We start from the raw sequence: 72089 nt of genomic DNA, 5'->3' as shown, positions 1-72089 counted from the left end.
TTTGGGGATAATTTCTTGGAACAATACATTCTGGAGCCAACCAGAGAGCAGGCTATACTAGACCTGGCATTGTGCAACGAGATAGGATTAATTAATGACCTCATAGTTAAGGTGCCCCTCGGTAGTAGCGATTATAATATGATTGAATTTTACATTCAGTTTGAGGGAGAGGAGAGTGGGTCCCAGACTAGTATTTTAAATTTTAATAAGCGCAATTATAAGGTCATGAAAGCAGAGCTAGCTGAAGTGAACTGGCAAATTAGGTTAAGGGATAAGTCAATAGAGATGCAGTGGCAGACATTTAAGGGGATATTTCAGAATACACAGAATAGATACATTTCAACGAGAAAGAAAAGTTCCAAAGGTGGGACTCACCATCCATGGTTCACGAAAACAGTGAAAGATACTATCAAACTTAAAGAAAAAGCCCATAATTGTGCAAAGATGGGAGGCAGGTCAGAAAATTGGACAGAATATTAAAAAAACAGCAAAGAATGACTAAAAGATTGATAAGGAAGGTAAAATTAGAGTATGAGAGAAAGCTCGCAAGAAATTTCAAGACAACTAGTAAGAGTTTCGATAGATATTTTAAAAAGAAAAGAGTTAACAAAGCGACTGTTGGTCCAATAGAAAGTGTGTCTGGCGAATTAATAATGGATAATTAAGAGATGGCAGATGAATTGAACAGATACTTTGCATCGGTCTTCACTATTGAGGATACAAATAACATCCCAGTATTAGCCGTATATCAGGAAATTGAAGGGATGGAGGAACTCAAGAAAATTCCAATCACCAGGGAAGTGGTACTAAACAAATTGTTGGAGCTGCGGGTTGACAAGTCGCCAGGTCCTGAATTGGCTAGTGAGATAGTTGATGCGCTGGTTTTAATATTCCAAAATTCCCTAGATTCGAGAAGGTTCCGTTAGATTGGAAAAGAGTGAATGTAACTCATTTATTCAAAAAGGGAGGGAGACAGAAAGCAGGAAACGACAGGCCAGTTATCTTAACATTTGTCTGAGGGAAAATGTTTGGAGCTATTACAGAGGATGTTATAGCAGGGCATTTAGAAAAAATTAAGGTAATCAGGCAGAGTCAACATGGTTTTTTGAAAGGGAAATCATGTTTAACCAATTTATTGGAGTTCTTTGAGGGAGTTACATGTGCTGTGGATAAAGGGGAACCAGTGGATGTATTGTATTTCGATTTCCAGAAGGATAAGGTGCCATATCAAAGGTTATTGCAGAAAATAAAAGCTCATGGTGTCGGCGGTAACATATTGGCATGGATAGAAGATTGGCTAGCTGACAGGAAACAGAGAGTCAGCATAAATGGGTCACTTTCTGGTTGGCAAGAAGTAACGAGTGGTGTGCCACAGGGATCTGTGCTGGGGCCTCAACTTTTTACAATTTATATAAATGACTTAGATGAAGGGACCGAAGGTATTGTTGCTAAATTTGCTGATCACAAAGATAGGTAGGAAAGTAGGTTGTGAAGAGGACATAAGGGGGCTACAAAGGGATATCGATAGGTTAAGTGATTGGGCAAAGACCTGGCAAATGGAGTATAATGTGGGAAAGTCGGAAATTGTCCACTATGGCAGGAAGAATAAAATCGCATATTATCTAAATGGTGAGAGATTGCAGAGCTCTGAGATGCAGAGGGATCTGGGTGTCCGAGGGCATGAATTGCAAAAGGTTAGTATGCAGGTCCAGCACGTAATTAGGAAAGCTATAGAATGTTATCATTTATCACCATGGGAATTGAATACAATAGTCGGGAGGTTATGCTTCAGCTATACAGGACATTGGTGAGACCTCTTCTGCAGTACTGAGTACTGTACTGGTCTCCTTATTTGCGGAAGGATGTAAATGCATTGGAGGCAGTACAGAGAAAGTTTAAGAGAATAATATATGGCATGGGTGGGCTGTCATACGAGGAAAGATTGGACAAGCTGGGCTTGTCTCCGCCAGAGTTTAGAAGAGAAAGAGGCGACATGATTTGTTATTTAATTTATTAATTAACAAATTAGCTATCCTCCAGTCTTCCGGTACCTCACCCGTGGCTAACGATGATACAAAAATCTCTGCCAGCGCCCCAGCAATCTCCTCCCTTGCTTCCCATAGCATCCTAGGATACATCTGATCAGGCCCTGGGGATTTATTCACCTTAATGCGCTTCAAAACCTCCAACACCTCCTCCTTTGTAATGTTGATATGCTGCAGGATATCGCTGTTCCCTCCCTTGAACTCACTAGCTTCCATGACCTTCTCCACGGTAAATACAGACGAGAAATATTCATTTAAGACCTCGCCCATTTCGCGTGGCTTCACACATAGATTGCCACACTGATCCTTAAGGGGACCTACTCTCTCCCTAGCTACCCTTTTACTCTTAATACACTTATAGAATCTTTTAGGATTCTCCTTTATCTTATCTGCCAGGGAAATCTCATGGCCCCTTTTCGCCCTCCTAATTTCCTTCTTAAGTATACTCCTATATCCCCTATACTTCTCGAGGGACTCGCTCGATCCCAGCTGCCTATACCTGGCGTATGCCTCCTTCTTTGTCCTGACCAGACACTCAATATCCCTCGTCAACCAAGGTTCCCTAAACTTGCCAGCCTTGCCCTTCCATCGAACAGGAACATGCTGGCCCTGAACTCTTCCTATCTCACTTTTAAAAGCCTCCCACTTGCCAGACGTCCCTTTACCTGTAAACAGCCTCTCCCATTCAACTTTTGAGAGTTCCTGTCTGATGCCATGTAAATTAGCCTTCCCCCAATTTAGGACTTCAACCTGAGGACCAGTCCTATTCTTTTTCATAACTACCTTGAAGCTAATAGAGTTATGGTCACTGGTCCCAAAGTGCTCCCCCACTGCCATATCAACCACCTGCCCATTCTCATTTCCTAAGAGGAGATCGAGTGTAGCCCCTTCTCTAGTCGGGCCATCCACGTACTGCTTCAGAAAACTATCCTGGACCCACTTAACAAATTCTTCCCCATCTGATCCCTTAGCACTACGGCAGTCCCAGTCAATATTAGGGAAGTTAAAATCACCTACTATTACAACCCTATAATTCCTATACCTATCTGTGATTTCCCTACATATATGCTCCTCCACTTCCCTCTGACTATTGGGGGGCCTATCGTATAATCCCATCAAAGGGATCACCCTTTTATTATTTCTAAGTTCTACCAGTATGGCCTCACTGGACATTCACCCCGGGATATCCTCTCTAAGTACTGCCGTGATGTCCTCCCTAATCAATAGTGCAACTCCCCCTCCTCTCTTACCTCCACCTCTGTCAGGCCGGAAGGATCGGTACCGCGGAACATTGAGCTGCCAGTCCTGCCCATCCCTCAACCACGTTTCCGTAATAGCTACAATACCACAATCCCATGTACCGATCCATGCTCTGAGTTCATCTGCCTTACCTGTAAGGATACTTGCATTAAAGTAAATGCAGTTTAGCCCACCAGACCTTCCATGCTCCCTGTCCTGCCCCTGCCTGGCCTGCCTACTGGACTTGCTTGCTTTAACCTCTCCATTTGCCTCAACTATCTCATCGGAGAGACTACTACTTTGGGTCCCACGCCCGCTGCAAGACTAGTTTAAACCCTCCAGTGTATTACTATAAAATCTCCCTACAAGGATATTGGTCCCCTTCCAGTTCAGATGCAACCCGTCCCTCTTGTACAGGTCACCTCTACACCAGAAGAGATCCCAATGATCCAAGTACCTGAAGCCCTCCCGCCTTCGCCAGTCTTCAGCAACGCATTCATTTGCCTAATCCTCCTATTCCGACCCGCACTAGCACGTGTCACAGGGAGTAATCCTGAGATTACAACCCTAGAGGTCCTGCTCTTTAACCTTCTGCCTAACTCCCTATATTCACTTTGCAGAACCTCATCTGTCTTCCTGCCTATGTCGTTCGTACCAATATGGACCACGATCTCTGGCTGCACACCCTCCCCTTTCAGAATTTCCGGCAGCTGCCCAGAAACATCCTTGACCCTAGTATTAGGGAGGCAACATACCATCCTGGAGTCTCGTTTGCGGCCACAGAAACGCCTATCTGCACCCCTTCTGATAGAATCCCCTATCACAATAGCTCTTCCACCCCTTTTCCTCCCCTGCTGTGCGGCAGAACCCTTTCTGGTGCCACGGACCGCGCTGTTGCTCTTTTCCCCTGGGAGGTCATCCCCCCAACAGTAACCAAAGCAGTATCTCTGTTTGAGAGGGGGATGGCCACAGGGGACTCCTGCACTACCTGCCTGCTCCTACTATTCCATCTGGTGGTCACCCATCCCTTTTCTGCCTGTGCATCCATTACCTGCGGTGCGACCCCCTCACTAAACATGCTATCCATGACGCCCTCAGCTTCGCGGACGCTCCTCAGTGAAACCACCCGCAGTTCCAGCTCCATAATGCGAGCAGCCAGTAGCTGCAGCTGGATACACTTCCTGCACACATGGTCGTCATGGAGACTGGGAGGGTTCCTGAATCCCCACATAGCGCAGGAGGAGCATATCACGGGACTGAGTTCTCCTGCCATGACTTACCCTTAGATTAATTAGTTACTCCCTTAATTAAAAAATGCTAATGACACTCGGGGCCTTGTTCTACCCACTACAATCTAAAGTCCTTCATAAGTTACACTGAATAAAAGAAACACTTTAGTGGTACTCATCTTATCAGCAGAGGTTTTTTTTTTCAACTAAAAAACTTTGCCCTTTTCTTTATGATATTTAAATACACTAACAGCAGTGACTCACCAACCAATCACCTTGCAGCTCTCCTCTGACATCACAGTTGGCTTCTTTTTTTTTCAAAACTCCAGCACACTGGAAGATCTCCACTCCACTCCTGGAAGGTAAGAGACTGGGCCTCGATCCTCGGATTGGATTTATCGGCTCCGCTCTCAACGTTCTCCTCATATCGGTCCATATAGGTCTGCTCCGCTCCGCTCCTCTCCGCTCCCGGAAGGTAATTCACCAGCTTTTGCAGAAAAGTAGGTCTTAAGCTGTTGCAGTACCTGTTAGAAAGATAGTCTAAGCTATTCTGAAGTCATCTTCCAATGTCATCTACATGGAAGCAGGATTTTAAAGGATAAGATGTAGTTTTTAAAAGTCACTTCAATCTTACTCGAGTCTTTACAAAGAATCCAAGTAAATCTCGATAAAAAGTCATATATATTTAGAGATCTTTTAAAAACACTTCAATCTTGTTAATAAAAAGTCAGATGTAAATTTAAGAACTCTGATCAGGCCATGCTAAAAACTTACATACAATTAAGAAATAAAATACAACATTTAAAATGTCTGAACTCCTTTCTGAAAGTTGACCCCTGCTGCTGCCGGTGTCTTCCTGGAATAGTGGAGCTGTTGTGTCAACAGAAAAGTCCTTCCCGAGCGGCCCTGAGCCTGTTGGTACCGGCTTTAATCCAAACCAGGTAAAAATCAGGGTACATTGTGGGCAATGAGCCCAAATTGCTGAACTACAGGTCCCTGTCACTTTAAAGAGTGGGCTGGTGCGATTATGATCAGAAGCTCATTCTAAGCACATTTCTCACCACCACAACTTCCAGATGCTGGTGTTAGTGTGTGCATGTACCAGCAGTTGCAGTGCTGTTCAGACCCTCAATAGCAGTGAAAGTCTCAGAGTTCACCGCTATTGGGGCTGTAAAATCCAGGCCAATATCTCACAGTCCTGTTAGATTTGCTCTCCCTCTGTACAAAATCAAACTCCACACATTGTCTTTCACTCACTCCTGTTTCCAGCCCTGATGGTACAGAAATCCCCTCTCAAAGGTACACAATCCAGTTGATTTCTGATCAAATACCTCCTTCCTCATTCAATAGAGGAAACAGAGACATGAACAGGAGTCAGGTGCAAGAAAGTTTCACCAACAGAGCAAAGAAAGGCACCAACAAAAGTCACACCTACTTTCCAAATCATTTGACTGGAATATTCTTTCACTTGTTTTGTCGGATGACTGCAATAAATCTGAAAATGAGCACCATGAGGTTTGTGTTCACTAGTCACTTGTTCTCCTGTGTTTGTCTGTCAGGTTTGTAATTCAGTTTGTATTGGATATTGAAGAGAATCTCTTTTCAAGATGCTTGCACATCGCACTGTGTTTAAAGCAACCAACTTGTAAAATGGCAGAAAATGAATGTTACAATACCTGTGTGACCAGAATCTTCCAATGCTTTTCAACAGCTAGATTGATGATGCTTGTAATCTGTATCCTGTGGAGAATGGGAGAGGAGAATAAAAACATGGTGCATGAACAGGACAGACTGTGTAAAATGGGAGCACAGAAATACTGCCACCTCATTGAAAGTTAATGAGATTTATTCGAAGTCAGACACCTGTCCACAATGAACAAGTGAATACATTAATTGTCCACTTTCAATCTAAATGGGACTGAGGTTCCAACAGAGAAGTTTTCTGGAAAATACCTGCTGCAGTTTTAACATTGATGAACTGTAACATCTTATACTAACTTTCAAATAACTGTAGTGATTGTATAGTTCTCATAGTGGAGAGAAGGAGTTGTTTATAAATATAATCAGAAAGACACATTTGTGGATTGGTGAATGAGCTTTATCGTTCTGAAATTTATTTGTCCATTGGTTGCAGGTCACTGGAAATTCTTTTTTACATTTCAATTGTAGCAGCAGCAGTTAGCAGCAAAATGTCTGATTAATCAGAGTAGTGGGTCTGGGAAACACTTAAACAGCCGAGACCCTGTAAAACAGAACTCCAAGTAATAGTTTAAATAAGGCACTGAACTGACAGAGCGGTAAAGCCCTGCTCAGGTCAGGAAAAAAAACCCGACCCGAACTCAACAGAACCACATTGGACCCGAGCGCGACCCGGCCCGAGTATCTCCATTTATTCCAACGCCCAAACCGACCCGAGCCTTACCCGACCACCGGAATGTTCACTTTATATAGGTAAATATAATTGATATAATTGATAATTGATAATATAATTGATAGGTAAATTGGCCATTATAAATTGTCACTAGTATAGGTAGGTGGAAGGGAAATATAGGGACAGGTGGGGATGTTTGGTAGGAATATGGGATTAGTGTAGGATTAGTATAAATGGGTGGTTGATGTTCGGCACAGACTCGGTGGGCCGAAGGGCTTGTTTCAGTGCTGTATCTCTAATCTAAAAAAAAAAAATCTTATCTACCTCCCGATTCCGAATCTACAGGAAGCTGCAGCATGAGCGCAATGACATCATTGAGATGCTCACTTGCTCACTGAGCAGACTCAGAGTTTCCCTCCTTGATGTCCCGGACTCCCAGCTCAGGTTGGCTTTTCAACTTTTGACACTTACTAAACTCAACTTCCCAGCAGAGCAAAATGTAATACTTCCTGTGTGTTTCCGACCCGGACACAGCCCGACCTGGACCCAGCCCGACCCGAACCTGGCCCGACCTGACCTGAGCCCGAAAGCCAGACCCGGAAGAGCGACCCGACACGACCCGGAACCGACACAGGTCGCGGGTCTCGTCGGGTTCAGGTCGGGTAGCAGGCCTTCACAGAGTGGAGGTCAGATGAGGATTGAATTAATTTCAATCACTGAATCTAAACAAGAAGTAAATCTGTCAGGAATGAAACACTTTATTCTATTTGTGAGCTAGTGGCATAATGGTAGCGCGTCTGACAACAAATCAGAAGATTGTGTGTTCAAATCACGTCAGGCTCAGTTATGTTTTACAGCAGCTCAAGTTCCTGGATTTTATATCAGAAGAGAGTTCGATCGATTGGAATGTTTAGTGAATGGTTGAATTTCAAGATCAACTTCAATAGATTAAAGTCCTGATTTCTGGTACCGTTCCATTTCCATGCTCAGTTCTTATTTCACACTGTTTTATATCAGCACAATGTTTCAGGGATGTGATGTGTCCATTGTTTGTACAATCGCTCTGTCACCCAGTGTGAGAAATAAAACACAAACCGCACAGCGTGCGGCTCAAACCCATACCTGGCTCAGTCTATAGGCCGCTTAGTTCAGTTGGTTAGGACGCAGTGTTGATAACAACAAGGCTGTGGATTTGATCCCCATGTGCGCTGTCACATGGTCAGTCATTAATTTGACACATTTTTGTAACACTTAAAATCCAACTTTTAGATGCAAACAAGTTTACATAAAATGTCAGAGGGAATTTATTTTGAATAACATCCATTGCATCTTTGTCACTGGTCTGGAGTAACACAGAATTCTTTCCAGTTATCTTCCGTTTGCTGATAAACATTGAACTCGTGGCCTGTTCTCGTTAATGGTCACGAGCAGCAAAAACAGACAGAGCAAGTCTGACCGCCCAGAGATGTGGAAAAGGCTTCAGTTTGGGACAAATTCAGCAAATCAAATGTTCACCCGACCCCGAAAGATTCAAAAACTGGGGAAAAGGACACAAGGAGATAGAGAATAAGCTAAAGCTGACAATGTAAATATTTCCCATCCTTGATATCTCTCTATTCCAATCCAGCCTTCAGAGTTGGGGAAATAATTTCAGTGCAAATTGTGCAGCTCAAGAGTCAAAACCAAAGGGCGATGCAGAATAAAGGAGAACTGCCAAAACCCCAGATTGAACCAGGGATCTTCAGTCTAACACACTCCCAACTGAGCTATTTCAGTCTCACAGGCTTGGGATGATAAGTGGCAAGTAACATTCGCACCACACAAGTGCCAGGCAATGACCATCTGCAACAAGAAAGAATCTAACTATCTCCCCTTGACATTCAATAGCATTACAATCACTGAATCCCCCACTATCAACATCATGGGGGTTAACATGGGGAGCCATACAAATAACGTGACTACAAGAGCAGGTCAGAGGCTTGGAATCCTGAGGCGAGTAATTACAGTGCAGCTGTTGGCTCCACCCCAGGGGCTGAATTTGTTCTGTAAACCATGAAGCAGCTTCCTCTCAAATCCCAGATTTATCAATAAATCCTCTTACAAAAGCCCCAAAGTGTGATATATTCCTCTCACTCATCCATGACTCCTGACTCCCCAAAGCCTGTCCACCATCTGCAATTCACAAGTCAAGAGTGTGATGGAATACTCTCCACTTGCCTGGATGGGTGCAATTCCAACTCAAGAATCTCAACACCGTCCAGGACAAAGCAGCCCACTTGATTGGCACCCCATCTACAAACATTCACTCCCTCCACCATCGGCACACAATGGCAGCAGTGTGTACCGTCTACAAGATGCACTGCAGCAATGCACCAAGACTCCTTCGACAGCACCTTCCAAACCCAGCAACCTCTACCACCTAGAAGGGCAAGGGCAGCAAATGCAGGGGATACCACCACCTGCAAGTTCCCCTCCAAGCCACACACCATCCTGACTTGGAACTATATCGCCGTTCCTTCACTGTCGCTGGGTCAAAATCCTGGAACTCCCTTCCTCACAGCACTGTGAGTGTACCTACCCCACATGGACCACGTTGGTTCAAGAATGCAGCCCAGCCCACCACCTTCTCATGGGCAATTAGGGATGGGCAATAAATGCTGGCCTGGCCAGCGATGCCCACATCGCATGAATGAATGAATAAAAATGTGAAGTATCCCTTGTGTCATTGTTTTGGTAGAAAATATAACCCTGGTGGAATTGCCCCTCCCAATCACACCTCACTTCATAGAACATAGAAAATGGAGAACATTTATGGCACAGAATGAGACCATTTAGCAATCGTGTCTGTGCCACTGAAAAAGAGTGATCCAGCCCAATCCCACTTTCCAGGTCTTGGGAATGGGATTCGAACAGATGACAGAGCTCACATTATGTGAATGTTCTGTTGAAGTGTTGGTGAGCTGATATACCAGGGGAGATTCACACTGTTAGACACAGTGTGAAATACATTCAAGTATTTATAAAACATTACAACATGTGATGTAATATTCCCCATTGATTTCTCAGCACTGATGGATTGTGAAGTGGGAGGCAGCCAGAAGTCCCAGTGAACCACACTGACCCTGAGCTGAGAATGAAATGAGATAAAGTTCAGTCTTCAGCAGTGAGATGCTGCAGAGAGGTAAGAGTCCTGAATCAAGGAGAGACTTTCTCATACTGCTGTTGAATCTCATTTCAAACACTCCTTGAACTCCCTGCCGAGGAATTCAGAGCTGGATAACGCCTGTAAAATCAGCCTAAAAAGGAAATAAAAAACACCCACCGTGGGCTCAAACTCAAAAACTTGAGATTCAGAGTTTCATGTTTTCATCGACTGAGCTCACTAGGCCCGAGACAGTGTCCCCGGCCTGTCTGTTATTGGACGGTGCAGCTGTTGGCTCCACCCCAGGGGCTGAATTTGTTCTGTAAACCATGAACCAGCTTCCTCTCAAATCCCAGGTTTATCAGTAAATCCTCTTACAAAATCTCCAAAGTGTGATATATTCCTCTCATTCATCCAGAATAAAAGTTCCATCTTTTGCTCTTTTTACCTTCCAAACATTGACTTCTATTTTACTCAGCATTTATTTCTCTCTCCTTTTTATGTTGTGCATTTCCAAATAAACATTTCATTTCAATTATTTATGAGGGATGAAATGAACAGAAAAGATGTTCTGCAATGGTACCAGGGGTGTGGGACAGAGTGAGTGGTTCGGATCTGGAATACACTGCCTGAGAGTGTGCTGGAGGCAGATTCAATCGTGGCTTTCAAAAGGGAATTGGATAAACACCTGAATAGAGAAAATTTGCAGGGCTACAATGAAAGGGCAGAGGAGTGGAATTCGCTGATCTGCTCTTGCAAAGAGCTGTCATGGACATGATGGACTGAATGGTCTCCTTCTGTACTGTAACCATTTGATTCCTTGATTCTAACTCTGTCAAAGTTGTTCTGAACTTGCTCTGCTCCAAGGAGAACAACCCCAGCTTTTCCAGTGTCTGCACATAACTGAAGTTATGTGGCACCATGGGGAACCCACTGTAAACCAGACAGAAATACAACTGTTCACCACCACACTGTGACCCAGCTGTTCACATGATTTGGATGCGGGGACCAAATGTAGTATTTCCAAGTTTGCAGATGACACAAAACTAGGTGGGAATGTGTGTTGTGAGGAAAATGCAAAGCGGCTTCAAGGGAATTTGGACAGACTTAGTGAGTGGACAAGAAAGTGGCACATGAAATATAATGTGTAAAAATGTGAGGTTATCCACTTTGGTAGGAGAAACAGATGTGCAGTTTATTTGTTAAATGGTAAGAGTGTGAATGTACAAAGGGGCCTGGGTGTCCTTGTCAATAAGTGACTGAAAGTTAACATGCAGGTGCAGCAAGCAATTCGGAAGACGAATGATATGTTAGCCTCTATCACAAGAGGATTTGAGTATAGGAGTAGTGAAGTCTTGTTCAGATGTATATAACCTTGGTTCGACTGCACTTTGGAATACTGTGTGAAGTTTTGTTCCCCTTACCTTAGGAAGGATATCATTGCCATCGAGGGAGTGCAACGAATGTTCACCAGACTTGTTCCCGGGATGGCGGGACTGTCAAATGAAGAGAGATTGGGGAAACTGGGACTGTATTCTCTAGAGTTTTGAGGAACGAGAGGTGATCTCATTGAAACTTACAAAATATTTAAAGGGATAGACAGGTAGATGAAGCTAAGATGTTATCCCCGGTTGAGGCGTCGAGAACCAGGGGACACAATTTCAACGTAAGGGGAAAGCCACTTAGGACAGCGATGAGGAGAAATTTCTTTACTCAGTGGGTTGTGAATCTTTGGAATTCTCTACCTCAGAGGGCTGTGGAAGTTCAGTCATTGAGTATGTTTAAAGCAGAGATTGACAGATTTCTAAATACAAATGACATAGGGGAGATGGAGATAGTGTGGGAAAAAGGCATTGAAGTGGACGATCAGTCATCATCATATTGAATGGCAGGGTGGGCTCGATGGGCTAAATGGCCTACTCCTGCTCCTATGTTCCTATCAGTCTGCAAACTTCATATGCATGCTGTCATTGTCCCTTTTATTCCATGGGCTTCAGTTTTACTGGCAGTCTAGTATGTGACATCATCAAGAAGGTTTTCAATAAGTTAAATAAGGAGAAATTGTTTCCAGTGGCAAAAGGGTCAGTAACCAGAGGATGTATTTATCAGGTGATTGAAAAAAGAACCAGAGGCGAAATGAGGAATGATTTTTTATGCAGTGATGTGTTGTGATCTGAAATGCACTGTCTGATCAGGACTTGAAAGCAGATTCAGTAGTAACTTTGAAAAGCGATAGGGATAAATACTGGAAGGAAAAATGTACAGATTACAGGAGACAGCACTGACACAATGGACCAAATGGTCTCCTTCTTTGGGTATCATTCCATGGTTTTATGAACATAATGTTGATACAATTCACTGAGTTGGAAGGGAAGTGAACCCAGATTCCAGGTATTGTAAACAACAGACCCAAACCAAATGAACAAGCCTGTTGTTTAATCTCTGTTTTTCACACCAGCTTCTCCTCGCTCTTTCTGTGTTTCCTGTCTGGTCTGTTCCTCTGACCTTCATTCCTGACACTCTATTGAGAATGGCCAACTCACTGCGCCTCTCACTCCCACCGTCACTCCACCCCTTCACCCACTTCCAAACCTCTCTGTTCAACAGTACCTCACATCTGCTCCTCTGCTCCATTAATATAACAGGAAAACATTTTCAAACAGACATCTCCAGACAGTGAACGTTCCAGTAAGACAAGGTAAAGAGCAGATTCATTCACTTTAAACACAGAGAGAGCAGCTCTCCCTGTTCAGTCGAAGGAGCAGATCTGGTTTCACTCCCATTAGTCTCAGAGACATGCGCCAGAATTTTAAGGGCCCGTTGGAGACGGGAATGGAGGCCGGGGAGGGGGAGGGGGGGGTGTATAAAATAGGGATGGAAGACGTTGGACCGGATTTTTCAGTCGGCGGCTGACATGGAGGGCAGACTTCGCACATCCACATGGCAAGAAGGCATTTAAAGTATTTATGAGTCCAATTGTCAGCAATTTTAATCACTGGATCCAATTGAACTAATAGCACAAGGGAACCACGGGGCTTCAGAGCCTCGCCTGGTTCAAGGAGGTGACTGGGAGGTGGGAGCTGAGTGTTGTCTTCACTGGGAAGCTATCGGGTGAGGCAGCAAAACTTGGCAGCAAGGGTGGAGGGGGAAAGGGCATCGGGAAACACTGTCAGGAGTGGGGGCCAATGTGCCAGCTCTGCAGAGGGAACAACACCAGGGTGCCATTGGGGCAGTGCCACTTCATTGAGGGTGACAAGTAAGGTAAATGTGGCTGGGTGTTGTTTACTGTGAAGGCCTTGCACTCAGGGAGGGGCAACCTGTCATGGGCCTCATTCGAGGCTCTCATTGGATTCGAGGCTCCCATTGAGGAGGACGAGGAGGAGTAGAGAGGAAGGATGGGAGGCGCAGGCACCAGCAGGGGCACCACAGCAGCTTGGGGGCCCACAGGAAGGCCAGCCTCGAACAGGAGGCTGGAGAAGGAGGCAGAGGAACACGTCAGCCGAGGTTCAACTACTTGCAGATGTCCGAGTGACAGTGTCTCCGCAGACTGCACCTCTCCACGGAGGTCGTCACTGATCTCTCTGCCATGATGCAGCTGTGCCCCATGCGACTTGGTGGGCACCTGATGCCAGTGTCACTGAAGGTCACCGTGCCACTGAACTTCTTCACCACCAGATCATTGCGGGGATCCACTGGAGATATGTGTGGAATCTCACAGTCTGTAGTGAATCAGTGCATCAAGGAGGTCACCAATGTCCTGTTCAGGAGGGCCGGTGACTATGTGCACATTGATCCAAACAGTCAAGCTGAGAGAGCTATAGGATTCGTGGCCATCGCTGAATTCCACCAGGTGTAGGGTGTCATTGACTGCACCCATGTGACCATCAAAGCTCCTGCAGACCAGCCAGCAACCTTCAACAGGAAGGGCTTCCACTTGCTCAGTGTGCAATTGGTCTGCGACCACTGCAAATGGATCCCATAGGTGTGTGCACAAATCCCGGGAAGCAGCCACAACGCCTGCATACCAAGGCACTCCCAGGTGCCAGAACATTTCCGCGGCCCAATCCGCTTTCAGAGATGGATCCTTGGAGACAAGGGCTACCCACTGAGGACATGACTACTGACGTCTGTGAGGAACCCACGCACGGATGCAGAGGAGAGGTACAACACCTGCTGCGGGTCAACCCGAGCGACCATCAAGGAGGCCATTGGTCTCCTGAAGATGAGATTCAGGTGCCTAGATCGATCCAGTGGAGCCCTTCAGTATGTCCCGGCGAGGGTCTCGCATATCGTGGTGGTTTGCTGTGCACAGCACAATCTGGCATTACAGAGGGGTGAGGTGTTGACTAGTGAGGATATCGTGGAGTGTGGTGTCTCCTCTGATGATGAGGACGTGGAGGAGGATGCTGCCCAAGCAGTGCCAGATGAAGAACCTCAGGCACAGCAGGAAAGGGGCCATGAGATACACACAAGGGAGACATGAGACACCCTTATACATTCAAGTTTCCTTTGAGCCTTACCACCTTCTGGAACCACAGCAAAAAAGTCTTAGCTTTAAGCAGCCCTGTTGTCACCTCCTCCTTCTGTTCTGCAGCGTCCAGGTACACATCGCACAGTGACAAGGCCGAAGCTTTGTAAACTCAGGGCTTGGTCCCTCACTTCCAGCCCCTTGGGAGGAAGGGTTTAAATGAAGTCCCAAAGGGTATCAACAATAAGAAGGAGACATAGTGAGGGAACATCATTTCTTTATTCCGTGTGACACCAAACACAACCCTATCCATCTGGAATGTACATTCAACCGTGAACCCCTCAGTGAATCTAGGTGCTCTTCTTAAATCTTTTCCGGGTGCTCCTACCTGGTGCTCCCCCTGCTCTGTCAGCTGAGATGGAGACAGGCTGCTGACCTTGCTGCCCCATGGCTTGGGATGACATTGGTGGCCGTCCTCTTGCTGCCGGAGGCCTGGAGGGCCCCGGGACACTGAGGGCCTCCTGCACAGGTACAGGGACCCCCCTCTGTCATCGAGGGTGATGGAGGCAGGCACTGGCATCACTTGTGTCACTGGCAGAGGGGCTTTGGAGCTACTGTCCACACCAGGAGCACCCTGAGAGGAGACCCCAGATGTAGCAGCCAGCTGCTCCTCCCCCTTATAAGACACACTTGTACCTCCCTGCTGACCTGAGAGGGATGTGGACCTGGTGAAGAGTTCAGGTGCCTCGTCCCCCCTCTCACCTTGTCACCGCTGGATGGATCTCATGGACAAAGCGATGGAGTGCAAGTCTGCGCGCATCTCCGGCAGCCACTGATTGGTCGGCTGGATCTGGCTCTCCATCAGAGTCACCAATCTCTCAAGGAAGGAAGCCAGCCACACCCCCATCAGAGACAGTGCAGCATGCAAGGCCTGGATGGACTCCTCCATCATCCGAACTTGGGTACACATAACCTCCGGCAACTCTGCCAGAAGTTGCCTGACCTCTAGCTGCAGCTGCAGTATTTCCCGTCTTGCTGGTGACACCAGAGGCACATCATCAGCCTGGGACTCAGCATGGGCCTGGCCTCCCACAGACTTCCAACTGCCAGTGGCCTCGGCTGTCACAGCCTCCGTCAGCTGCCCGGGCCTGTCTGTGACGTGCTCACCAGCTTGTGTGCCCAAATCTATCATCCAGTGGATACCCACCGAGTGAGGGTTTCTGTGCTGGTGGAGGGTGCAGGGGAATGAGGTTAAGGTGCACCATCTGAGGCTCCCTCCTCCTCCTCAGAGTTGTCTGGCTGTCCCACAGTCTCTCCAGCTCTTCGCTCTTGTCGTTCATCCGAGCCTGCATGTGAAAACAGGGACATTGAAGGGTTAGGGTCTGCCATCGTGACATTCCAACCACCCCTACTGTGCAGCTCCATTGATGCAGTGGTGAACAGATGAGCAGTATGGCTCCTTTGCAGCGGATGCTCCCTTGTGCCCCAGGAGATGTTCACTCACTCTCTTAGGTAGGTGTCCCTGTCTCTCCATCAGCTATGGAGCAGCTGCTTTGCTGCCCGGCCTGTTCCATGGCCTCCTCCTCCATCGGGATGAGGACATGGAGATAAGGCATCCACTGCCAGTCTTGACATGCTCTTTCTGATTGTGGGCTGTCTTCTCCTGCAGCCACTATGATCAACAAAGTTAGTCTCCCAGCGGGGACAAACCCAATATCTCTGATGGTGATAGTCCAGCAGTCCATGATGTGGACACACATATTCCTCCTGCATGTGGCCCCTCTCGAGGGACTGTGTGAGTTTATACAATGACTGACGTGCACCTCCCACCGAGATGCAGCCAAGCCTCAGGCAGCATGTCCTGCTGCCCTTCCCCAATACACATGACTGGGTGGTCACTCCCTTTCCACCAAACACTCCCTCTCACTCTGCCATGCGCAATGTCCAAAGGGTCCAAAGTGTTTTGAGTTTGCGCCTGAGCAGCCCGGATCCGGTCATTGACCCACTTCGTGCACTGGATCCATGTCTTGGAGGTGACCCCACGGCTGCTGACTTCACCTACTATCTCAAAGCAGCGTTGCTTGGTCAGGTGGACAGGTCTCCACCTCCCATCCCTGGGGAAGAGGATCTTCCACCGATCTGTTGTCACCTGGAGGCGAACCTGCAGGAAGGCATCGCCAAACCATTGGACCATGGTCACTGCAAGCTCGCATTCAGCTCCTTACCTATCAGGCAGCAGAGACAGCAGAACGGGTCCTGGGGCATCAGTGACAGCAGAACGGGTCCTGGGCAGCAGAGGCAGCAGAACAGGTCCTGGGGCAGCAGATGCAGCAGAACAGGTCCTGGGGCAGCAGATGCAGCAGAACAGGTCCTGGGGCAGCGGAGGCAGCAGAACTGGTCCTGGGGCAGCAGATGCAGCAGAACTGGTCCTGGGGCAGCAGATGCAGCAGAACAGGTCCTGGGGCAGCAGATGCAGCAGAACTGGTCCTGGGGCAGCAGAGGCAGCAGAACAGGTCCTGGGGCAGCAGAGGCAGCAGAACAGGTCCTGGGGCAGCAGATGCAGCAGAACAGGTCCTGGGGCAGCGGAGGCAGCAGAACAGGTCCTGGGGCAGCAGATGCAGCAGAACGCTTCCTGGAGCAGCAGAGGCAGCAGAACGGGTCCTGGGGCAGCAGAGGCAGCAGAACGGGTCCTGGGGCAGCAGAACGGGTCCTGGAGCAGCAGAGGCAGCAGAACGGGTCCTGGGGCAGCAGAACGGGTCCTGGGGCATCAGAGGCAGCAGAACGGGTCCTGGGGCAGCAGAGGCAGCAGAACGGGTCCTGGGGCAGCAGAACGGGTCCTGGAGCAGCAGAGGCAGCAGAACGGGTCCTGGGGCAGCAGAACGGGTCCTGGGGCATCAGAGGCAGCAGAACGGGTCCTGGGAAAGCAGAACGTGTCCTGGAGCAGCAGAGGCAGCAGAACAGGTCCTGGGGCAGCAGAACGGGTCCTGGGGCATCAGTGGCAGCAGAACGGGTCCTGGAGCAGCAGAGGCAGCAGAACGGGTCCTGGGGCATCAGAGGCAGCAGAACGGGTCTTGGGGCAGCAGAACGGGTCCTGGGACAGCGGAACGGGACCTGGGGCAGCAGAGGCAGCAGAACGGGTTCTGGGACAGCAGAGGCAGCAGAACGGGACCTGGGGCAGCAGAGGGCTCTCAGGAAGACACTCCTTTAAACCAGGCAGCAGTGAATGCAGGTCTGGCAGCCCTTTCAATATGGTGCCAGCACCTGCCGTTGTGTCAGATGTCGGTGCCATCGGTGCCTCGTTCCCGACCTCTGGTCCTTGTTTACATAGGCCCCACGCCTCACCTTCATTAATTGGTCGGCTGCTCCGTGATCGGGGTCGGTCGGCCACATTTCACTCGTGTGGTGACGACACCCACTTCCGGTGCCTCTGCCGAGAGCCGCACCGTTAGTTTAAAATTCAGCCCATGGGGTCAAGAGTGGAAAATCTCCCCTCTGATTCTCTCTACTTAAAATGAAGGAGACACCAAATTAAAACTGATGAAACCAGGGATTGTATCCTCGTTCTTCAATCTAGTGTTTTCCCAACTGAGCTCTTCCAGCCTCACTGTGAACTCATCTTCATTGGAGACAAATATAACTCCAGGCGGGATGTCCCCACGCGTTCATTCCTCACTTCAGGGGAATGGGACCCGACCAGATCGCGGAACTCAGATTATGTTAATGTTCTGCTCTTGATATCTTAATATTATCTTGCGTTTGAGCCACTTTTAATCAGGTTCACGAACAAATTCTTCCATCATCCCTTCTCCCACATTCTCTCTCTCTCATTCATTCTTTATTCCTCACAATCCAGAAAGGGTTAGGAATCAGAGCTCACCCCCAAACCCTCTGCACACAGACCTCTGTCTGTTACCCTGTTTGATCCAAGAGACCAGTCAATAAATTACACTCTTTATAAATACAGAAAGCTGCCTCAGAGTGTTGGACAGAGATAAATACACTGAAGTCTTTTGAAAAAAGTTCATCTTACGGGTTGTTACTGAGCCCACAGAGCAGGGCGGGCCCAGGCTCCAGCTCCAGACCCAGCCCCAGCCTGTGCTGTGTTAGCTGATGCCACCTGGTGTGATACTGAGCCACACGGAGCAGGAAAGGGCCTGATTGGATTCATGGCCTGTGTTGTGTTAACTGATCCCACTCAGTGTGGTAGGAGCCACACAGAACAGAATGGGCCCAGGCTCCTTCCTCAGCCTGAGGGATGATAGTTCTTCTCACACGTTGTTGTGCAGAGCCCCACACAGAACAGGGAAATCTCAGGCTCCATCTCCGGCCTGTGGTATTTTACTTCATCGCACCTGGTATGGTACGGAGTCCCCAGAGCAGGAAAGATCCAGCTTCCATCTCCGGCCTGTGCTGAATTTGCTGATCTGACCTGGTTGGCACTGAACCACAATCAGGGAAGGATGGGCCGAGGCTCCATGGCCTGTGGTGTGTTAGTTATTCTCATTTGGTGAGGTACTGAGCACCATATAGAGCAGGATGGGCCTGTGCTCAGTGAGCTGATCTCACCTTGTGTGGTCCTGAGACCCACACACAAAGCAGGACAGGCCTAGGCCTCATCCCCGGCCTGTGTTCAATTAGCAGATCTCAGCCAAAAGATTTTGATAAGGTTCCACACAAGAGGCTTCTCTACAAGATTAAAGTCCCTGGTATCAGTGGTAATATATTAATCTGGATTGGGAACTGACTGGCAGACGAAGGCAGAAAGTAGTTACAGATAGATCTGGATCTGTTTGGAGACCAGTTACCAGTGGTGTCCCACAGGGATCGGTGTTGGGACTGTTGCTCTTTACTATTTTTATTAATGATCTGGATGTAGGTGTAGGGGGCACCATCTGTAAATTTACAGATGATTTGAAGATCTGTGCGAGTGTTTAGACTGTAGACGATACTCGACTGTTTCAGGCTGATCTTCATGTGTTGGGAGATTGGGTTCATGAATGGTAAATGATGTTTAATTTGGGTAAGTGCAGTGTTATTCATGTGGACAGGGCGAATGTTCAACATTCATACACCCTTCAGGGAAAAACATTAAAGTAGGTGGAAAAAAGAAAATAATTTTGAGCAGAGATCTGGATGTTCTCGTGCACAGATCTCGAAAGTTACAGCAGCAATGCTGTGAAGTGATAGTTGGAGCAAATAGAGGGTTGGGCTGCATTCAGAGGACAATTGAGTATAAGATGAGGCATATTCTTTCATGGAATGTGAGCGACACTGACAAGTCCAGAATTTGTTACCCATCCCTAATTGTCCTTGACAAGGTGGCGGTGAGCTCCCTTCTTGAATTGCTGCACTCCATGTGGTGTAGGTACACCCACAGTGCTGTTAGGAAGGGAGATCCAGAATTTTGACCCAGCATCAGTGCATGAACAGCGATATATTTTCAGATCAGATGGTGTGTGACTTGGAGGGGAGCTTGCACATGGTGGTGTTTCCATGCATCTGCAGCCCTTGTCCTTCAAGGTGGTGGAGGTCTTCGGTTTGGAAGGTGCTGTCTGCGGAGCCTTGGTGAGTTTCAGCAGTGCATCTGGTAGATGGTACACACTACTGCCACTGTGCGTCAGTGGTGAAGGGAGTGAATGTTTAAGGTGGTGAATGGGGTGACAATCAAGGCGGCTGCTTTGTCCTGGACACTGTCGAGTTTTTAGAGTATTGTTGGTGCTGCACTCATCCTGGTTTGTGCCTTGTAGATGGTTGACAAGTTTTGGAGAGTCAAAAATCACAAAATTATTGCAGTGCAGAAGGAGGCCATTCGGCCCATTGTGTCTGCATAGAATCATAGAACATAGAAAGTTTACAGCACAGGCAGGCCAAAAAACGAGCCACCCAGCTGAATCCCATTGCCCAGCATTTGGACCGTAGCCCTGCAGGTTCACTTACTTGAGGTGCACATCCAGACTCCTTTTAAATGAGTTGAGGGTTTCTGCCTCAGCTACCCTTACAGGCAGTGAGTTCCATACTCCCACAGCCCTCTGGGTGAAAAAAACCTTTCCTCATCTCCCCTCTAATTGTTCAACACATCACTTTAAATCTATGCCCCCTCGTCACTGACCTCCCTACTAAGGTAAATAGACCCTTCCCATCCATTCTATCCAGACTCCTCACAATTTTGTACATTTCAATCAAATCTCCCCTTAGCCTCCTCTATTCAACCCCAGCTGATCCAATCTTTCCTCATCGCTGCATTTTTCCAGAGCTGGCAACATCCTCGTAAACCTCCTCTGTAACCTCTCTAGTGCAATTACATCCTTTCTGGAATGAGGTGACCAGAACTGCACACAGAACTCAAGTTGTGGCCTAACTAATGATTGATACAGTTCCAGCAGAACCTCCCTGCTCTTATATTCTATACATCGGCTAATAAAGGAAAGGATTCCATAAGCCTTCTCAACCAACTTAACAACCTGTCCTGCTACTTTCAGGGATTTGTGGACATTCACTTCAAGGTCCCTCACTTCCTCGACACCTCTCAGCATTCACCCATTAATTGTGGATTCCTTTGCTGTGTTTGACCTCACCAAAGGCATCACCTCACACTTCTCCAAATTGAGTTCCATTTGCCACTTTTCTGCCCACCTGACCAGTCCATTTCCCCGGCTCTCCTAATGAGCATTTCACCACGTGCCTTGAGCTGAGTTACTCATCACAGAATTCCCACTATCTGATTTACTCTTGTAGCCAGAGTATGTATATGAATGGTCCTGTTAAGCTTTTGTCAATGGTAACCCCCAGGATGTTGATGGTGGGGGGATTCAGCGATGGTAATGCTGTTGATCGTCAAAGGGAGATGGTTACATTCTCTCTTGTTGGAGATGGTAATTGCCTGGGACTTATGTGGTGTGAATGTTACTTGCCACTTAGCAGCCCAAGTCTGAATGTTGTCCAGGTTTTGCTGCTTCTGGACACGGACTCCTTCAGTATCTGAGATGTCCCGAATTTGTCCTTTTATGAAACCTTGGTCAGGACTCACTTGGAATATTGTATCCAGTCTTGGTCTCCTCACATGATGGGAGATATTGAGGCTTTGGAAAGGGTACAGAGGAGAGACATTCGACTAATTCCCAGTATAAGACATCTTGGTTATCAAGTTAGACTGAAAGAGTTGGGACCCTACACCTTAGAGAAACCTAGACTGAGGGGTGATCCGATTCAGGTTCATAAATAATGATGGGTCCAATTTGGCATGGGAGAGGAGTCAAAACTTTATATTGGAAAAGGCCAGATGGCACCCGGATCACATTAAATTTCATTTTCAGTGGTGGGTTAATGGACCAGGATGGCCGAGTGGTTAAGGCGTTGGACTTAAGAATCAATAGACATGTGTCTGCGTCGGTTCAGACCCCACTCCTGGTATCTGTGCTTACAAAATGTTATTTATTCTTTCCCTGACTTTTGCCTTGCACCATCATCTCTTCTGTCATTTGATCACTCTTGCCTTCCAACTGATCACAGCTTCCTATTATTTGATCTGCCCCAGCACCGTTCCTTGGCTCTGCGCTTGCTTATAAACTGGTAAATCTTTAACTTAATCTCCTCTGTACCCTGACAATGACCTTCTCATCCTTCCTGGATTGTGGTTCCTCACAGGATCCGCTGCCTCTCCGACTCCCCTCCATGTAACTGAAGGCCCTGAGCCTTGGTCTCGCTTTATACGCTAGCTGGTAGTTGATTCCTTGCAGGTCTGCCACCGCTCAGGAGAAGCTCAAGACCCAGATCAAGCAAAGTATCAAGAGGAATGTGAACAAAGGCTCCCTGGTGCAGAGCAAGGGACAGGGAGCCTCCGGCTCCTTCAAAATCAGCAAGAAGGAAAACTCAGGGAAAAGTGGGAAAGAAGGTGAAGAAACCAGCAGACAAGAAATCTTCAGTGAAGAAACCAGCAGACAAGAAATCTTTAGTGAAGAAACCAGCAGACAAGAAAGTGACAACAAAGAAAGTAACAGCCAAGAAAACGAGCAGCAAGGCGGCGGCAACGCCAAATAAGGCGGTGAAGAAAGCAGCGCTTCAGAAAAAGTCTCCTGCGAAGAAGGTCAAAAAAGGCAAGAGTGCGGCGGGCGGAAAGGCGCTGAAGAAAGTGCAGACATGGAAGAGCAAGGTCAAGCCGAAAGCAGCGAAGTCTCAGAAAGCAGGGTCTGGAAAGAAGTGAAAGCGCGGGAAACTTGTAAACATCTGAACACAAAGGCTCTTCTCAGAGCCACCCACATCTCTCAGGAAAGAGCTGATCCCCTGATCAAATGATCCCTGTCCAGGCCCCGCCTGCAGATTCCACATGGAAATGATTTGGAGTAAATCCAGGATCCCTGGTGACTCCCCTCCGCCCAGCCCTTTCCCCACTCTCTGTCATAAAACAAAGGGATGTCCGGCCCTCACTCTAACTGGGGATGCGTTCGGTGCAGTCTCAGTTCACAAATTCAGGGGGAGAGTTTGTAAGACAGTAACACTGGCGGAGAAACCCCACCTCACAACTCAAACCCCAACACATGAGTTTCTCCAATTCAACTGGAGTCGGGTGACAACAGGAGCTGGGATAGGCTGTGATCGGGAATGTTAGGAATGGATTTGTTCAGGGAGGAACGTACCTGGAATCTCCGAAAATAATAGTTCCTTATTTCCCCAGATGACACATTCTGCAGTGAGAATGAAAAGTCTCTTCACTGCTTCACATTTACTAATTGTTTGGTTCGAGATGAATAATGAGTCAGAGAGTAATGACAGGATCTGAAGCTTCTCTCACACCAGCCCTTGAATGACTCAGTGTGAAGTGTCCAATGTGTGAAGCTACTGCCAGGGTTTGTCAATCTGAACAGTTTCAGCTCAGTTCCTGGGGGCCTGGAATCCCCGCAGTTTGACTCTGTCTCTGTTTGGTCACCCGCTTCTCAATCCAATTCTTAACCAATAGGAGAATCACATATAAGTAAATAGAAGTTCTCATTGGCTTAGATTTTCCAATTGGAAAAAGCCTGGCAATTCCAGAGCCAGAAGGAATTGAAGTGATGGAAAATTTCAATTTTCAGGCAACAATTTTAAAACCTCTCATTTTATGTTCTGTTTTACTGTATTTACCGTCACAAAATCCTGACGCGATTTTAGGAATCGTTTTCATTTGTCAATCTGTTAACTGTAAGCAGCGGGAGGAAGGTCCAGTACAGCAATTTAAAACGGGACAAATATCAGCTTCCACTCTGTAAAAGGAACAAATTAGCGACTAACCGCTTCTCACAGGCTTCTCGGGGACTGACAGAAACGAGCGGTTTCTGATCTTTTCTCCTGAAAGAGGCGGATAATGCTGCAGGGAGCAATGAACTGCCCTTCACTTTCTGGCTGCTAATACACCCCTGACTTTAAACAGTTCAAACAGCGACTGATGCTTCTGCCGGAAAATGAGCAGATTCACCAGAATGATCCCGGTCCATCATGGCCAAAGACATCCAGCTGGCCCGCCGCATCTGCGGGGAACGCACCTAAAACCCAGCTTCAGTAACAAGTGTAACAAGGGCTCTTTTCAGAGCCACAAAATCAGCAAAGGAAAGAGCTGCCATCTCTGTTCATCATCAAACCCATTAGATTGGAGGGGCGGCCACATGGTTTCTGTTTTGTCACATCACTTTCCCGAAAGGCCTGTCGGACTGAGAGCTGATCTGGAATTTAGAAAGCAGCATTACCGGAGACTCATTGCTGCTCAGCACAATCTCAACCACGCTCCTGGGATCCGTTAGCTGGCATTTGGGGAAAAGAAATGGATCCCAGTTTTATTTGGAAGGCATTAATGGAGCCGGGTCCGTTCACATGAGGGTTATTTACAAACATTACCCAATAAGTTCACTAATATTTGAATCCATTGGAGATCAGTACACAGGAAATGTAAGGCAGCTCGGTCACTCTGACTGAAACCGCCAGTTCCCCGGGGTTGCAGACCCTGACACTGCGGGGAGAGAATCCCCGACTCGATCCCGCTGCCGGATGAAACAGACAGCTCTGTGTCCGGAGAATAGGGAGGGCCGGGGGGAAGGCACATATTAAAGCGCTGCAATGGATTCAGCTCCTGTGTGTGAACAACTCTCACTGATTCCGTCCTCTGGGAACAGTGCGGTCCAAACAGATCAGGTTAGGAGAGAAACACACAGCCCGAGAATGGCCTCTTTCTTCCTGCATTTACTCTGTTCTGGGAGCAGATTCTCATTGAGAAGTGGCGCTCAGATCACCAGAGAGAAAAAAAAGACACAATTCAAACTGTCCAAATGAAAAACAGAGAATTAACCCGGACACTTCCATTATTGAATTAATTCATCAGCTCCGAACCAGTTCCCGTTAATGTACCGGGATAATCTCGGGATTTATCAAATTGAAGGCAGCGGGATTTATTAAATTGTTGAATCTGACACCCGGTAGTTCAGTTCTTCACTGAACTGGAGGGGGAGATGTGTGAGCAGAGAAACAGAGCGAAATCCAGAGAGGGAACTGAAAACACACCTGGACAGATGTGAACAGGTCAATCCACTGTGACAATAACTCCATCTCTGACTCCTTCCTGACAGTAACCAGTCCTTTCACAGAGAATGTGAGTGGCTCTGAAAAGAGCCATTGGTTTATTAGATGACATTTTGGCCGCTTTACTTTTTCTGGGAGCTCTTGAGTGCTGGATTTCTTGGGCAGCAGCACGGCCTGCATATTAGGCAGCACCCCGCCATGAGCGATAGTCACCCCTCCCAGCAGCTTGTTGAGCTCCTCGTCGTTGCGGACGGCCAGCTGCAGGTGTCTGGGAATGATGCGGGTCTTCTTGTTGTCCCGGGCCGCGTTACCGGCCAGCTCGAGGATTTCAGCGGTCAGATACTCGAGCACAGCAGCCAGATCGACCGGGGCTCCGGCACCCACACGCTCAGCACAGTTACCCTTTCTCAGGAGCCTGTGAACACGGCCCACCGGGAACTGCAGTCCAGCCCGGGAGTAGCGAGACTTGGCCTTGGCCCGAGCTTTCCCGCCGATCTTTCCTCTTCCAGACATTTCCACAATCTCACAAATACTTTCACAAAGAATGAATAATTTCCTTAGCATTGATAGCATATCGCAGGCAGTCAGGATGGCCGAGTGGTCTAAGGCGCTGTGTTTAGGTCGCAGTCTCCACTGGAGGCGTGGGTTCAAATCCCACTTCTGACACCTTGTGTTTTGACTGAACTGGAGGCATTTGGGAGCAGCGGCAAAAAGCAAAGAAAAATCAGGAAAGAACATGGGCAAACAAAATAACAATGGACCCAAAGATGTTGCATGAAAACATTAGAGTCAGAGGCAACGAAGCAAACAGCAGGGCACAGAAAAGATCAAAAATGTAACCTTTGCATCGGTTTGGAAGATGTTGCCAATATCCTTCAAGAATACATTGCTGTCTTCCCGAATGAGAGGGTGATGCAGATATTGTTATTAAGGAGGAGGAGTGTGAAGTATTGGACGTGATTACTTAAGGAGAGAGGAAGTCTTAATGGGATGAGCATCCTTGTCTGTGGATAAATCACCAGGACCAGATGAAATGTACCCCTGGCTGTTGAAAGAAGCCAGGGAAGAAATAGTGGAAGGTCTGACCATCATTTTCCAATCCCTCACTGGATACAGGTGTGGTGCCAGAGGATTGGAGGTCTTGTAACGTTGCAATAAAAGCAAAAATACGAGGCAGATCAAGCAGGGCTGATCCTTTTGAGTAGAGAAACAGGGCTGAATTCCCTGAACCAGTGCTACAGCTTTCAGAATAGAAGGAGCCTATACACACCTGATGGGTTCCACTTAAACAAAAGAGCTGGAGGTGTTGACGGTCAGAACAGATAAAATGTGGAGGAGTGTTTGAAGCAGATGCTGTGTGGTTTTTGTAGTTGTACTATGGAGTTATTTCAAGGAGGTGATTCTGAATGTAATGGATCAACGTGGACCCGTCCAAGGCAAAGGTTCTAAGCTTCACTGTGGTCCAGCCTGGTTGAATGGAACTGAAGCAAACAAATCATCCAGAAGTGGAAAAGAAATATAAGGCCATGAAAGCACATAATTCAGATGGATGCAATACCAGATGGTATGGCAAGAGTGTAAAACAGCAACAGACTGGTGAATAAAACTTTCCCATTGAATGAGACAAGAGAAGAGAAGGGTAATAATAGTGTCAGGTGAGTTGTGACACTATTCACATTCCACCTTGATCTGAATAGGACTGTTGAAGGGAGTGATTGAGAAGAATAGAGGAGAAATGAAAAGAAAGGAGAAATAAACAAAAGGTCTTTTGATTTTAGAATGCTTGTTTTTGGAAATGACAGACTGTAAAGTGTGTGTGTCAGAAGATATAGAGCGAAGTTGGGTATGACAAGATCACAGGAAAGTTGTGCCCTGAGACAAGGTGTGTGTTGACAGGAAAGCTGCTTTCTTTTGCACAAAATGTAATTTATTCATATAATTTGTGCAATTACATTGCAAAGCAGTTCAAATTTAATATTACATAAGGTACAATACAGATCAGTGTCCTTCAATAATGTACATGATGTATCTCACTATCCCTGCCTGCACAGGTTATATTTGCAGTATTTACATTACACATCAAACATTCTCTGGTGCAAACAGTCCGAGGGGTTTTACACGGGTTCCAGCCCCTCACTGTACTATGGCCTACTAGGGCCTCAGACTGCAGCCTTTCCCCATTGAGTCTCCATGGTGGCTTCCCCAAGCTTTAATGCCGTCCCACAGCACATAGTCTTGGACGTTGCAATGTGCCAGTCTGCAACACTCGGTCATGGACAGCTCTTTGCACTGGAATACCTGTCCCACGGCCGGGCTCGTTCTCAATAGAGATCATTTCAAATGAACATTTCCTAAATCCGTGCTTTCTCTCTCGCAATAAAGAGAACAGGATGTCTAGCAGATTCAGTGTGAGACAATAACACTGCCGGGTAAAGGCCGCTTTCCAACTCCAATCTTAACACAGGAGATTCCCCAAACAGCTACAGTAAGGTGTTGTAAACTGCTGGAAGCGGATGTGTGTGGAAATGGTGATGTTACTGAGGAGGTTTCTTCGTATAGAATGGACTGTGTTCAGGTGGGAATATTACTGAGTGTTAATTGCATCGGGACCATATTTAAAAGCTCCGGCTTTCTGGAAAGCCTTGACTATGAAGGCCGAGTCTGGAAGGGTTTGTGTGGAGAGCTGGGTTTCGGTTCTACTGTTAATAAAGGGTTTGAAATTGGCAGCCCGGAGGAAACTGGAGGTGGAGCTGAAAGATGAGGGGCCGTTCTCTCTCTGTCTGTCACTCTGGGTGTCTCCTCCATCTAGCTCTCTGTTTAATCTTCACTCTTGTCTCCTCCCCTCCCTGCTCTCACTCTGCCTTTCTCAGCCAGGTCCGGGTGGCCTGTAAAAAAAGGAGCCTGACGGAATCAGTCTCTTTTATTGTGCACTGATTTGAGGCAAGAATCAACATGTCTGGCAGTAAACAAGAGTATGCTCCAGGCTGGCAGTATGTTAGAATCCATGAGGAAAGGCATCATCACCCTCATCGACAAGCGGAAGGGGGAGCGGACAGAAATAAGAAATTGGTGGCCCATCTCACTGCTTAATGCTGACTATAAGATTCTGTTAAAAGTCATAGCCAGTCGATTCAAGTCTGCTCTGGAGTTGGTGATTCACCCTGGTCAGACCTATACTACACCAGGCAGGACAATCTCTGATAGCATTGCGCTACTCAGGGATATGATCACCTATGTACGGGACAGGAGGGTGGACATCTGCCTCATCAGCCTGGACCAGGAGAAGGCTTTTGACAGGATATCGCATACTTACATGATGGATGTGCATTCCAAAATGGGGTTTGGGGAGGGAATCTGCAATTGGGTCAAACTACTCCACACAAACATCAGTAGTGCAGTCTCAATCAATGGGTGGGAACCAGAATGTTTCCCGATCCAATCTGGAGTCAGACAGGGCTGTCCTCTCTCCCCTGTCTTGTTTGTTTGCAGTATTGAACCCTTTGCTGAGTCTATTAGGAAGAATGCGAGCATCATAGGGGTGACAATCCCAGGCAGCGGAGGCACTCAGGTTAAAACCTCCCTGTGCTTGGATAACGTCGCCGTTTTATGCTCGGATCCACTGTCTGTGCGCAGACTAATGAGCATCTGCGACCAGCTCGAACTGGCCTTGGGAGCCAATGTTAAACATGGCAAGAGCGAAGCCATGTTCTTTGGGAACTGGGCTAACCGATCCTTTGTCCCCTTCACCGTTAGGTCAGACCACCTGAAGGTGCTGGGGATATGGTTTGGAAGGGCTGGGACGTGCACCAAAACCTGGAAGGAGCGAGTAGCCAGGGTCCAACATAAGCTGAGCATGTGGGAGCAGCGATCTCTCTCCATTGTGGGTAAGGACCTGGTCATCAAGGGCGAGGTGCTCACATTGCTGTACGTGGTGCTGGTCTGACCCATACCGCATTCCTGCGCTGTGGCGATCACCTGAGCCATTTTACGCTTCATCTGGGGATCCAAAATGGTCCGAGTCCGGAGGGACACGATGTTCAAACCTCTGGATAAGGGCGGGAAAAATGTACCCAACTTCGCCCTCATCCTTCTGGCTACCTTTGTGTGTGTAGATCCCCAGTTTGCAAACTTCAAGTGTCACTACGTGCTGAGGTTCTATCTGTCCCCGGTGTGGCAAAGGATGGGCCTGGTCATATTGCCGCGGAATGCTCCATCCAGTTGGACTGTGCCATACTGCCTATCCTTCATGGAAAAGTTTCTGTGGAAAAACACCTTTGACCACCAATCCATCAGGCAGTGGTCTGCACGGAATATCCTCAAGGCCCTACGGGAAAAGGAGCTGGTGGATCCTTTCGGATGGTCCCCTGAGCAGAAGACCAAAGTCATTTGGCAGAATGCCTCATCACCAGAACTTTCAAACAAGCACCAAAATGTAGCCTGGCTGATGATGAGAAGATCCCTCCCCGTCAGATCCTTCCTGCACACCCGAAGTCTCACCCCATCCACACGCGGCCCTCGAGGTGGCTGTGGTGGAAAAGAGACGTTGCCCACCTCTTTCTGGAATGTGTCTTTGCAAAGCAGGTGTGGAAGAGATGCAATGGTTTTTGTCGAGGTTCATCCCAAGCAGCTCTGTAGCACAGGAGTCTGTGCTCTGTGGGCTGTTCCCAGGGACGCACACCGAGATAAACATCAACTGTTGCTGGAGGACTATCAATTCGTTGAAAGACGCTCTTTGGTCTGCCCGAAACTTGCTGGTCTTCCAGTGCAAAGAGTTGTCCACGACCGAATGTTGCAGACTGACACATTCCAAGGTCCAGGACTACGTGCTGAGGGACGCACTAAAGCTTGGGGCAGCTGCAGCAAAGGCTCAATGTGGAAAGACCACTGTGTAAGATCCCCTCACCAAGCTGAACTGAGGGGCTGGATCCATGGGAAACCACTCGAACTGTAGCCAGAAAATATTTGTTTGCTGTAAAATGTACATGGCATGACAATGAAATGGAAGGGTTGTGAGGCAACTCACTCCTGTATTGAAGGAAACTGATCTCCTTTGCACTCTCTGTATTGTTTGACTTGGTGCTTTTTGGAACTGTTTTGTAATGTATTTTTTTTTACAGATTTTTATGAATAAAGTATATTTTGGAAATTAATAAAAGAAAGTCTGGCAGAGGTAAAGGAGGGAAAGGACTGGGCAAAGGCGGAGCAAAGCGGCACCGCAAAGTGCTTTGTGATAATATCCAGGGCATCACCAAACCAGCAATCCGCCGCCTGGCTCGCCGTGGCGGGGTCAAGCGGATCTCGGGTTTGATCTGTGAGGAGACTCGCGGGGTGTTGAAGGTTTTCCTGGAGAATGTGATCAGGGATGCGGTCACCTGCACTGAACACGCCAAGCGCAAGACGGTCACTGCCATGGATGTGGTGTACGCTCTGAAACGGCAGGGCCGCACTCTCCACGAATTCAGCGGCTGAACAACTCGACCCTTTCCAGCAAACACAACAAAGGCTCTTCTAAGAGCCACCCACCGCCTCACAGAGAGAGCAGTGACCTGGAAACGGGAGCTGGGATAGGCTGTTTAGAACTGTCTAGAATAAATCTGTGCTGTGTTCGAGATACAAAACTGGAATCCCCAAATTTGACATTTCATTTGCAGCAAGGATGTGCAGTGGATTTTATTTTCTGAACGGGCTGTGTAAACAGCGCCTGAGGCTCTACAGTTAGTTATTTCTCCAGTCGACACATGCCCTCAGTGAAAAGCCACATCACTCCTCCAGAATCACTCATTGTTTTCAGAATATTTCAAAATGATTTCGCTGCAATGAGGGAATCCGGGAGTTTTGCAGCAGCCATCGCTGGAACCAGATCCACTTGTGATGTTATTTCCCCCGAGACAGTGTTTCCTGCACTGAAACTGACAGGGTTTGTGAAACTGATCAGTTTCAGCTCAGTCATTCAGGGACCTGGAACTCCCGCAGTTTGAGCCCGCGCCATCCAGAGCCCACTTCTGATTGGTCACCCTCTTCCCATTCGCATGTCTTAACCAATTGCCGAGCCTCGAATTAGAAAATACAGCAAATCATTGGCTTAAATTGTCGTCCTGGCAGAAAGGTTGAATTCCAAAAAGCCGCCAATTTCAGTGTTGGGCAGAATCGAATTACTCAACGAATCTCAATAACGAAATTGGCGGCACATTTTATACTTACCCCGATTTTCCTTTCCATCGATTGGGGTGCTAATTCACTCGGGTGCGTTTGCTAATACTAACTGTAATCCTCAGATCCATTTAACATTTCAGTAATCCTATTAAATACAAAAGGAATTTTATGATTGAATTTCCATTGGAATATAGTGAAATAGTATCCCGATCGATGGAAAGGAAAATCGGGCAGAGGATAAAATGTGCTGCCAATTCGTTATTGTGATTTGTTTATATAACTGACCAGGACTGACTTCACCCGAACACAGCTACTAGCTCCCACCCCACTGACCGCTCTCCCCCCTCTGCAACTCGCTTTCTCCCCCTCCTCCCTACTGGTGAAATTCCGCACTCTGTCTGTTCGCTCTCCGCACCCCCACCCCCCACCCTGTCCCAGCCCAGCCCACAGCTACTAGCTCTGGCCGTGACACTCGCTCCCACATTTCTTCACCAGGCGCCACCTGTAGAAGCAGGAGGGCCGCAAGGGGTGACAGGGCGACGGAGGAGTGAGTGGCTGAGAGGAGAGAAGCGGCGCGGCCTGGAGCGAGTGGCCAGAGAGTGGGGTGGTGCGAAGCGAGGAACAACTGGCCAGGGGAGTGGGGGGGTGGGGGAGCAGCGAGGTCTGGAGCGAGCGGCTGAGGGGGGGAATCGTCGAGGCCTGGAGTGAGTTGCCGAGGGGGGAGAGCTACAGCTCGGTCAAAGGCCAAGTCTCGCTCCTCCTGGGCTGGACTGCAGTTCCCGGTGGGCCGTGTTCACAGGCTCCTGAGAAAGGGCAACTATGCTGAGCATGTGGGTGTCGGAGCCCCGGTCTATCTGGCTGCTGTGCTCGAGTATCTGACCGCTGAAATCCTCGAGTTGGCCAGTAACGCGGCCCAGGACAACAGGAAGACCTGCAACATCCTCAGACACCTACAGCTGGCTGTCCAGAATGACGAGGAGCTCACCAAGCAGCTGGGAGGGGTGACCATCACTCCGGGCTGGGTGCTGCCTAATATCTAGGGCATTCTGCTGCCCAAGAAAACCAGCGCTCCGGGCACCAAAACCAAGGCAATCTGCCAGGATTTTATCAAATACCCAAAGGTTCTTTTCAGAGCCACCCACAGTATCATTCTTGTAAATCTCCTCTGTACTCTCTACACAACAATTATGTCCTTTCTGTAATGTGATGACCAGAACTGTACGCAATACTCCAGCTGTGGCCAAACCACCGTTTTAAACAGTTCTCGCATTACATCCCTGCTTTTGTCAACCAAGAAAGGAAAGCATTCCATATGCCTTCTTCACCACTCTATCTACCTATCCTGTCACTTTCAGGGACTTGTGGACATGCACTCCAAAGTCTCTCACTTCTTCTACCCATCTCAATATCTTCCCGTTTATTGTGTATTCCCTTGCTTTGTTTGCCCTCCCCAAATGCATTACCTCACACTTCTCCAGATTGAATTCCATTTGCCACTTTTCCGCCCACTCAATTAATCCATTCATATCATTCTGAAGTCCACAGCCATCCTCCTCACTATCAATTACACGGCCAATTTTTGTGTCATCAGCAAATTTCCCAATCATAGCTCCCACATTTAATTCCAAATAATTATTATTTTTTTTTTTAAAGAGATACAGCACTGAAACAGGCCCTTCGGCCCACCGAGTTTGTGCCGACCATCAACCATCCATGTTATACTAATCCTACACTAATTCCATATTCCTACCACATCCCCACCTGTCCCTATATTTCCCTACCACCTACCCAGGTACAATTTATAATGGCCAATTAACCTATCAACCAGCAAGTCTTTGGCATGTGAGAGGAAACTGGAGCACCCAGAGGAAACCCACACAGGCAGCACCCAGAATTGAACCCGGGTCGCTGGAGCTGTGAGGCTGCGGTGCTAACCGCTGCGCCACTGTGCTGCCCGTGTGGTAATATACACCACAAACAGCAAGGGACCCATCACTGAACCCTGTGGAACGCCACTGAAAACCGCTTTCCATGTGCAAAAACATCCGTTGACTACTATCCTTTGTTTCCTGCCACTGAGTCAATTTTGGATCCAACCTGCCACATTCCCCTGTATCCCATGGGCTTTAATTTTATTGACCAGACTGCCATGTGGGACCTTATCAAATGCCTTACTAAAATCCATGTAAACCACATCCACCGCACGATCCTCATCAATGCTCCTTGTTACTTCCTCAAAAAACTCAATAAAGTTAGTGAGACATGACCTTCCCTTAACAAATCCATGCTGACTATCCCTGATTAATCCATGTCTTTCCAAGTGGTAGTTTATCCTGTCCCTCAGAATTGATTCGAATAATTTACCCACCACTGAGGTCAGACTTACCACATCCTTTTAAAATAATAGTACAACGTTCGCAGACCTCCAATCCTCCGGCACCTCCCCCATATCCAGTGAGGATTTGAAGATGATCCTCAGCGCATCCACTATTTACTCCTTGGCTTCCTTTAACAACCTCAGATGCAAACCATCTGGCCCTGGTGATTTATTCATTTTCAAGGATGTCAGACCCTCTCGTTCTTTCACTCTCATTATGCTTATCGTATCTAATATTTCACACTCCTCTTCTTTTACTACAATGTCTGCATCATCCCTCTCCTTTGTGAAGGCAGAGACAAAAAACTCATTAAGAACCACGCCCACATCTTCTGGATCCACACAGAAGTTCCCTTGTACATCTCTGATAGGCCATACCCTTTCCTTAGTTATCCTCTTGCTCTTAATGGACTGATAAAACATCTTTGGGTTTCCTTCAACTAGTTGTATCCAGTCCACATCCACCAAATCACCTCTCAGTTTTGTAAAATTTGCCTTCCCCCAATTTCGAACTTTTACTTTTCGAGCTGCCCTGCCATTACTTAGCTTTACAAACTCATTATTGCTCGTGTAATAAGTAGAATAATTTACCAGTTACTCACCGATCAGCTTCTTCCCCTGTATCATGGAGGCTGAAAAGGCAGAAGAGAAGAGACCAAAGAGCACCTCCTTCCCCTAGTCAGTGAAGTCCCTCACACATCAACTCACAGCTTTACACTCTGTCCAAACAGCACTTTCTAATTAGTAATTATTCATAAATTACACTAACTAAAACATTAGTAACCTGACCAATTATAAGGTAGCTATTTGAGGGTTTTTAAACAAAGAGCTTTTTTCCCTCTCCCAAAGGCTCTTTTCCGATCCACCCACAGTATCTGAAAGGGCTGATTACTGTCTGAAGTCTGCTGTACCCACACCTCTGTCTATCCCTCTTCATCGAGAACAACCAGCGTCATCTCCCATTCCTTTCACCATCATGTGTTTAACTCGCTTCTCCTTATAGACAGTCAGATATCAATGTAATAATGAAATGATCTGTGTCAGTGCTGGCCATTTCCCTGTCCTGATTTCAGACCCCACTCTGAACACTTGTTTCCCATTCCAGGACCTTCTTGTATTAATATTCAGCACTACCTGTCAGTCAGAAACTTGTCTCAATGAACCGATCCTTTTACTGAACTTCCAACTGCTGCTGTCTATTTCTCGAGGGAAAGAGCAGCTCACTGAATAAGGATGTGAGGGGAATGTAACCCGGCTGCTGGTGAGAAGGTCCCGTCTTCTCAATCAAAAGCCCTTTATTTTACTTCAGTGATTCCCAGATTCCCAGCTGGTCCGTTGAGGATTTTGTTTTCACAGAAATAGCTTGTTAAATACAAATCTGATTCCAACATGTCAGTAACAGGACAGAATGGGAACCTTTAAAAGGATGAAGCAACTATTTCAGCGGCTTCTCACTGTCCCCCTGAAGCCTGTGTGAAGGGGAATTACCAATAGTCTGTAATTTATTACTTCCACACCGAGTTTGAGTTATTTGTCGTGTGAAAGATTGCTGAACAAAGTCTTTTACTGTCAGTTACGGATGAGAAGTTGACAAAAATTGGCAAAATAAAGCTGTTCATAAAATAGCACCAGAAATTTGAGTCGGTAAAAGCAAAATTGTGTTTTAAAAGTTTATTTAATTCGCTACGGGAAAATAGATTTTTATGTACTTTTCCAGTTGATCACTTCTTTTCCACAGTGAAATTGGCGGCTTTCACAAATTCAAATATTCTGCCAGGTTGACAGGTTCAACCAATGATTTTTTGTATTTTGTGCTTCGAGGTTCTCTGATTGAACCATTCCTGAGGACTAATGACCGTGTGGCCTAATGGCTAAGGCGTCTGACTTCGGTATATTCGTTGATGTTATCAGAAGATTGCAGGTTCGAGTCCTGCCACAGTCATTTTGACCCAAAGGGATTCTGCAGGGCTTTGGGGATCAAGTCGGGGACTGAACAGATTGGAAACCCGACATGGACTTGATGGGGCGAATGGCCTCCTCATGTGCTGTCACTGACTTCATGAGAAGAGGGTGACCAATCAGAAGTGGGCTGGGGTTCCAGCGGGCTCAAACTGCAGGAATTCCAGGTCCCTGAATGACTGAGCTGAAACTGATCAGTTTCACTGCAGGAAACACCGTCTCGGGAGAAATAACATCACAAATAATTCCATTTGACTAATTATTCAATTATAAAACAATGGGCAGATGTGAAGGTGTGATGTTACTTTTCACTGTGAGGGGAGAATCCACCATCTGTGTAAATCAGCAACTTTATAACATCGTCTGTACGTTTGGAAAAGAAACGATGAAAACTCTCCCCATAACCCTGGTGCGGTGGAAAGGCTCAATTCAGAGATTGGACTATAACGAGAGCACAACATAAATCATTAACTGATATTTCCGGCATAAAACACACCCCAGCTCCCGTTCCCATGTCACTGCTGTCCCTATCAGGCGGTGGCTGACTCTGAAAAGAGACTTTGTTTTGTGTTTCTGCAGGAAAACCACAAAGATCCTCCCAGGCAGTGAAACTCATCTTCCCAGAATCTCCATACCAGATTGAAACAGAAAACACAAAGACAGTGAGAAAGTTCCAGAGAGTTACTGAGCATTAAAACCAATGAAATAAACCAATTCCAGAGAGATGTTGGTGCAGCTTTTTCAGAGAGATTGTGGGTGGCTCTTAAAAGAGCCGTTGTGTTTCGAGTGTTTTCACTACACGGTGGAGTTTTACTTGGAGTTGATGTACTTGGTCACTCACTTTGTCCCTTCTCACATTCCGAGCGCTTTGTTGGGTGGAAATGTTTCTTCAGGCAGTTTCAACAGCTCAGAGCCGACATTGAGTCAGAAACCAGAAATGGGAGTACGGGACACAGACAAGGAATTGAGACTGAACCTTTCTAAATCTCACTGGTAATAGGCCTCAGCTAGAGCATTGTGTCTAATTCCATGCTCCACACTTTAGCAGGAATGGCAAGGCCTTAGAGAGGGTGCAGAGGAGATTTACTAGAATGTATCAGAGATGCAGGAATTCAGCTAATGTGGAAAGAATAGGGGTCTGGGGTGTGTGAAGCTGGGGTCCTTCTTCTCAGAGAAGAGATGTTAATGGGGCAGTTAATAGTTGTGTTCAACATTGTGAAGAGTTTTATAAGAAGAAAGAAGTTTTACTACAATTAGGCAGAGCCTTGGTGAGATCACACCTGGAGCACTGTGTACAGTTTTGGTTCCCCTTATCTAAGGAAGGATATACTTGCCTTAAAGGAAGTGTATCAAAGTGTCACTCGATCGCTTCCTGGGATGAGGGGATTGTCCTATGAGAAGAGATTGAGTAGACGAGGCCGATATTCCTCAGAATTGAGAAGAGTCAGAGGTAATCTTACTGGCACCTAAAAATCTTAAGGGATTTAACAGGGTAAATGCTGGGACGATGTTTCCTCTGGCTGGGGAATCTAGAACTAGGAATCACAGTCTCAGTATAAATGGCTCCATCATTTAGGACTGAGAAGAGGAGAATTTTTTTTCACTCAAAGTATTGTGAATCTTTGGAATTCTCTACGCGCAGTGGTTAGCACCGCAGCCTCACAGCTCCAGTGACCTCGGTTCCGTTCAGGGTATTGCCTGTGCGGAGTTTGCAAGTTTTCTCTGTGAGTGCGTGGGTTTCCGCCGGGTGCTCCAGTTTCCTCCCACAGCCAAAGACTTGCAGGTTGATAGGTAAATTGACCATTGTAAATTGCCCCTAGTGGAGATAGGTCGTAGGAGAATGGTGGGAATGTGGTAGGGAATATGGGATGAATGTAGGATTAGTATAAATGGGTGGTTATTGGTCGGCACAGACTCGGTAGGCCGAAGGGCCTTTTTCAGTGCTGTATCTCTCTGTGACTCTAGAGACGTGGATGCTCAATCATTGGGTATATCCAAGAGAGAGATCGATAGGTTTTTGGATACGAAGGGAATCAAGGGATCTGTGCTCGTGTGGTGAGATGGAGTTGATGTAGGAGATCAGCTGTGATCTTATTGAATGGCAGAGCTATTTCGATGGGCCGAATGGCCTACTCCTATTTTTTATGTAAAGTTCCATTCCTCTCAGGGAATATTTAATTTTCAAAAAGAGAAATACTGCACACACTGGAAACCTGAATAATAACAGAAGATTCTGGAAACACTCAGCAGTTCCAGCAGTATCTGTGCAGAGAGGAAGGTAGGAGCAATGTTTCAGGTCTATAGAAGGGTCACAGAACTGGACCACTAACCCGAGCTTCTCTTCTCCACAGTTGTTTCCGGACTGGCTGAGTGTTTTCAGTATTTTAGGCTTTTTCTTTCTGTATTTCATCCTTTTCCCATTTGACTATTTGCTGTGAAACTTTCAGCGTTGTGCTCAATTCTTGGTGTCGTTGTGTTTTCTTTATTTGAAGTAATGTAAATAGTAACCTGAAATGAATTTGCCAAATGGTTGGGCAAATTGTTACAACCAGTTTTTGAGCAAGTTCTCCACAAACACAGTGAAGGATTCCTTCACATTTGTGAAGACCATCCAGGACTTCAATATCGATAGCAATGCCGTGTCCATGTGTCATTTGACATTGCTAGCCTATTCACCAATGTACCACTTCAGGAAGCCATAGATATTTGCACTGCAGTGCTATATCATGGTGATCTAGACCCGTCACCATTGTGCGAATCAGTATTCATTGAACTTATGAACTCGGCAACTTGCACAGTTGAGTTCAGTTTTATTGACACCATGTATCGCTGGTGTTGCCATGGGATCCCGTCTAGGCCCAGCTCTCACAAACATCTTTATTGTATTCCATGACAAACCTGTTTTTAAGGGAATGACACCTCACCTCCGACCTCTTGCATATTTCCAATATGTAGATGATACGTTTGCTATATTTGAATCCGCAGCTGCATGAAATAATTTCCTTGCACGTCTTCATGGGCTCCATCCTGCACTCAAATTCACCTTTGGAATGGAGCTGTCAAATGAGCTCCCTTTCCTTGATGTACTAGTTGAGAAATCTGCTAAGGGGTTTTCTACCACGGTCCACCGCAAACCTACCTTCACTGGTCAATGCACGCGTTGGGATTATTACAGTTCCACGCACTATAAGATTGGCCTTATCGGCAACCAATCACTGACCGACATTGGCTCCTGGTCCAGCAACAACTCAACCTCAAAATCCTCAGACCTGCTGAGTGGTTCCAGCATTTCTTGTTTTTATTTCAAAATACTCATCCTTGTTTCTAAATCCTTATGTGTTCTCACCTGTCCCAACCTCCTTCCTCCCTCCGTAACCACCTCCCTCCCTCCCTCCGTAACCACCTCCCTCCCTCCGTAATCACCTCCCTCCCACCCTCCGTAACCACCTCCATGCAAGCTTGATGCTGAAATAGGGCGAATCAAAGACATCCTGCATTACAATGGCTACACTGATCAGATCATTTCTCACTGTATATCGCACAAACTTATAAACGGGCTGAAGGCCGTCATTTTGAGCCCTGAAAAGTGCCCAGTCTCCCTCAAATTACCCTGGAAGGGTAATTTATCCCCAGTATTTGAGTAACAGGTGAAGCGAGCTGTTTCCTGCTGTTACTATGCAGGAGCAACAAGTGTGGTGTTCACCACTAACAGGATGCTGCTGTCAAACAAAAGAGACGTCCTGCCTATCACACAAATAAGTAACGTGATATATGAATTTCAATACCAGTGTGATGCTAGGTTTCTAGACCGTACATCCCAAAACTGGCGGATTGTATCAAATAACATGTTCCTTCCGCTGTTCACAATGGGCCCTACCCAACCAACCCGTGCTTGCAAAACTCAAAACACAGTATCCAACATGAGATGTGATTCCACAATAGGACAACATTTGCTAAATAATTCACAGTGTGCTAAGAATTACACTGACAACCAATTTAAGACTGTCAGTAGGGCTCGCAGTGTGGTGCATTGGTGTGTACTGTAAGCTACATATATTAATACACAGGGCCCTGTTCTTTGCAGACAGAAAGAACATGCACACACATTGTGCCAGTTTAAGCTAAACAAAATAAGTGACAGCCATTCACTGGCTCATTCCACAGGGCAATGCCCTGACCAATCAGAGTCAAGCTGCCTGGTTTAAACTTCAAACAAAGCTGGGCAGTTATCTGTCAATGACCATAAACTGATGCATTCTGAATGGCAATGCCTCGACCAATCAGAGTTCACTTGCCAACCAATCAGCACTCTCTTCTCACACAGAAGAAAGTTGGTGTTTTCCCTTAAATTGGTATTCTTGTGGATTGCCGTGCTGAGTGCAAGACGAAAACAACTGGCTACCAAAGTTTGGACAACATGTCACTATTTTCACGAAATGATTACTTTTATTTTCAATATAAAAATATAAAGCAATATGAGTGTAACATTTACAGACAAATTCTATTACCTCACATTGCCTGATTCTTTCACACTGACAGACTATGTGAACTACTGTCCCGATTTTGCAGTTCTCACTTCCAGTTAGCAAATGTCAGCAATCTGTGATACAGTGCAGTTTACAGACCAGACCGTCAATCACAACATGCAATAATTGTTCAGCTTATGTTGGACTGGTGGGATTTAGAAATACTAGGAATTGAGATGAGCTGTTATTGCATTTAATTATTTGTTTCATGGGATGTGGACGTCGCCAGCCAGGCCAGCATTTATTGTCCATCCCTAATTGCCCATGAGAAGGTGGTGGTGAGCTTCCTTCTTGAACCACTGCAGTCCATGTGGGGTAGGTACACCCACAGTGCAATTAGGAAGGGAGTTCCAGGAATTTTACCCAGCGACAGTGAAGGAATAGCGATATAGTTCCAAGTCAGGATGATGTGTAGCTTGGAGGAGAACTTTCAGGTGGTGGTGTTCCCATGCATCTGCGGCCCTTGTCCTTCTAGGCAGTAGAGGATGCAGGTTTGGAAGGTGCTGCCTGAGTAGCCTTGGTGCATTGTTGCAGTGCATCTTGTAGATGGTACACACTGCTGCCACTGTACGTCAGTGGTGAAGGGAGTGAATGTTGTGGACGGGGTGCCAATCAAGCGTGTTGCTTTGTCCTGGATGGTGTCGAGCTTCTTGAATGTTGTTGGAGCTGCACCCATCCGGGCAAGTGGATAGTATTCCATCACACTCCAGACTTGTGCCTTGTAAATGGTGGACAGGCTTGGGGAGTCAGGAGGTGAGTTACTCACCGCATGCTTCCTACCCTCTGACCAGCCCATGAAGTCACACTATTTATAAGGCGACTCCAGTTCAGTTTCTGGTCAATGGGAACCCCCAGGAAGTTGATAGTGGGGGATTCAGCGATCGTAATGCTGTTGAATGTCAATGGGAGATCGTTAGATTCTCTCTTGTTCGAGATGGTCATTGCCTGGCACTTGTGTGGCGCGAATGTTACTTGCCACTTATCAGCCCAAGCCTGGATATTGTCCAGGTCTTGCTGCATTTCTACATGGACTGCTTCAGTATCTGAGGAGTCGCAAATGGTGCTAAATTTTGCAATCATCAGTGAACATCCCCATTTCTGACCTTATGATTGAAGGAAGGTCCCTGATGAAGTAGTGAAGAAGGTTGGGCCGAGGATACTACCCTGAGGAACTCCAGCAGTAATGTCCTGGTGCTGAGATGACTGACCTCCAACAATCACAACCATTTTCCTTTGTGCTAGGTACGATTCCAACCACTGGAGAGTTTTCCTCTTGATTCCCATTGACTCCAGTTTTGCTCTGGCTCCTTGATGCCAGACTCAGTCAAATGCTACTTTGATGTCAAGGGCAGACACTCTCACCTCACCTCTTGAGTTCAGCTCTTTTGTCCTTGTTTGAACCAAGGCTGTAATGAGGTCAGGAGCTGAATGGCCCTGGCGGAACCCAACCGAGCGTCACTGAACAGGTTATTGCAAAGCAACTTCCCCGTCGATGACACCTTCCATCACTATACTGATGATTGAGAGTGGACTGATGCGGCAGCAATTGGCTGGGTTGGATTTGTCCTGCTATTTGTGTACAGGACATACCTGGGCAATTTTCCACATTGCCGAGTAGATGCCAGTGTTGTAGATGTACTGGAACAGCTTGGCTAGGGGCGCGGCAAGTTCTGGAGCACAGGTCTTCAGTACTATTGCCGGAATATTGTCAGGGCCCGTAGCCTTTGCTGTATCCAGTGCCTTCAGTCGTTTCTTGATATCACGTTGAGTGAAACGAATTGGCTGAAGACTGGCATCTGTGTTGCTGGGGACTTCAGAAGGAGGCCGAGATGGATCATCAACCCGGCACTTCTGGCTGAAGATTGTTTCAAATTCTTCATCCTTGTCTTTTGCACTGATGTGCTGGGCTCCCCCATCATTGAGGTTGGGGATATTTGTGGAGCCACTTCCTCCTGTTGGTTGTTTAATTGTCCACCACCATTCATCATTGGATGTGGCAGGGTGTAGATCTGATCCGTTGGTTGTGGGATCACTTAGCCCTGTCTATTACATGCTGCTTCTGCTGTTTGGCATGAAAGTAGTCCTGGGCTGTAGCTTCATCAGGCTGACGCCTCATTTCAAGGTATGCCTGGTGCTGCTCCTGGCATGCCCTCCTGCACTCTTCATTGAATTAGGGTTGATCCCCCAGCTTGTTGGTAATGTTGGAGTGGGGGAATATGCCGGGCCATGAGGTTATAGAATGTGGTTGACAACAATTCTGCTGCTGGTAATGGTCCACAGCACCTCATGGATGCCCAGTTATACATTGCTAGATCTGTTCAAAATCTATCCCATTTAGCACAGCGGTAGTGGCACACAACACGATAGAGGGCATCCTCAATGTGAAGACAGGACATCATCTCCACAAGGACTGTGCAGTAGTCACTCCTACCAATACTGTCATGGACTGATGCATCTGCGGCAGGCAGATTGGTGAGGATGAGGTCAAGTATGTATTTCCCTCTTGTTCGTTCCCTCACCACCTACTGCAGACCCAATCGAGCAGCTATGTCCGTTAGGACACGGCCAGCATGGTCAGTAGTGTTGCTACCGAGCCACTCACGGTGATGGACATTGAAATCCCCCAGGCAGAGTACATTCTGGACCCTTGCCACCCTCAGTGCTCCCTCCAAGTGGTGTTCATCAGTCTCTCGCTGTCTCTTGCTGGTTTGCTCAGTCTCTTTCTCTGTACCTTTCAAAAGGTCAAAGGGTCACTGACCCGAAACGTTGACTCTGCTTCTCTTTCCACAGATGCTGCCAGACCTGCTGAGTGATTCCAGCATTTCTTGTTTTTGTTTCAGATTTCCAGCATCCGCAGTATTTTGCTTTTACCTTTCTCTGTCTGTTCATTTCTGGGTCCTGATAATCTCTTCCTGGTTTTCTGTGTGTCTTTCTCTGCCTGCCTCATTGTTCGTGCTGTTACTCTGTGTCCTTGTGTCATTGTGCAATGAGGGTGAGTCCGTCAGCACGTGTGTTGCTGAGTCCGGGATTCTTGAGAAATCCGACGACAATCCTATTTTCATAAAAACATGGGGGAAATGAACATATTTCACTGACAGGCAGCTACAATTTAATGCCGCAGTAAGCAGAGTGGCGCAGCGGAAGCGTTTGGCTCATAACCCAGAGATCGATGGATCGAAACGCTTTTCTGCTATTTATGCTTTGTAATAATGCAAACCGTTCACTTTCAATACGTCAAGTATTTACCCAAAATGACAAGATGCTTCCAAAGGCACTCTATTGCAATCAGCTTTTTCCTTCCAGTGAACACATCAATCAGCAACAACTCACTTTTGCTCACACGAACAAAAGCTGCAAACACGGACCAGCCGAGTCTCTGTTCCGAAGAAGGGTCACTGACCCGAAACGTTAACTCTGCTTCTCTTTCCACAGATGCTGCCAGACCTGCTGAGTGAATCCAGCATTTCTTGTTTTTGTTCCAGCCGAGTCTCTCCCACTTTGTCAACCCCTTCCTGCAGAGCCTCCGCTCCACCACCAGATGGTGATGTTGGCCACAATAAAACCAGGACAAATGGTCACAGTGAGGAGACGGTCAGTAACAGAAAATAAAACAATAACAGGGAAAACCTTTACACAACAACAGGGTACATCTTTACACAACAGAAACATATTTACACACCAGGAAATACCTTTAGACAACAGGGAGAATACAATCATGTTTCTCCATCTCAGTCTCGTTGTCTCTCTCTCTCTGTCCCTCAGTTTTGCTTCCTCACAGTCTATTGGTTTTCTGTGTGTTTTTCTCTGTCCTGTTGTCGATGGTGTTACTCAGCGTCTTTGTAACATTGTGTAGCCAGGTTGAGCCTCCCAACACCTGTGTTGCTGTAATAAAAACAGAAAATGCTGGAAATGCTCAGCAGGTCTGGCAGCATCTGCGGAGAAAGAAACAGTTAACAGTTCAGGTCTGTTTCCTTAGCTCACATTAACTTTGTTCTCTCTCCACAGATGCTGCCAGACCTGCTGACTATTTCAAGCATTTTCTGTTTACGTTTCAGATTTCCAGCATCTGCAGTATTTTGCTTTTGTACGTGTGTTGCTCTGTCTGGGACTGTTTGAGTGCAATGCTATTGCTTTATAAACAGCGTTGAAACAAACATTTATCTCGCTAACACACAGCACGAATACACAGCTGGATATAAACAGCAGCCTGCAGCAGAGGGCACAGTGGAAGTTTATTAACACAAATAATTCACCAACACTATATTTACTGCTATCCACATTCACACCACGCTTCATCTTAACACGTTTTACTCTTTATTTACATCAACTTCTTGCTTCCAATAAACACTTCAATTTGGAACACAGCTTCCAAATCACCTTGATTCACAAACCCGAACACAAGCTGCAAATGCTGCAAACACACACCAGCCCAGACTTTCACCTTTCTGTCAACACATTCCTGCATCACTGCCTCTCCACCAACAGTTGTCGCGAGAATCATACAATCAGAATGGCGACAGCACAGAAGGAGGTCATTCGGCCTGTCTAACCCGTGCTGGCTCTCTGTTGGAGCAACTCACCTCGTCTCACTCCCCAGTCAGTTCAATTTTGGTGTTGGGAAAACTTCTCGAAAGGATAATTCGGGACAAAATTAATAGTCCCATGGACAAATGTGGGTTAATTCAAGAAAGCCAGCATGGATTTCTTCAGGGAAAATCATGTTTAACTGTCCTGCTGGAGTTTTTTGATGAGGTAACAGAGAGGGTTGATGAGGGCAATGCTGTTGATGTGGTGTACATGGACTTTCAAAATGTCTGGCAGCATCTGAATGGTCACTGACCTGAAACATTAACTCTGTTTCTCTCTCCACAGATGCTGCCAGACCTGCTGAGTATTTCCAGCGCTTTTTGTTTATATTTCAGATTTCTAGCATCTGCAGTATTTTGCTTTTATTGACTTTCAAAAGGAGTTTGATACAATGCAACACAACAGACTTGTGAACAAAGTTATAACTCATGGAATAAAAGGGACAGTAGTAACATGGATATGGAATTGGCTGAGTGACAGGAAACAAAGAGTAGTGATCAATGGATGTTCTTCGGGCTAGAGGAAGGTTTGTTGTGGAGTTCCCCTGGAGTCAGTGTTGGGACCCTTGCCTTTCCTGATATTTCTTAATGACCTAGACCTTGGTGTACAGGGCAGAATTTCAAAGTTTATGGATGATACGAAAATTGGAAGCATTGTGAATGTGTAGTAACAATTCTGTGATTCTGTGATTCCAATATTCAAGTCATTAATATATATGGTGGTCCTGACACTGACACTTGTGGACATCACTGTCCACCATCTTCCATTCTGAAAAACAACTAAATGCCACAACTCGCTTTTCTTGATATTTCATACATTTTTTAATCTAAGCAGATACTGACCCTCCGATTCCAGGAGCCTCAGTTTTGTTACCCAGCCTTTTATGTGGTAGTTTGTCAAACGCTTTCTTAAAATCCATGTAGACAACATCCATTGCTTTCCCTTCATCAACCATTCTGTTACTTCATCAAAAAATTCAGTTATTTATTAATAGATGCAGTACTGAAACAGGCCCTTCGGCCCATCAGGTCTGTGCCGACCAACAACCACCCATTTATGCTAATCCGACATTAATCCCATATTCCCTATCACAGCCCCACCATTCTTCTCCCACCTCCCTGCACTGGGGGCAATTGACAATGGCCAATTTACCGATCAATCTGCAAGTCTTTGGCTGTGCGAAGAAACCCACGCAGTCACAGGGAGAACTCAAACTGCGCACAGGGACTGAACACGGGTCGCTGGAGCTGTGAGGCTGCGGTGCTAAACACTGATCGCCCAAAATGACTGCGGCAGGACTCGAACCTACAATTTTCCAATAACATCGCTAAATACACCGAAGTCAGACGCCTTATCCATTAGGCCACACGGCCAGTAGTGAAGGATTGAAAAGGTGCTGAACCTCTCAGTTTTCGGTCTACCCAAACCAAGTTCAAGGCCTGAATAATGAACCAATTGCCTCATTAGTTCTGTGAATAATACAATGATTTAATAGACAAAGTTTTGAAACATTCCTGCCCATAAATCTTGATAACAGAGAGTGTGTGGATCTCCTGACTCAGAATGTTTCATGGATACAGTCCTCAGATCCGACAAGGAACCCCTGAACATCCACAGTAAAGACAGTGTGGATGAGGAAATGGAAGAGCCGGGAGCTGAAACTCAGGGACGGCCGAGCTCTCCTGTCATTGAGCTTGTTTGTCTGCTCTGCTCGGCGCACTTCCGGCTCTACTTTGTTTCCAATGAAAAGATGAAAAGGGCCGTTCGGTTTTCCTCTCACTGACAGCGTGTTTCACTCGGGTTAATATAACCCGGGACTTTTGCTGCTGAAATGAATTCTGCAAGGTCCCAGCAAACACACCGGCTCCCTCCTTTCTCCCCTCTTTCTATCGGATTGTTTTACCAGGAGGGGCTCAATAATAACAAACCCCCTGCAGGGAATGACCGCAAATTGAGCATCAAAATGGGGCAAGTGGGCATCTTTCTGGGTTCTAGGTTCCCCCGACCCCGTCCCTCCCTCCAGTCCAAGCCCCTCTTCACTTTCTTTGGGACTTTGATGAGGGTGAAATGGGGAAAGTTCCCATTGATGTTTGAGTGCTGAATTGCTGCAGAGATCTGCGCACGCGCTGTGTTGCCCCGCCCCCAGTGGGACGTCACAATGAGGAGTGGAGCCATTGCGCATCCTTTCCCCAACCCAGTCTGTGAGGCCATTCACTCAATCAGGGGAAGATGCTTTAAATCAGCTGCTAATGGAGACTTCCCGGGCCCGGGGGAAGGGAACAAACAGCATCTGCTTCCAGCAGCCATTGCTTTGGGAGCGTGTCCGCAGATGTGCTCAGAGATTAGCACTGAGTGGTCGGAAGTTGAGGGGGAGTCGGGGAGTGTTTGTAACAGAAACTGTGGAGCAGGAGCTGCTCCCGGAACATGGAGTGAGCCGGGGACACGGGGAAGGGAGAGTTCATTCTCGGACAGTGTCTGTACAGGCTCAGGGAGACACAATGGGAAGAAATCACTATTGAAAATCACTGACAATTTCACCACCCAAAGGAGAGGGAATTTTCCTGCTTTAGTTCCAGTCTCTCACTGTTTGTTGGATTGTGAACAGTGGGGGGAAAATAGCCGCAAAATAACGATGTGGACAGTTAGACAAAGAGCATTTATTGCAGACACCAGGTGAGAAGTGTGAAAGGCACATTTTAAATAGTGGCTGCTTGTTTTCCGTTGAAATAGAAATGTGACTGTGTAAAGGTCACTGCTCTATCGGACAGTCCCAGTCATTGAGCAGTGCAGGGCTTGTGTTGTTTCTGAATGTCACAAACTTGTTGTAAATCCACTGCAAGCACCTGGTAAACAGAAGCTGAATACTGCAGTACTGCAGTGGAGTCAGACACTGACACTGTTTGTGTTCCTGGTTTTCATTTTATGATTGTTCATAATGATTATTATTGGGACGATTACATTGATCGCTTTTGTATCTTCTATCTCACCAGTTCTTTCATTCCTGCAGGAAAATACATGAAGGAACCTGACTGGATGTGGTGATTCTTGGACACAAGGAAAAGTGCAGTGATCTCGTTCCAACACACAGTCGGTACAGGATCACTCCCAAAGCACAGAGATACTGCCAGCTCATCAGTTCCACTGGAACAAACAAAAGAAGTAGTCAGACAGACACTGATCCCAAAGTCAAGAGAGACACATTTTCAATCCAACAGTCAAACAACAGCAGGAGAGACAGAAGTTGTTTCTATTTCACTCCAATTCAGTACAGCTGACAGGTTGATACATCAATCACAGTCCAAAAATAAACTCACTATCAGATCTAAATAAACTCTGTCACCATGGTCACATTTTAAATATAAAATCTGAAATAGAACAGGCAAAATTTACAGAATTCAAAGGTACAGAATGAATGCAAGGAGGCTTCAAGGGGATTTGGACAGGTTAAATGAATGGGCAGAACATGGCAGATGGAATATAATGTGAATAAGTGTGAAGTTCTCCACTTTGGTCGAATAAACAGAAAGACAGAGTATTTCTTAAATGGTGAGAGGTTGAGAAGTGTCGATGTCCAAAGGCACCTGGGTGTCCTTGTTCATGAGACACGAAAAGCTAGTATGCAGGAGCAGCAAGCAATTAGGAAGGCAAATGGCATGTTGGCTTCATTGAAAGCGTATTTGAGTACATGAGTAAAGATGTATGAAGTCTAGGTGAGACCGCACCTGGAGTATTCTGTCCAATTTTGGTTTCCTTATCTAAGGAAGGATAGACTTGTCACAGAGGGAGTGCAACAGAGATTCACCGGTCTCATCCCCTCGGATGGTGGGATTGTCTTATGATGAGAGACTGCAGAAACTGGGCCTAAATTCTCTAGAGTTTTGAAGAATGAGAGGTGATCTCATTGAAACAGACAAAGTTCTTACAGGGTGTCACAGGGTAGATATGGAAAGGATGTTTCCTCTGTCTAGTGAGTCCAGAACAAGGGGACACAGTCTCAGAATAAGGGCAGACTGAGATGAGCAGGAATTTCTTTACTCAGAGGGTGAGAAATCTGTGGAATTCTTCATCCCAGAGGGCATTGAACATATTCAAGACAGAAATCGATAGATTTCTAAATACTAACAAGATCAAGGGATCTGGAGATGGCAGGGAAAAATGGCGTAGAGGTAGATGATCAGTCACGATCTGTTTGAATGTTGGAGCAGGCTTGATGGGCTGAATGGCCAAATGCCCCTATTTCCTATGATCCTATGAATCCCAATAATGTACATCAGAACGTTAGACCAAGTTATGCATTACATACCAGTTCAAAAATCCCACAGAGATTAAGACTGAAAGATACAGTATCAAGCCATTACTACAAAATGAAGGACTTGGAGCATGCAGACCAGCCCATGTATAAGATTGAAAGTTATATTTTCATTCACAATCATTTTCACAGAGCTTAATATTGAATACCAATCCACAACTTGCACAGGATTACCAAATAAAACCTACAACTGTAAAATACAGTTAATCCATATTTTAAATTAAACACAAGACAAACAAATATTGATACATTAAGAGAGCGGGAAACAGTGAGAGCAGAGTGGAGCATAAAGAGCCCAGGAGAGAGAGGGAGCAAGAGTTCACTCGGAGAGCAGGGAACAGCGAGAGCAGGCGTCAAAAAAGGCAAAGGAATACACAATTAATGGGAGAACACTGAACGGTGTAGAGGAAGTGAGGGACGTTGGAGTGAATGTCCACAGATCCCTGAAGTAGCAGTACAGGTCAATAAGCTGGTTCAGCAGGTAAATGGAATCCTTTCCTTTATTAACTGAGGTATAGAGTATTAGGGTGACCTGGTATCCATGGCAATAAGTCACTGACAGCTAACATTCAGGTGCAGCAAGCAATTAGGAAGGGTAATAGTATGTTAGCCTTTATCACAAGAGGATTTGAGTACAGGAGTAGTGAATTCTTGCTTCAATTGTATAGAACCTTGGTTAGACTGCACTTGGAGTACTGTGTGCAGTTTTGGTCCCCTTGCCTTAGGAAGGATATTATTGCCATAGATAGAGTGCAAAGAAGGTTCATCAGACTTGTTCCTGGGATGGTGGGACTGTCCTGTGAAGAGAGATTGGGGAAACTGGGGCTGTATTCTCTGGAGTTTTGAAGAATGAGAGGTGATCTCATTGAAATCTACAAAATATTTAAAGGACAGTCAGGGTAGATGCAGCTAAGATGTTTCCCCTGGTTGGGGAGTCGAGAACCAGGGGACGCAATTTCAAAATAAGGGGCAAGCCACTTAGGACAGAGATGAGGAGAAATGTTGTTACTCAGAGGGTTGTGAATCTTTGGAATTCTGTACCCCAGAGGGCTGTGGAAGCTCAGTCATTGAGTATGTTTCAAGCAGAGATTGACAGATTTCTAAATACAAATGACATAAGGGAATATGAGGAAAGTGTGGGGAAAAGGGCATTGAAGTGGATGATCAGCCATGATCATGTTGAATGGTGGGGCAGGCTCGATGTGCTGAATGGCCGACTCCTGCTCCTATGTTCCTATGTTCCCAACTCCACATTATCGATGAGACACAGCCTCAGGCCGACTTGTCGGGTGTTGCAAACAGATAACACTGCTTCTGATCTTCACCAGAACAGAGAGTGAGATGTAAAATTGATCATCAAACAGACTGTGAGAGAATGCAACAGAATAAAACACATGTAGAGACACTGTGGAATAACAAATAGATTTGATTGGAATGTTGAATTATGATTGGAATGGATAAAACAGCAGATTAAATTGGGACAGAAAAGAGAAACTGATGGGAAGAAGGAAGAAAAGAAAGGATGGATCTGTTCACCTTTTTCAGTTTTTTCACTGGTCCATAAAAGCTGGATTTAAAAAGATGCAAAAAACAGAGAATTTCACCAAAAAGGGAGATTAAATGCTGCCGAAACCTTGGATCGAAGGATGCCCCAACAGATCACCTGTTTAACTGTCTCCTCACTGGGGGATTTCAATCAATGAGCAATATTATTCTCTCCTTTTCTTTTGTTAAATGAAACCACTACTGTCACTTGGAGTTAATATCACTGTGTTCCAACTCCTGAATAATAAAATTGTGAGTTTCGTGATATTTTCTGGACACATTTCCTGCTGAAAGAACTAAGAACTCTTTTCTAATTTACACAATACTATATACACACTCATCAAGCCTCCGAAACTCGCATCCTTGGTGCTGCTCTCTCCTCCCAAACCTCATCTCATGTGACTGTTACATCATCACTCTGATTGTGGGAGGGGTTAATCCCACTTCTCTTCAGCATTAACCCTTCACATCCTCATACTGCACTGTCTGTCCAAAAAAATCGGTGGAGGGAACTTGAATTATCAAAACAGCAACAGCTGCCAGTTGAAAATCAACTCCACCCATCAGAGAGAGACTGTCAGAGAACTTCCTGCATCCAGTCCTGACCCTGTCACATGAAGCAGCTGCTCACCCAGACCCCACTCTCATCAACACTGAACATTTTTACTGAGACCCTTCAAATACTGTTTATAAAAGGCAGGAAAGATCAAAGTTCACACAGTTGTATTAAATACAACAAAGTTTAATATCTTCTCACCGTTTCTCGGTAACCACATGAGACTTAGGTTTTCTTATTGGTTCCTTTGATTTTTCTTGTTCCTGACTGACAAATATTCCAAACCTCAGATAAACCCTCCCACTTGCGTCATGTCCCAGTCTCGGTTAAAAGCAACACATAATGACACAAACACTCTCCTTCAGTGAGATTAATATCAAGCTGTTTTCCAGGTTGAATGTCACTGTGAACAAATTTATGTCAAAGAAGTTACCTTTGATGTATCAGTACTGAAATTCTGTCCAAGGAGGAACAGCCATTCCAAACTCATATCCTTCACAAAGGCTGTTTTTTTTTGCGATTGAAATTCATCAAGTATTTTGAATTAAAGTTCACAAGACACAGATGTCAATGTTGATAATGAAACTTTTCAAGCATGTTGCTACTGTGAAATAAGGCTCTGCTGGGAATTGAACCCAGGATCTCCTGTTTACTAGACAGGTGCTTTAACTAACTAAGCTACAGAGCCAGATCACGAATGTGCGTGCAATTGAAATCAGAGGAAGGCCTTGTAGATAGTGGGCAGGCTTTGGCGAGTCAAGAGCTGAGTTCGTCACGGCAGTGTTCCCAGCCTCTGACTCGCTCTTGTAGTTGTCGCTGTAGTTGTAATTGTAATCGGCAACCGTCCGTCTCGGAAGACGATGGGCTACACCCGGGGTGTACGTCACTTCTGTGTGAAACATCGTTTGTTGTGGCTGGAGAGGACGACTCGTGAGTGACGATCCCTTCCTCAGCTGGTACAGATGAATATCATTGGCCCGAGGTCGACGGATAATTTTTCCTTCCTCTGAGCTCTCTTTCCCACCATCTGGTCATTTCTTTTGTCCTCTACTTTTCCCATGGTCTTCCTGAATGCCTTTCTCCAGGAATTCCAGTCAGCAGGAAGGACTTCCCATGGATCGACTCCAATCTCAGTCAGCTTGAGATCTCGCTTTGCAGATGTCCTTGTATCACAGACGTGGGTGACCTGTTGGTCTCGTGCTGATAGCAAGCTCACCAAAGAGCATGTCTTTGGCAAAGCGACCGTCATCCATTCAGCACACATGACCCAGTCAACAGAGTCACTGCTGACTCAAGAGGGCAAACATGCTGCAGATCCCTGCACGCTGGTGTACTTCTGCATTCGGCACTCTGTCCTGCCAGGAGATGCCCAATATCCATCTGAGACAGCGGAGGTGGAAGCTGTTCAGCTGCTTTTCTTGGCTTGCATAAGTTGTTGATGCTTCTCTACTATAAAGGAGGGTGCTGAGAACACAAGCCTGGTACACGCGGAGTTTTGTATTTTCGATCAGTTTGCTGTCGGTTCACACTCGTCTTCTCAACTTTAACATGACAGCTGCAGCATTGACAATCCTGGTGCTGATTTCAGTATCAAGGGACAGATTGCTGGTGATTGTTGATCGAAGGTCTGTGAAGCTGTTGACAACCTCCAAAGTGAGGCTGTCGATGTTGATGGAAGGTGGAGTCTCTACGTCCTGGCCCATAACTTTGATCTTCCTGATGCTGATCGTCAGTCCAAACTCCTTGCAGGCCAGGGAGAACTGATATACAAGCTGCTGTTAATGAACTTCATTATGGGATGTCAGCACAGCGTCATCAGCAAACAGCAACACACAGACCAAGAACTGACTCATTTTGGTCTTGGTGCGCAGTCTTGCCAAGATGAACAGCTTGTCATCAGCTCTGGTATGCAGGTGGACACCCCCATCTGAGTCACTGAAAGTTTAAAATAGCAGCATGGAGAAGAATATGCCAATTGTAAAGGATGTGAGCTGTGAGGAGGTTACAAGGAGGCTTCCAGGGGACTTGGACAGGATAAGTGAATGAAATGACAGATGGAATATAATGTGAATAAGTGTGAAGTTATCCATTTTGGTAGAATAAACAGAAAGACAGAATATTTCTTAAATGGTGAGAGGTTGGGAAGTGTTGATGTCCAAAGGGACCTGGGTGTCCTTGTTCATGAGACACTAAAAATTCGCATGCAGGTGCAGCAATCAATTAGGAAGGCAAATGGTATGTTGGCCTTAACACGAGGGGTCATGAGTACAGGAATAAAGATGTCTTGCTGCAATTGTATAGAGCCTTGGTGAGATCGTGCTGGAGTATTGTGCACAGTTTTGGTTTCCTTATCTAAGGAAGGATATACTTGCCACAGAGGGAGTGCAACGGAGGGTCACCAGACTAATCCCTGGGATGGTGGGATTGTCTTATGAGCAAACTGGGCTTGTATTCCTTAAAGTTTCATTTAAAAGGCCATTTAAAACTGAGATAGGGTGGAATTTCTTCACTCAGAGGGTGGTGAGTCTTTGGAATTCTCTACCTCAGGGGTTTGTGAAAGTTCAATCATTGAGCATGTTCAGGACAGAAATTGATAGAAATCTTGATACTCATGACATCAAGGGATATGGGGAGAGCGCGGGAAAGTGGTGTTGAGGCAGATGATCATCAAGGATGTAATTGAATGACAGATCAGGCTCGACAGGGTAAACTGCCTCCTCCTACGTTCCGAAGAGAGTTTGCACCAGGACACAGCCCTGTTTTACCCCACTGCTGATCGTGAAAGTGTCTGATGTTGCTCCATTGTAACTGACGGAACTGTGCATGTTCTCGTGGAAAGAAGAGATGACGCCCAAGAGTTCAGGAGGGCAGCCTAGTTTCCACAGCAGTTTGAAGAGTCTGTCTCTGCTAACAAGATCGAAGGCCTTGGTGATGTCTATAAAGACAATGTAGAGTGGTCTGTACTGTTCACAGTACTTCTCCTGTAACTGCCGAAGTGAGAAAATCATGTCGACTGTCGATCTACCAGCTCTGAAGCTGCACTGAGACTCAGGATAGATGTGATGTCAGGGTCTGCAATCTGGTCAGAGCAATGCGAGCAAAGACCTTCCCCACAATACTTAGCAAGCAGATGCCTCGCTAATTGCTGCAGTCACTGCGATCGCCTTTATTGTTGCACAAGGTGACAATGTTTGCATCACGCATGTTGAGAGGTGCCGATCTCCCCTTCCAACAGAGACACAGAAGTTCATGGGGATGCTGCAGCAGAGCTGCTTTTCCACTTTTGATGATTCCAGGTGGAATATCATCATTTCCCATGGCTTTACCACTGGCAAGACGGTCAATGGCGTTGTTGAGCTCTATGGTGGTGTCGCTGTCCAGCTCCTCCATGACAGGGAAGTCTGGAATGGTGCTGAGAGCTACTTCAATGACAATGTTCTCCGTTATGTAGAGTTCAAGGTAATGCTCCACTCACCTTTCCATCTGCTTGTTAGGTTCAGTGATGATCACCCCTGTCTTTGTCTTCAAAGGTGTTGATTTAGTTACTGCTGCTCCCATTGCTTTCATAATTTTTTTTTTATTCATTCATGTGATGTGGTCATCACTGGCTAAGCCAGCATTTATTGCCCATCCCTCATTTCCCATGAGAAGGTGGTGGTGAGCTGCCTTCTTGAACCGCTGCAGTCTGTGTGAGGTAGGTACACCCACAGTGCTGTTAGGAAGGGAGTTCCAGGATTTTGACCCAGCAACAGTGAAGGAAAGGCCAAGTCACGATAGTGTGTGGCTTGGAGGGGAACTTGCAGGTGGTGGTGTTCCCATGAATTTGCTGCCCTTGTCCTTCTAGTTGGTAGAGGTTGCGGGTATGGAAGGTGCTGTCTAAGGAACCTTGGTGTGTTGAATTCCTTCATATGTCCCTCTAGCATCCCCCAGATTCAGTGGCAGTTTGTATGCTGTTGCAGAGTTTTAACCAGTATTGATTGGTGCAGTGCTGAGCAGTCTGCAGAGACTTGTTTCTGGCAGCTCTGAGAGCGTCTAGAGTTTGTTTGCTGGGGACTTGTTTGTAGTTCATGAGGACTCTCTTCTTAGTTGCAGTAACTGACTCCATTTCAGTCCAATAAGCCGCAAACCAGTCAGCATTCCTCCCATCTCTTTTCCTATACACAGCGAGTGCAGAGTTATAGATGGTGGCGTGCAGATGATTCCACTTTGATACCACACTGAGGCCTTGGGTGTTTTCTGAAAGAGCCTGATCGAGGATGTTGAGGAACTCCTGGGTCCTTTCTGGATCAGTGGTTCGGCAAGTGTTGATCCGAGAACGACCTTTCTTCTTGGATGGGTGAAGCTTTCTTGGCTGAAGCCTGACCTTGCTACACACCAGGGAGTGGTCAGTGTCACAGTCAGCGCTATGATAGCTGCGTGTGATGAGGACACTGCTGAGGGTGGTACGTCTGGTGATGATAAGGTCTAGCTGGTGCCAGTGGCATGATCTCGGATGTCTCCAGGACACCTTGTGGCACAGTTTGACCTGGAAATAGCTGTTCGTCACACAGAGTCCATGGTGACAGCATAGCTCCAGAAACCTCTGTCCATTTTCGTTCATCTTGCTAATCCCCTGGTGCCCTATGCTCGTTGGCCAAGCTGTAGTCAGTACCCAAGCTTGCGTCGAAATCCCCTAGAAGGTACAGTCCCTCAGTGCTGGGAATTCTACTGATGGCAGTGTCAAGTGTCTCATAGAATTGATCCTTGACATCTGGGGTGGAGGTGAGTGTCGGCACATGGATGCACATGAGATTATCTGGGCCCGCGCTTGTTGACAAGTGAAGGGTAAGAAGTCTCTCTGAGCCTGCTGTGGGTGGTTTACTCATCACAAGTAGCATGTTATTTACTGTGAAACCCACTCCATGCTCACGAGTTGCCTCTTGGGCTTTCCCCTGCCTGAAGAAGGTGTAGTGTTTCTCTTTGAGGGATCCACTTTGAATGAGTCTAGTTTCTTGCAGCACAGCAATGTCCACATTGAGCCTTGTGAGTTCCTTGTCAATCACAGCTGTCTTGTGTGTGCTATCAACCTGCAGAAGGTTGTCGGTAAGGCCAGGACACATGGTCCTTACATTCCAGCTTGTGATGCGAAGCACTGGTGTCTTCTTTGTTGAGTTTGTCTTGCCTGGTGCATAGATTATCAATCCGCCAGTTGAGAGATATCTCTCGAAGCTGCAAGCACCCATTGAAGCAAGTAGGTCGTGGAAGGACAGCACCTAACTGACTGGGGGCTGCACAGCTTGGAGTAGGTGGCAGTTATCCATTGAGATGCGATGATCTCTCCCACTGTCAAAATTAGCCCCTGGTGCTCATACTCTACACCAATTGAGTGAGAGCTTATAATCGGTAACTGTTTCTTCCCATGTTTTGCTAATGTTTAACCATGAAGCTGGAGTGTCCTCTCCAGGGCACAGGCCTGGGCAAATAGTATGGAGACACTGAGCATCAGGACCCCCTCTCAGCATTGCTAGTATTGTCCAAAGGAAAGGAAAAAAACAGTACTATTTGGTACCAGCTCTGCTGTAGGAGTTGCTGGAAAACTACCTGATAAGTAACAGATATGGGACTCCACTCCGGATTTACTGTCCAGGTTTACTCCCTAAGCCTTCTTCTCTCTCAAGACACCCACAGGGAAGTGAGACTTTTTGCCCATAGATGGGGCTCTGTTTCTTGGCATCAGGATGGAACAACACGCCAGTGAGCCTGCATGACATGCACAAGGATATCACACACTGCCCCATCCCTGTGACAGCTCAGAGAGATACCCTGATGATAATATACCCCACAGGAAAATCACAAACAGCCCCCTCCCTAGGACAGCTCAGGGTCAGACACTGCACACACTGCAACAACAGTGACATTACTGTATTAGTCCCTCCATTCTGAAAAACAAGCATTCACCCTACTTTATGCTTTCCGTCTCTCAGCCAATCTTGTATCCACGCTGCCACTGCCTCTTTAATCCCATCTGCTCAAATTTTGTTAACAAGTCTATTTTATGGTACTTTTTCAAACAAAATTTTGAAGTGCAGACACACACCATCAACCTCACCACCCTGGTCAACTCTCTCTGAAACCTCATCAAAGAAATTAATTCATTAATTAATTCATACACAATCTTCTGTGAACCAATCTGTACTGGCTGTCATTTATTAGCCCATGTTGTACCAAGTGCCAGTTAATTTTCTCCTGGATAATTGTCTCTAAAAGTTTCCCCACCACTGACATTAGACTAACTGGTCTGTAGTTCCTGGGTTTATCTCTCTTTTTAAACAGGGCTGTAAAATTAGCAATCCTTGCAGACTTATCTTTCAGTTCTGGAAAGTCTATTGTGGACAATCTCTTTGGGCATGACTTTAACCAATTAAAGCAACAGGATACTTGATTAATAAGTCCAGAACTTTTATTGAGAGTAAAATAGTACTTAATAATTGGAAGTAAAATTATCTTGAACAAACTTGGGGAATATAACTTTACAGCTCTGGCAGGTGTGTGGACTAGTCGAGCTTGGTCTCAGAGTGTCACGGTCCTCTTTGTCCAGCCTAGATCCCTCATCAGGTGGAGAACTTGGTCGATGATCTGAGCCTTTACCCCTGAGATCTTCTCGTGTTCCTGCACACTGAAACCTGACAAGAGCCCTACTTTTAACCTCTGGATGGCCATCACACCACCTTGTAAAATAATAATTGGTCTGAGCTGTTGCTACGTACATTTAATTGATGATGTCTTCCACTAACAGCCAACTGTCCTCAGAATCTCAGACATGAGTACAATGGAGTGGTTTCACACTGTCTCCCAATCTGATCTGAAACAAGTTTCCTATTCATTAAATCGAGACTCTTGAAAATGATGGAAATACTCAGCAGGTCTGGCAGCATCTGTGGAGAGAGAAACAGAGTTAACGTTTCAGATCTGTGATCTTTCATCAGAACTGGGCTGAAATTGTCTGAGGGACTGAGATTGTGGAATCAATTTCAGGGTCAAAAACATTGTACTCTGTAAGGATAGGAAGATGGTGATTATTAAGTATAGTGCAAGAATATAGATGCTTTTACATTATTTGAATAAACATTGATTTAAACTTTGTGCTCACGAAACCTATCTTTTGATCACAATGACATTGATAACAATGGAAAAAGCAACACATGCATTTCACGACCACAGGACTTTGTAAAGCCTTTTACAGCCAATGAAGTACTTTCCAAGTGTAGTCACTGTACAGTACAATACAATACCCTACAATAAGGATATTTCACATTCGAGTCACGCAAGTCCCAGGCAATGACCTTCTGAAACAAGAGAGAATCTAACCCTCTCCCCTTGACATTCAACAGCATTACGAGTGCTGAATCCCCCACTATGAACATCCTGGGGGTTACCATTGACCAGAAACTGAACTGCAGTAGTCATATAAATATCATGGCTACAAGAGCAGGTCATACAGTAGGAATCCTGCGGCGAGTAACTCACCTCCTGACTCCCCAAAGCCTGTCCCCTATCTACAAGGCACAAGTCAGGAGTGTGTTGCAATCCTCTCCATTGCCTGGATAGGTGCAGCTCCAACAACACTCAAGAAGCTCAACGTCATCCAGGACAAAGCAGCCCACTTGATTGGCACCTCATTCACAAAATTCACTCTCTCCATCACCAACGCACAGTGGTAGCAGTGTGTACCATCCACAAGATGCACTGCAGCAAGGCAGCAAGCCTCCTTACACAGCACCTTCCAAACCCGTGACTTCTACTACCTAGAAGGACAAGGGCAGCAGATGAATGGGAACACCATCACCTGCAAGTTCCCCTCTGAGCCACACACCATCCTGGAATTGGAACTATATCACCGTTCCTTCACTGTGGCTGGGTCAAAATCCTGGAACTCCCTTCCTAACAGCACCACATCGACTGCAGTGGTTCAAGAAGGCAGCTCACCACCACCTTCTCGAGGGAATTAGGGATGGGCAATAAGTGCAATTAATAAAAATAAAATCAATAAAAAATGACAATATCCTGTCATCCCCAAAAGTAGAAAATACATATGAAAATGAAAATATAATAAAACACAGTCAGCATGGATTTCACAAAGAAAGACTTGATTAAACTTATCTTTGAAGAATCAACAGCAAGAGTAATATAGCAGATGTAGAAGAGTTTAAGTTAATAAAGCCTCATCCTTTTAAGTGCTTGAACCCACAAATTGTGGGTTAACAAACAAGCACACGAACTGACAGAGCTGGGTGTTGTGCTTTCTAGATTACCCGAAAGCAGGGTGTCAATGAGTTAAATCTTCAGGTTACTGCAACCAGAATAGCCATTGTCCACGATCAGTTTTACTGTTACAAATAAAGGGTGGAACATTCATTGTGAATCTATAGAAACAGTCTGGTCCTGCACACTGCAGACACATCCACGTCATCACCAACCAGCTCTCCTATAATAGATGCAGTTATTTGACTTTTCCCCATTAGCTCCATGGAATTAATTTTGAAAGATTTTAAATTCCAAGAAGCTTTGTGAATATTCAGCCCTTGAGAAGAAATCATTCCCTGGCCACAGTGAGAGAGCATTGAAAATAAAACAGTAGACTATCAGGTAACACAGAGAATGCTCATCAGCTAATCTATAATTGCTTAGTTTTCTTACTTTTGCTCTTATTATTCGGTTTTTCATCCTTTTCAGTTCCTGACTCCGGATATTATTGTGATTAAATGTGAAAAGATACACTGTGTCTCAGCCCCGGTATATTGGCTCTTTCTCTGTGCAGTGCTGTGTGCACTCAAATACTGTCAGTGTCTCTCCCTCCCTCAACTTTCCAGCCCTGACGGTGCTGAAAGCGCTGCTCAAAGTTACACATTCTGACTGTTTGCAGTTGATTAGTGAGAGATTATTAACGTATCCTTCTGCAGCGCTGCCTCGGTTAATAACAGCAGATCTAAGCCACATTTCAGATACGGAAACAGATGCATCAATTATTCACTCTTTCCCAGAGTGAGTGAGGCCGGGACAAGCAGCAACATTCCGGCCCCACACTCTGCAATTACCCAGCACCAGCGGAAAGCAGTGAATACAGATTCAATCAGTGGGTTAATGTCCATTACAGGGATGCAAGATTCCACGGCCAAGGATAAACATCCCCATACACCGAGAACAAGCTCAGGAAAACCCGGGGGAGTTAATATCCCAATCACTGAGCATTCCAGTAACATTGAACAAGTTCCTGAACTGAGTGAACCTTTCAAAGGGCAGAAGTGATGACGAGGTCAAAAAGGTCTGAACAGTTGAGGTGACTGAGCGGTTTCAGCTTCTCTGTTCAGGTTGCAGCTTTCACTGGAGGCATGTGTTCAAATCCCACTTCTGACAACTTGATTTTCAGTTACTTTGCAGAGCTTCCTTGAAGGTTTGAGGTAGAGTAAATACTGAGGAACTGTTTCTAACTGCTGAACGGTCAGTAACCGAAGGTTACAGATTTCAAGTGACTCACAAAACCAGAAGGAACATGAGGAAAAATTCCTTTCTGCAACGTGTGGTTAGGATTTCAGTTATGTGGATAGATTGGAGAAACTGGGGTTGTTCTCCTTCGAGAGAAGATTTGATAGAGGTGTTCACAATCATGAGGGGTCGTGACAGATCCGATAGAGAGAAACTGTTGTTAGAAGGATTGAGACTCACGTAAAAGCTGTGGCTCAGTTGGTCACACTCACCTCGAAATCACAAGCTCCTGGGTTCAGATTGCACAGCTGACACTCCAGTGCAGCACTGAGGGTGTTGAAGGTGCTGCCTTTCAGGTGTGATGTTAAACCAAGACCTGGTCTGCATGTTTGGGTGAATGTAAAAGATCCCATGCTGCAATTTCAAACAAGTGAAGAGCAATTCTCCCTGGTGTTGTGATCAATATTTGCCCCTCAATCAGATCAGTTGGTCATTATCACATTGCTGTTTGTGGGTATTAGCTGCTGCATTTCTGACATTACAACAGTGATTACACTTCAAAAGTATTTCATTGTTTACAAAGTGCTTTGATATATCCAGTGGTCAGGAAAGGTGCTATATAAATGCAAGTCTTTTCTTTCTTTATCACAACACATTGCAGTGTAAAAAATGGTTCCTCATGTCACCTCTGGTTCTTCTGCCAATCACCTGATATCTGTGTCCTCTGCTTACTGACCCTTTTACCACTGGAAACAGTTTCTCCTTATTTAAACTATTGAAAACCTCCATGATTTTGAACAAATGTGTCAAATCTTTTCTGAATTTTCTCTGCTGCAAGGAGAAGAACCACATAACTGAAATCCCTCACCCTGCTACCATTGTGGTAAATCTCTTTTTTATTCTTTCCTGGGTTGTGGGCACTGCTGACACAATGTGATTCCTAAAAAACGGAGCGGCCTGCTGACATCATCAGAGAGCGCCAAGCTGCGCATAGGCACAGCTACATCTTGCCAGGGTTAAGTGGCACAGGCACAGGATGATGTCATGGCTCAACACCAACATCATCGCAAATCAGCGCCTGGTCCATCTTCGCACATGCACGCTAAAGCGTCATCGGGTATCCAGCCTCTCACTCAGTTGAAGGAAGCGGCTGAATGGGAGACTTTGAGGTTGGAGCTCTCCCCACTCGGCCTTGACGCTTCTTCTCCTCAGCTGCTCGCTCTCCACCTCGCTGCTCCCCTGGCCGATTGTTCCCTGTTCGCGTCACCCAGCTCTCCTGCCACTCGCTCCCAGCCCCCCAACCCCCACTCCAGCCATGAGCTCTATGCCGTGCCACTTTCCTCCTCTTGGTCACTCGTTCTTCACTCCTACGTCACGCTTTATGAGAGGCATAGATAGTGTAGATAGCCAGACTCTGTTTCCCATGGTAGGGGTGAATAAAACTAGAGAGCATAGATTTAAGCTAAGAGGGAGGAGGTTTAAAGGGGGTCAAAGGGTAAATTTTTCACAGAAAGAATAGTGGGTATCTGGAATGAGCTGCCTGGTGGAGGCAGGAACAGTAGTCACATTTAAGAGGCATCTGGACAGGTACTTGAATGAGCACGGCATGGAGGGATATGGAATAAATGCAGGCGGGTCGGATTAGTATAGATAGGCATTATGGTCGGCATGGACGCGGTGGGCCAAAGGGCCTGGTTCTATGCTGTACGACTGTATGACTCTCTGTGACTCCTGTTAATTGTTTAATTATCCACCACCATTCAGGACTGGATGTGGCAGGACTGCAGAGCTTTGATCTGATCTGTTGATTGTGAGATTGCTGAGCTCTGTCTATTGCATGCTGCTTCCGCTATATGACATGCAAGTAATTCTGTGTTGTAGCTTCACCAGGTTGACACCTCATTTTTAGGTCTGCTTGGTGCTGCTCCTGACATGCCCTCCTGCACACTTCATTGAACCACTATTGCTCCCTTGGCTTGATGGTAATGGTAGAGTGAGGGATATGCCAGGCCATGAGGTAACATATTGTGTTTAAATACAATTCTGCTGCTGCTGATGGCCCACAGTGCCTCATGGATGCCCAGTTTGGAGCTGCCAGATCTGTTCATTTCTTCCCTCAGACATAATTGAAAAAACAAAATTCTGAAGAAATGCATGAACTAAATAAAAAGGAGAGAGAATTAAATACTGACAAAATAGATGTCAGCATTTGGAAGGTAAAAAGATTTCAGATTTATTATTGATGAGTGAGAGGAATTTCTCACACTTTGGGGCTTCTGTAAGTGGATTTACTGTATCAGAGTAGAAGTACTGTTTCAGGCCTTGTTAGCTCAGTTGGTAGAGCATGAGACTTTTAATCTCAGGGTCTTGGATTTGAGACCCTTGTTGTGTGGTTGCTCTTCCCTTTTTCAGTCTTCATCGGAAGAGAGTTCAAGGAGTGTTTGAAATTAAATTCAACAACATCACCAGATTTCAACCCCCACCCCTTGCCCCCCTCCCAGTGCAGTTGACAGGACCATCAACCTCTGCCTTCCCCCTTCCCCTCCCTCCCAGAACTGCGACAGAGATCCCCTTGTCCTCACTTTCCACCCCACCTGCCTCCACATCCAAAGGATCATCTTCCACCATTTCCACCACCTCCAGCGTGATGCCACCACCTACCTCATCTTCCCCTCCCCTGTCAGCATTCTGTGAGAATAAGAAACACTGAAATGTTGTTTCTACAGCTTGTGGAAAGTTACCAAGAAGTCATTTGTACACAACATAATGAAATCACTGAAAAAGAGAACTGATAAGGGTATGTAAGTACAGACCTTGGGACAGTACATCACTTAAAAATTGTGCTTAGGCAGATAAAAGAGAAACAGCAAGAGTTAGAACAAAGGATGTAGTGAATAAGAAACTGCCCCACGAAGATAAAGGCTGACAGCTGCAAGTTAAAACACACAATGGAGAGCCAAATAAGGTAAAACAAAAACAAGAGTTAGGGGCTAGAAAGTTAGAGTAGGGGGAGAAGGAAACAGAGGAGGAGACTGTAGCAACCATAGGATAGGTTAGTGTCATAATACGTTATAACCAATAATGTAAAATAAAGGCGTGGACAAATGGATTTGTATTGTATAAACATGAACTGAATATGTTGATCGGTGTGCCTGCTTGTCGGACACCCGATCTTGCAAGAACGTTAAATAAACTTACTTCTTCAGAGTTTGACTTGGTGTAAATTATTATTAAGTGGGCTACGTTTCTCACAATTGGGGGCTCGTCCGGGATCTCTTCATCATTGCCGGGACCGCGGCCGACGACAGACGAGAAGACGCGTCCCGTTAATTTAAAAACGGTCTCGTTTCTCTCGTTGGTAGCGGACCCGAGTAATTGACTGAAAACGATCCTAGGGAAGTCACTCTGAACGAGTATTTAGTGCGGCAGGTACACATGTAAAGTCAGGCAACTCCGTGCACGGACCAAGGTAAGAAAAACGACTTTTAAGTATTATCTTGGTGACTTATGGTTAACTATAGGATAAGACCTTCGAAGTACCAAAAGTCCTTGAGGAGTGAATTTTACAGTCCTGCAGTATAAGACCCTTCAGCTAGGAGGTGAGTACTGTATGGTATAAGACCCTTCAGTTAGGAGGTGAATACCGTAAGGTATAAGACCCTTCAGCTAGGAGGTGAATACCGTAGGGTACAAGACCCTTCAGTTAGGAGGTGAATACTGTCGGGTATAAGACCCTTCAGTTAGGAGGTGAATACCATAGGGTACAAGACCCTTCAGTTAACCATGGGAAAAAATCGTCTAAAAAGGAAGACGATGGGAGACAAGGAAAGTCTGCCGGCAACATCCCTCCAGGAAGTCCATTGGGACGGATGTTGGAGTATTGGGATTTAGAGTCAAAAACCAAGGAGAAAAAGACCCAAATATGATCTAAGGACAGCAAGAAGGACCACCCCTAAACCCGACGATAACGACGACGATAGAGACAGAGAGTCTCCTAAGACAATGATGCCCTTGAGAGAGGTACCAATAGGAAATAATGAAATTGGATTTGTTAGTGCACCATTAACGTCAGGAGAGGTAAGAGTGTTTAAAAAGGAAATGAAAGTCCTCGTAGAAGACCCCTGAAAATTTGGGAAAGAGAAAACCCTCCCGGGGTAGGGGGAAACGAACCAGCTGAACAAAAATACCCTAATCAAGACCCGCAGTGGCAGCACAATAATATCGGCCATAGGGGCCAGATGAAAGACCTTAGAAATCTGATAGTAAAAGGCATTGTTGTAAACAAGTAGTTGAAGCCCCTGCAAAACATATGCCTTTACAGAGTTACCGCAGGCCCCTCTTATGGCACAAGCAGGCGACGTATTGAGTGCGACCCCTCTGGGTGTTGAAGGCTGTTTCTAGACAAATAGAGACCATTAAAGGCACCTAGGTGGGATCAAGGGATTGATTTTTAAAAATGTTTTGAAGAATCAAAAGGGGGGACTGTGAGAACAGAATTTAGATTTTAGAATTTTTAAGAACAGAATTACATGGGAACATTTAAGATGAAACAATTAATCAGTCATGTATTGCTAACAAGCTAGCTGACTTCATAACTTCAGGGCTGCAGAGGCAACTTGGCCTTGCAGCTGGTACAGCGAGAGAGAGAGAGAGCGAGACATTGTACTTCAACAGCACTCTTCTTATCACCCAGACATGACAATCCTAGGGAAAGGCTAGAATGAAAAACATACCGACCAGGCTAATACACGCCCCCTTGTTAGAGGGTGGCTCAGCCTACCCTGGAACAATTAATCAGTCATGTACTGCTAACAAGCTAGCTTCAGTGCTGTAGGGAGGGACAGCTTATCAGAAATGACTTCATAACTGTTAGAGGGTGGCTCAGCCTACCCTTCTGATTCAGCAGTGGCTGAGTTTTTTTATATTTGCTTTTATCTTATACTGTTTAAATGTTATTTGAGTAAATATATCCATATAATCCTAGTGAATATATATAATCATATATAAGTTGATCAGTAGAGAGAGAAGGTTATCATAGAATGATAAAAGGGGGGAATGTGGAAGTGAGCAGAAAGGCATGGCACTATGCTTAATGGGAAATATAGCCAAGTTAGGAATAGTAGCTTTGCTGAGCTTTGATTTTAAGTGGCAGAAACCACAATGAAATAGCTAAAAGGGATGGCCAGAGTGTGTGCAAGCTGTGGCAGCCACAGCACTTCAGACCAAGGAAGTCATTTTACCTCGAAGCTATAACAAGAAATAGTTAGGGGATTGGGAATCCAATGGGACTTCCATACCCCTTGGCACCCTCCCTCTTCAGGGCGGGTGGAAAGAATGAATCAGACCTTAAAGAAACACCTGTCCAAACTGATACTTGAAACAAGGTTACCCTGGACGAAATGTTTACATATCGCAATACTCAGAATTCGGACAGCCCCTAGAAAAGATGTGGGACTGTCCCCCTATGAAATGATATTCGGATATGGGAACCAGGGGCAAGATGCCAACCTTAGAAACTAAAGATTTGTTTCCAAAGAACTATATACTGGCGTTGTCTTCCTCATTGTCATTCCTCAGGAAGCAAGGCCTGTTAGCACAGACACCACCTCTCGAATTTGCAGTGCACAAGATCCAACCAGGAGATTGGGTTCTGGTGAAATCGTGGAAAGAGACTAAACTACAACTGAACTGGGAAAGACCATACCAGACTCTCCTAACCACTGAAACAGCCATAAGAACGGCAGAAAGAGGTTGGACCCACGACACAAGAATCAAGGGGCCGGTACAAACCCCGGCCGAGGAAGGAACTTGGACAACCGAATTAACAGAAGAACCATTGAAAATAAAGCTAAAAAGACTTTGAGTAACAAACTTTTTTTTAATATAACGGCGCGAGCGCGGAAATACTGTCTGTAATATTGTGTGCCTTCTTTCTTTCTTTTCAAAAGTAGCCAGGAAATAAAATGGGTTGGATGTTTTTGTATTACCCACTTCCAATTAGACAACAAGGTGTTTGGAGTAACAGTTAGAGAAGGGAAAAAGAAAGGTGAATTAAAATGTTGTTTTCAGGTAACAATAGATAAGACTGGTGAACCAGCTAACAAACTAAAAGGGACCTCTCATAACGATCCTAACATAGTAAAAATAATAGAGGTAAAAGACTTGAGAAAGACAATTGAGATAGAAACCGGTTACGGGGACACAAATGCCTGGGTAGAATGGATAAAATATACTGTAAAAAGTTTGAACAAAAACAATTGCTATGCTTGTGCATCTGGTAGACCGATAGCTCAAGTAGTACCTTTCCCGCTGGGGTGGGAGCGTGACCGAAAGGGCATGGAATGCATGTTAGCCCTATATCAGGATAAGACGGCTTGGGGAATTCAAACTTGCATATCCTTGTCAATAATGTTCCCTCCCCTAGAGAAAGAAGATTCAAGGACTCCCCCTTCATTTTTAGCCACCGGTGTGAATCACACATCATGCGTTCGTCGACACGGTGCGGAGCTAACCAGCAATATGGGAGAGTTGAAGTCATGCATAGAGACTGAGGACGTAACTGGAAGAGTCAGGGGAGGGAACTACTCATCATTGAATGATCCCAGAGCGGATTTATGGTGGTATTGTGGAGGAAAAATCCTGAGACAGACCCTACCCTCCCAGTGGAAGGGGATGTGCGCAATTGTTCAATTGGCAATACCATTCACCTTGGCATTTGAGAAACAAAAAATAATAACGAGGGAAAGGGGTAAAAGGGAAGCGATAGCGAACTCTTTTGACGACCAGGTATACATGGATTTCATAGGGGTCCCAAGAGGGGTACCTGATGAATTCAAGGCCCGAAACCAAATAACCGCCGGTTTCGAGTCTTTGTTTTGGTGGGTCACTATTAACAAAAATGTAGATTGGATAAATTATATTTATTACAACCAACAAAGATTTATAAATTATACTAGAGATGCGGTAAAAGGTATAGCTGAACAATTAGACGCCACTAGTAGAATGGCTTGGGAAAATTGACTGGCTCTAGATATGATCTTAGCAGAAAAAGGAGGTGTGTGTATAATGTTAGGAGGGAAATGTTGCACACTTATCCCAAATAACACAGCACCCGATGGTTCAATCACCCGAGCACTGCAAGGGTTAACAACTTTAGCAGAGGAGATGGCCGAAAATTCAGGAGCAGACACTTCCCTGACGGGGTGGCTTGAATCCTGGTTTGGAAAATGGAAAGGCATGATAATCTCGGTTTTTACCTCCCTGATCATGGTTATCGGAATACTAATAGCCATCGGGTGATGTATTATTCCTTGTGTAAGAGGGCTGACACAGCGATTGATTGAGACAGCTTTGACGAAGCAGATGTCAATACAAAGAGGCCAGGAAGAGAGTATGTACCTGTTAGGTAATGACAAAGTGGACAGTATCAACGGAAATACAGACATTGAAAAGGCGGCTGAAATAATGCTCAGAGGATTTGAGAGGACATATGAAAACCCTCCGCAGTATGTAGAAAACAACAAGGATTAAGTAAAAGAAAAGGGGGAATTGTGAGAATAAGAAATACTGAAATGTTGTTTCTACAGCTTGTGGAAAGTTACCAAGAAGTCATTTGTACACAACATAATGAAATCACTGAAAAAGAGAACTGATAAGGGTATGTAAGTAGAGACCTTAAGACAGTACATCACTGACAAAGAGAACTGATAAGGGTATGTAAGTGGAGACCTTAAGACAGTACATCACTGAAAAAGAGAACTGATAAGGGTATGTAAGTACAGACCTTGGGACAGTACATCACTTAAAAATTGTGCTTAGGCAGATAAAAGAGAAACAGCAAGAGTTAGAACAAAGGATGTAGTGAATAAGAAACTGCCCCACTAAGATAAAGGCTGACAGCTGCAAGTTAAAACACACAATGGTGAGCCAAATAAGGTAAAACAAAAACAAGAGTTAGGGGCTAGAAAGTTAGAGTAGGGGGAGAAGTAAACAGAGGAGGAGACTGTAGCAACCATAGGATAGGTTAGTGTCATAATACGTTATAACCAATAATGTAAAATAAAGGCGTGGACAAATGGATTTGTATTGTATAAACATGAACTGAATATGTTGATCGGTGTGCCTGCTTGTAGGACACCCGATCTTGCAAGAACGTTAAATAAACTTACTTCTTCAGAGTTTGACTTGGTGTAAATTATTATTAAGTGGGCTATGTTTCTCACAATTCTGAAGGGATAGTTCCCTCCACGACACCTTGGTCCACTCCTCCATTCTCCCTGACACCTCGTCCCCTTCCCAAGACATCTTCTCATGCAATCGCAGGAGATATAATACCTACCCTTTTCCCTCCTCTCTGCTCATTATTTAAAGCCCAAACACTCCTTTCAGGTGAAGCAGCGATTTACTTGTACTTCTTTCAATTTAGTGTACTGTATTCGCTGCTCACATTGCAGTCTCCTCCAAATTGGGGAGGCCAAACGCAGATTATGTCGAACACCTCTGCTCAGTCCGAAAGCATGACCCCGAGCTTCTGGTTCCTTGCCGTTTCAACACACCCCCCTGCTCTCATGTCAACATTTCTGTCTTGGGCCTGTTCCAGTGTTCCAGTGATCATCTCCATGGAAAGATCAATCTTACACGCTAGCTCAAATGTTGGATTTTGTATGTTAAGTATCTTTTCTCATCCAAAGATTCACCACTCTGTCTTCTCCTGAACTTCGAGTTCAAATTTGTTTGTGAAGTTGAGTGACACGTTAAGACAGCACAGTCTTTGTCTTTGTGAAGGAAGTGATTTCGGAATGGCTGTTTGAAACTGCCCCTCCTTGCACAGAAATTCAGTGCAAATACTCAAATCACCCACAATTTCTTCGTGAGAAATTTGTTCACAATTGCATTCGACATGTAAACCGCCTCAACATTAATCTCAATGAAGGAAAGTGTGACTGTGTTGTTTGTTTCAGAGTGTTGGTGCCGTTATGTGTCGCTTTTAACCAAGACTGGGACACAACGCAAGGTTGATCCAAGGTTGGCACATATTATCATTCAGGAGCAAGAAAAATCAAAAGGAACCTAACAAGAAAACCCAGTCTCCAGATGTGAGAATCTGTAGATCTGCTTTGAGAAAGTGAATCAGAGCAGAATGAAGGGTGAACTGTCCGACTGCCCAGAAGAGATGAAGACACAGCTCAGTCAGCACGTTCCCCTGGTTTATGATGCTGGAACATTCCTCACACAGAAATTATTCAACCCGATGACAAACGTGCTTACAGCCGATAATTTATTAAGATAATTTTTTTTGAGCTACAACACAAACAGCTACTCGACAATGTATAAAATTGCCCAGGTGTGCCCTGTCCATAAAAAAAAAGCAGGACAAATCCAATCTGACCAATTACCGCCCCATCAGTCAACTATCAATCATCAGCAAAGTGATGGAAGATGTCATCAACAGTGATATCAATCACCACGCATTTAGCAATAATCTGCTCATCGATGCTCAGTTTCGATTCCGCCAGGGCCTCTCGGATCCAGGCAAACATTTGGAAGCTGGAGTATAATGTGGGAAAATGTGAGGTTATTCACTTTGGTAGTAAGAACAGATAAATTAAATATTATTTAAATTGCGAGAGACTACAGAATGCTGCGGTATAGAAGGATCTGGGTGTCTTCGTACATGAATCACAAAAAGTTAGCATGCAGGTAGAGCAAATAATTAGGAAGGCAAATGGAATGTTACCCTTTATTACAAGGGGAATGGAGTATAAAAGGAGAGAAGTCTTGCGACAAATGTACAGGGTGTTGGTGAAACCACACCTGGAGTACTGCGTACAGTTTTGGTCTCCTTATTTAAGGAGGGATATACTTGCATTGGAGGCAATTCAGAGAAAGAGGTGGGCAACTGTCTCTTCCCCACCACAGCCACCTCGAGGGCATTGTGCGGAGGGGGTGAGACTTCGGGCGTGCAGGAAGGATCTGATGGGGAGGGCTCTTCTCACCACCAGCCAAGTTTCATCTTGATCCTTGTGTGAAAGTTCTGGTGATGAGGCATTCCGCCAAATGACTTTGGCAGTTTGCTCGGGGAACCATCCGAATGGATCCACCATCTCCTTTTCCTGTAGGGCCTTGAGGACATTCCGTGCAGACCACTACCTGAAGGATTGGTGGTCAAAGATGTTTTTCCACAGAAACTTTCCCACGAAGGAGAGGTGGTACGGTATGGTCCAACTGGATGGAGCATTCCGCGGCAATGTGACCAGGCCCATCCTTCACAACGCTGGGGACAGATAGAACCTCAGCACGTAGTGACACTTGGCGATTGTGTACTGGGAATCTGCGCACAGCTTGATGCAGCTGCACACGAAGGTAGTCATCAGGATGAGGGCGACGTTGGGTACATTTTTCCCGCCCTTATCCAGGGGTTTGAACATCGTGTCCCTCCAGACCTGGTCCATTTTGGAACCCCATATGAAGCGGAAAATGGCTCGGGTGATGGCCACAGCGCAGGAGTGGCGGATGGGCCAGACCTGCACCACGTACAGCAATGTGAGCGCCTCACACCTGATGACCAGGTTCTTCCCCACAATGGAGAGATATCGCTGCTCCCACATGCTCAGCTTATGGTGTATCCTGGCTACTCGCTCCTTCCAGGTTTTGGTGCACGTCCCAGCCCTTCCAAACCATATCCAGAGCAACTTCAGGTAGTCTGACCTGACGGTGAAGGGGACAAAGGATCGGTCAGCCCAGTTCCCAAAGAACATGGACTCGCACTTGCCGTGGTTAACTTTGGCTACCGAGGCGAGTTCGAACTGGTCGCAGATGCTGATCAGTCTGCGAACGGACAGCGGATCCGAGCAAAAGACGGCGACGTCATCCAGGTACAGGGAAGTTTTAACCTGAGGGACTCCACTGCCTCGGATTGTAACCCCCCCCCTTATGCTTGCATCCTTCCTAATAGACTCAGCAAAGGGTTCAATACAGCAAACAAACAAGACAGAGGAGAGAGGACTGCCCTGTCTGTCTTTGCAAAGCAGGTGTAGAAAAAGATGCAGTGGTTTTTATTGCGGTTCATCCCAAGCAGCTGTGTAAAACAGGAGTCTGTGCTCTACAGGCTGCTCTCAGGGATGCACACCGAGATAAACATCAACTGCTGCTGGAGGACTATCAATTCGGTGAAAGACGCCCTTTGGTCTGCCCGAAACTTGCTGGTCTTCCAGCGCAAAGAGTTGTCCATGACCTAATGATGCTGACTGGCACATTCCAAGGTCCAAGACTACGTGCTGAGGGACGCACTACAGCTTGGGGCAGCCACTGCAAAGGCTCACTGGGGAAGACCACTGTGTAAGGTACCCCCACAAGGTGAAGTGAGGGACTGCATCCATGGAAATCCCCTCGGGCTGAATTCAGAAAATATTTCTCCGCCTCCAGGCTCACTTCTTTGACCAGGAGTCCTCCTCCCGACCAGCAGACCCATTCACCGACCTCCAGCATTCTCCCTCTACCTGGACCCCTCCCCCTGGCCACTTACCCGCTCTTGATCTCTTCATTGAAAACTGTCGGCTGCACATTTGTCATCTCAATTT

General features: G+C 46.0%; 3 non-coding genes across 3 annotated transcripts; 2 read left to right on the top strand and 1 right to left on the bottom strand.

Moving 5' to 3' along the window:
- The first annotated feature begins 25619 nt into the window (after positions 1-25619).
- Positions 25620-25702, top strand: trnal-uag (transfer RNA leucine (anticodon UAG)). Its single transcript has one exon. It is a non-coding gene; the product is annotated as a tRNA-Leu (tRNA).
- A 9717-nt stretch (positions 25703-35419) lies between these two features.
- trnar-ucg (transfer RNA arginine (anticodon UCG)) lies at positions 35420-35508 on the top strand. The gene is given in 2 exon segments: positions 35420-35456; positions 35473-35508. It is a non-coding gene; the product is annotated as a tRNA-Arg (tRNA).
- Positions 35509-51662: 16154 nt separating this feature from the next.
- trnat-agu (transfer RNA threonine (anticodon AGU)) lies at positions 51663-51736 on the bottom strand. Its single transcript has one exon. It is a non-coding gene; the product is annotated as a tRNA-Thr (tRNA).
- Between the last annotated feature and the right edge of the window lie 20353 nt (positions 51737-72089).

Source organism: Heterodontus francisci, unplaced genomic scaffold (assembly GCF_036365525.1).
Source record: "Heterodontus francisci isolate sHetFra1 unplaced genomic scaffold, sHetFra1.hap1 HAP1_SCAFFOLD_708, whole genome shotgun sequence".
Classification (NCBI taxonomy): Eukaryota; Metazoa; Chordata; class Chondrichthyes; order Heterodontiformes; family Heterodontidae; genus Heterodontus; species Heterodontus francisci.
This window is presented reverse-complemented; position numbering and strand designations above follow the sequence as displayed.